The following is a 52,489-nucleotide window of genomic DNA, read 5'->3' as shown; positions in this document are numbered from 1 at the left end:
GTCATGAGCTTCCAAAATCTCCCATGTAGCCCTAGAGTAAGGAGTGGGAACACTAGCTATGGAAACTGTACCGTAAAAAAAAGAAAATGGGCTCCATTAGTTCAGGGCCTTCTCAGATGTACTAACAAAGAATGATGCACACGTATGGGGTGACATTGCTCATGGATGAAGCTTCATAATGTATTCTTGTGTTAGTTTGTGCACTTAACCACTAGAGATCCAGGTTTTCCCTCCTTCATGACCAGGCCAATTTTTGCTATTTAGCACTGCGCTACTTTAACTGGTAATTGTGCTGTCATGCAACGCTATACCCAAATGAAATGTATTCATTTTTTTCCACACAAATAGAGCTTTCTTTTTTTATGTTTTATTATATAAATGAAAAAAGACCAAAAATGTTGAAATAAAAACAATAGTTTTTACTTTCTGCTATAAAACATATAAAAAAAAAAAAATTTAAAAAAATATAATTTCTTGATAAATTTAGGCCAAAATGTATTCTGCTACATATGTATGGTAAAAAATAAATCCCAATAAGTGTATATTCATTAGTTTGTGTGAAAGTTATAGTATCCACAAACTATGGTATATAGCGTATACTGGAATTTGTGTTTATTAGCAATCAATGATAATACTGTTACTGTACTAATGACACTGACTGGGAAGGGGTTAACATCTTGGGGTAATCAAGGGGTTATGTGTGTGTCTAACAGTAGCGGCCAGTCCAAAAGGGGCGCAGGGGCGCCGCCTCCCCCCCCCCCAGAGTTCCCAAAGTTAGTTTGCATAATCATAGAACAATTTATTTTTAAATAACTGATAACATGACTAACATTTTTAACATCCTAAAATTAACAAATGTTAGTCATATTATTATTTATTTAAAAATCAGTCGTTTTATTTGTGTGCACAAACTGCACTGTGCAGGGGGGGAGGGACCACAAGTTAGACCCACAAGTTTTGTACAAGCATGTGATTAGAGCCTGAGGCTCTAATTAGCTTGTTTTATGACGTCCTCAGGGCGCAGAGCACTGCGCCCGAATCCTCTCACTTGTGATTTTAGCGAATCAATATTCGTCATCGCGTCACTTCCGACTTCCGGCTTCTTGTCCTGGCCAATCAGGAGGTTGAATATTTGGAACCCAGAAAGAAGACCGGGTTAACACGGAAGCTGCGGTGGAGAGCCGTATCAGGGGAGCAGTGGCCATGGAAAATGTGAACCTGGAGGGGTTTGTTCCATCACCCCCCCCCCAAAAAAATGTATAGCACCAACCGCCACTGGTATCTACCAACTGTTAATGTGTGCATAATTGGCTACTTTTTGCTAAAAATCTCTTTGTTCCTTCTCCCTGTGCACCTTGTACCCGGAACATGCCAGTGCGGTACAGGTACATCACTGTGCTTGTAGGAGCTGCCCGTCTGCAGTACAATTCAGGTGGGAGGTCCTAAAGAGTTCAAACTTCAAAGGAAAAAAAAATCTAAGAAAACAGATGTTGAAAAAAATACATTTTATTTATTTTACAATACACATAAACCATAATATAGATTAAAAAAGTATGATACATAATTTTAATTAAAATAATGTAAAGTATGTATATAGTTTCCCCCCTATAAATGTAGGATGTTTAGCAAAATTATAGGTGATTTTGCAGTGTAGATCCTATTCATATCTACAATCCTAATCTACATACACTGTGCAAGGTTAGATGTGTGTGCTTATTTTAAATACAAAATGTAACAGCATACATGTGTTTGATAAGCAATAGGGACACATAAGACTGTTTGTATAAGCAAACTATACTTCCAGGTTTGTCTCTGAATAATACCCAAAAAAGAAAATATTATGTTAACATTATGCAATCACAGGAAAAAAAAAATTGTTCACAGAAAAAAATGTGTTATGTTGTGTTAACACACAAAGTAGTGAAAAAGTAACAAGCAATTTAATCTACACACTGCACGACTTGCTCTGAAAAGGAAGGTGTGAAATAGTCCCAGTCATGAAGGGTTAAAGCGGAGCTCCACCAAAAAGGGGAAGCTTCACTTGTTTGCACCCTATGCTCCCACAACTGCCACATTTGGCACTTTTTTGGGGGAGGGAGGAGCGGGTATCTGGTTTTGACAACATTTCCAGCCCCTCGCGCATGCGCAGTAGGAAGAAGGCTTCACTGCCGGTTTCCCTTAGTTATAATGCCAACACCTGCATCCGATGCCTATTGACGAATTGGCTCGGTGTGCCGACAGCGCGGAATCCCTGGACAGCTCAGCTAAGTGTCCTTATATTAAAAGTCAGCAGCTACAGTATTTGTAGCTGCTGACTTTCATTTATTTTTTTTTTAAAGACTGGAGCACCTCTTTAAGCTGGCCAGCTTTTCGATCATCAGTCACACTCCATACGGACCTGACTGTGAGTGTGACAATTTAACATGTACCAAGTAAAGAGGAGTGTGCGTCATCTGGCTAGGGTGCAGCGTTCTTATGTGCTTGTGTGTGTGTGTGTGGGGGGGGGTGCAGTGTGACCATCACTCACATTCTTGTTACTATCTAAACAACTAAAGTCTAGCTCAGGGCCTGTGCCCATCAAGCAGTGAGGGACAGGGAACCTTTCAGAGTGGCAGCAGTGTGATGGGACACTAGAATGAATCTGCATTACTGTCAGTTAGAGTGATCTCCGCCATACCTCCCAACAGTCCCGGATTGCTCTGTCCCGGGTCCCGGGCACCTATATTCTGGGACAATACAGTGTCCTGGAATTGCCTCCTGGCCCTGGGCTGATCTAATGCCCCTAAAATAGCCCTTGCATCACTGCTACCACGCACTGTGGTGGCCCCCTGGCTAGCGGAGACCCCTTCTACTTTATTCTCCGGCCCCTGGCTCACTGCCCAAACTGATTGCTAGCAGTGGCCTGCCTCGCGTCTAGCAACCAGTGACGTCACTAGGAGTAGAGATGACTTTTAGCAGCTACAGGAGAAGGATCGGTTCTCCTATATGCTGCCCCCGCTGGCCCTCCTATCCAGCCTGGCGCTAGCTGCATCCACAGTGTAGAGTCAAACAGTCATCCATACCTAGGACCGCCAGCTCCGCCCCCCGACTCCGGGTCTCGCTTGAAGGCTGTTCCTGCCCTGGAAAGGTAGGAGAAATGCTCCCTGCAGTGCAGTGCTCATGGTCACTCTGCTCCCGGCCATACTGGCCTCCTCCAGTCATGCTGTCCCCCCATACTGCCCTCCACTGTGGCTGCTCTCCTCCCTTCATACTGCCCTCCGCTACCACCCCTCCCATCATTCTACCCTCCGCTACCACCCCTCCTATCATACTGCCCTCCGCTACCACCCCTCTTATCATACTGCCCTTCGCTATCACCCCTCCCATCATTCTGCTTTCCGCTACCACCCCTCCTATCATACTGCCCTCCACTACCACTCCTCCCATCAAACTGCCTTCGCTACCACCCCTCCCATCATTCTGCTTTCCGCTACCACCCCTCCCATCATACCGCCCTCCGCTACCACCCCTCCAATCATACTGCCCTCCACTACCACCTCTCCAATCATACTGCCCTCTGTTACCACCTTTCCCATTATACTGCCCTCCACTACCACCCCTCCTATCATACTTCCCTCCACTACCAGCCCTCCTATCATACTGCCCTCCGCTACCACCCCTCCCATCATACTGCCCTCCACTACCCCCCTCCCACCATACTGCCCTCCACCACCCCCCTCCCATCATAGCTTATCCCAGAACCCTGCACTCTGTACATAGCTCATCCCAGAACCCTCACTCTGCATGCAGCTCATCCCAGAATCCTGCACTCTGTACACAGCTCATCCCAGAACAATGCACTCTGTACATAGCTCATCCCAGAACCCTGCTCTCTGTACATAGCTCATCCCAGAATCCTGCACTCTGCATGAAGCTCATCCCAGAACCCTGCACTCTGTACACAGCTCATCCCAGAACCCTGCATTCTGTACATAGCTCATCCCAGAACCCTTCACCCTGTATATAGCTCATCCCAGAACCCTACACTCTGTACATAGCTTATCCCAGAACCATGCACTCTGCATGCAGCTCATCCCAGAACCCTGCACTCTGTACATAGCTCAGCCCAGAACCCTGCACTCTGTACATAGCTCAGCCCAGAACCCTGCACTCTGTACATAGCTCAGCCCAGAACCCTGCACTCTGTACATAGCTCAGCCCAGAACACTGCACTCTGTACATAGCTCATCCCAGAACCCTGCACCCTGTACATAGATCATCCCAGATTCCCCCCTCCCACCATATTGCTCTCCACTACCCCCTCCCATCATAGCTTATCCCAGAACCCTGCACTCTGCATGCAGCTTATCCCAGAACCCTGCACTCTGTACATAACTCATCCCAGAAACATGCACTCTGCATGCAGCTCATCCCAGAACCCTGCACTCTGTACATAGCTCATCCCAGAACCCTGCACCCTGTACATAGCTCATCCCAGAACCCTGAACTCTGTACATAGCTCATCCCAGAACCCTGCACTCTGTACATAGCTCATCCCAGATCCCTGCACTCTGTACATAGCTCATCCCAGATCCCTGCACTCTGTACATAGCTCATCCCAGATCCCTGCACTCTGTACATAGCTCATCCCAGATCCCTGCACTCTGTACACAGCTCATACCAGAACCCTGCACTCTGTAAACAGCTCAGCCCAGAGCCCTGCACTCTGTACATAGCTCAGCCCAGAACCCTGCACTCTGTACATAGCTCATCCCAGAACCCTGCACCCTGTACATAGATCATCCCAGAACCCTGCACTCTGTACATAGGTCCTCCCAGATCCCCCCTCCCACCATATTGCTCTCCACTACCCCCTCCCAACATAGCTTATCCCAGAATCCTGCACTCTGTACATAGCTCATACCAGAACCCTGCACTCTGTACATAGCTCATCCCAGATCCCTGCACTCTGTACATAGCTCATTCTAGAACCGTGCACTCTGTACATAGCTCATCCCAGAACCCTGCACTCTGTACATAGCTCATCCCAGAATCCTGCACTCTGCATGAAGCTCATCCCAGAACCCTGCACTCTGCATGAAGCTTATCGCAGAACCCTGCACTCTGTACACAGCTCATCCCAGAACCCTCACTCTGCATGCAGCTCATCCCAGAACCCTGCACTCTGTACACAGCTCATCCCAGAACAATGAAATCTGTACATAGCTCATCCCAGAACCCTGCACTCTGTACATAGCTCATCCCAGAATCCTGCACTCTGCATGAAGCTCATCCCAGAACCCTGCACTCTGTACACAGCTCATCCCAGAACCCTGCATTCTGTACATAGCTCATCCCAGAACCCTTCACCCTGTATATAGCTCATCCCAGAACCCTACACTCTGTACATAGCTCATCCCAGAACCATGCACTCTGCATGCAGCTCATCTCAGAACCCTGCACTCTGTACATAGCTCAGCCCAGAACCCTGCACTCTGTACATAGCTCATCCCAGAACCCTGCACCCTGTACATAGATCATCCCAGAACCCTGCTCCCTGTACATTGCTCATCCCAGAACCCTGCACTCTGTACATAGCTCATCCCAGATCCCTGCACTCTGTACACAGCTCATCCCAGAACCCTGCACTCTGTAAACAGCTCATCCCAGAACCCTGCAATCTGTACATAGCTCATCCCAGAACCTTGCACTCTGTACATAGCTCATCCCAGAACCATGCACTCTGTACATAGCTCATCCCAGAACCCTGCACTCTGCATGCAGCTCATCCCAGTACCCTGCATTCTGTACATACTGCATTCCAGAACCATGCACTCTGCATGCAGCTCATCCTAGAACCCTGCATTCTGAACATAGCTCAGCCCAGAACCCTGCACTCTGTGCATAGCTCATCCCAGAACCCTGCACCCTGTACATAGCTCATCGCAGAACCCTGCATTCTGTCCATAGCTCATCCCAGAACCCTGCACTCTGTACATAGCTCATCCCAGAACAATGCACTCTGTACATAGCTCATCCCAGAACCCTGCACTCTGTACATAGCTCATCCCAGAATCCTGCACTCTGTACATAGCTCATCCCAGAACCCTGCACTCTGTACACAGCTCATCCCAGAACCATGCATTCTGTACATAGCTCATCCCAGAACCCTTCACCCTGTATATAGCTCATTCCAGAACCCTACACTCTGTACATAGCTCATCCCAGAACCATGCACTCTGCATGCAGCTCATCCCAGAACCCTGCACTCTGTACATAGCTCAGCCCAGAACCCTGCACTCTGTGCATAGCTCATCCCAGAACCCTGCACCCTGTACATAGATCATCCCAGAACCCTGCTCCCTGTACATTGCTCATCCCAGAACCCTGCACTCTGTACATAGCTCATCCCAGATCCCCCCTCCCACCATATTGCCCTCCACTACCCCCCTCCCATCATAGCTTATCCCAGAATCCTGCACTCTGTACATAGCTCATACCAGAACACTGCACTCTGTACATAGCTCATCCCAGATCCCTGCACTCTGTACATAACTCATTCTAGAACCCTGCACTCTGTACATAGCTCATCCCAGAACCCTGCACTCTGCATGCAGCTCATCCCAGAACCCTGCACTCTGTACATAGCTCATCCCAGAACTCTGCAGCCTGTACATAGCTCATCCCAGAACCCTGAACTCTGTACATAGCTCATCTCAGAACCCTGCACTCTGTACATAGCTCATCCCAGAACTCTGCACTCTGTACATAGCTCATCCCAGAACCCTGCACACTGTACATAGCTCATACCAGAACCCTGCACTCTGTACACAGCTCATCCCAGAACCCTGCAATCTGTACATAGCTCATCCCAGAACCCTGCACTCTGTACATAGCTCATCCCAGAACCCTGCACTCTGTACATAGCTCATCCCAGAACCCTGCACTCTGTACATAGCTTTCTGCATGCAGCTCATCCCAGAACCCTGCACTCTGTACATACCGCATCCCAGAACCATGCACTCTGCATGCAGCTCATCCCAGAACCCTGTATTCTGAACATAGCTCAGCCCAGAACCCTGCACTCTGTGCATAGCTCATCCCAGAACCCTGCACCCTGTACATAGCTCATCACAGAACCTTGCACTCTGTACATAGCTCATCACAGAACCCTGCACTCTGTACATAGCTCATCCCAGAACTCTGCACTCTGTACACAGCTCATCCCAGAACCCTGCACTCTGTACCTAGCTCATCCCAGAACCCTGCACTCTGTACAAAGCTCATCCCAGAACCCTGCACTCTGTACATAATGCACTCCAAAACCCTGCATTCTTTTATCCTTTTTTTTTTTAAATGAATATGCTGGGGTTTGTATGTATCGTTGAGGCTCTTTAACCTCTTTCTTGTGGAACAATAATAAAAGCATATTTTATAGGTACAAGGAAGTCCGAGTTTTGGCTAATGACGCCCCTTAAGCTCCTCCCACTGTCAGAAGTTTGAACACGCCACGGCACGCTATGCAAGGTTACTTCCTTCCTCAAGTGTCTCTCATTCTGAAGTTCAAAAGTTGGGAGGTATGATCTCCGCCTGACAGTAGAAGTCTAGTCCCGGCTTGCACCTATGATCTACACATATCTTTTGATAGCTTCCAGAGCAACCTGGGAACCTAAACATATAGGTATTGCTGTTATGCTGTTTTTTATAAATTAATTTTTATAAGAAATTCAGTGATGGGGGCCCCAATACTTTTTCTCAGTATTGGTTTTCATTGTAAAAATATATTAGTCTGCCCCATTCCAACAATATGGTCATTGTTTCCTTTCCATAAAGGCAGGCCTGTTTGCAATGCTAATATACAGTTTATTGGATTAAAAAGGACAACTAAGCTGAAATAAAATATGAGCATCCAATCTGTTCATGTAAGTAACTGCCATGTAATCTAAAGATCTCAGTTTTCCTGCTGTATACTTTAGCTGTCCTTTCAGATCAGCTTTGACTAATCTGAGGGTTTGCATTTTGATTATGCAACTTGTTATTCCTCATTCTCTGAATCATGTTCAAAAGGTACTTCATTCATGGCAGATTTTGGTAAAATAACATCTTGTTCATGAATGAAGTCTAGCAAATCAATTCCGGTGTCATTAAACTGATTTTTTGTGAGAATTTCTTCAGCAAGACTCTTGGACTGTTTTAAAGCATATTCTCTGAATATTGTGGGGGATTTTATTGTTAAGACTTCTTTGTAATGCTTTATTGCCTCACTTTGACAGTTTGTTTTATATTGTTCATACTGTGCCCAATTCAGGTGAAGGTCCTGTTTCTCCTCTTGTGTGAGGTTGCCCATGGTCAGAATTCGGTGGAATCTTTCATCTGCTTTCTGGTATTGCTTTGCTCTCCCATACATGCAGGCCAGGGCTATATGAGCTGTTACAAATGTTGGTTTGTTCTCAGTAGCCTTTTCCAAATGAAATATTGCACTGGAGACTGCATCAGCAATTTCCTCGGTATAGGCTCTGGTGCATTGAAAATTTAATTTTGCTTTTCGAGCAGAGTTCTTTAAGGCGGTCATCTTTTTTTTGTAGCATTGAGCCAGTTGGTGATGAAGATGGCTTGATGTAGGATTTAACCGTGTTGCTTCATTAAGGACCAAAATGGCTTCATCAATCATCTTTTCTCTCCTGTAAAATTTTGCAACATAACGAAGCAAATATGGAAATTCTGGTGTCCCTTTCAGAGCGTCTTCTATGAGTCTTAGGCCTTCTTTGGAATTATTCAGATCTTGGTATTTCAAACCCAGAAGGACCTTTACAACTGTGTCTTTTGGGTTTATCTGTGCAGCTTGTTTCAAAAGTGGAAAGGATTCATCTAGTGGTTTCTTCAGGCAGTTGTAGCCTTCAAGTTTAAACACAGCAATGGCATAGCTAGAATTCAGCTCTGGGTTTTCTGGATCCAGGTCTAGAGCTTTCTTAAAGCAATCTTTGGCCCTTTCACTGTGTCTTCCATGGAAGGTTAATAGACAAAACCCCTTCTCGCTGTACATCTCAAATAGAAGAACATTCTGTTTTAGTGGGGACTCAAACTGTTCCCTGATTTCCTGAACCTTTTTAAGATACCTATAAACTTTTATAATATGATTTCTATGGTAGAATATCCAGGCATAATTGGCATAGAGTATGACACTTTTGGCATATGTGTCCTGGGTCTCAATCTCTTGGAGTTGTTCCTCAGCTTTGTGTAGATAAGCAGTAGCTTCCTCATAATCCCCATTCAGATAACTGGTGTAGGCCAGGATATTGTATATCCTGTATTTGAAGGAATCATCTAAAAATGCAAACTGGTCATAAAGCCTGTCTTTTACTTTATCGATGTCAGCTTCCTCATCAAGGAGGTTCCATGTAAAATGACACTGTAGCTTTGTTAAACGGCTCTTCAGGGACCTCCTTAATACGTCACTACAAGAAAACACAAGTAGAAAAGCTTACTAGACATACACATTGATCATTATAATTTTAATTTAAAAAAGGTATAGATATGGAGAATGCCTAGGGGGCCTTGTAGTTTGAAACAATATAGATTTAGCCTCTAATCCTAAAGCCAGGGTTGTCATTTGTATATTTACGAAAATAGCCTTCTCCTATTCACAACTAACCAAAACCAACCAAAAGGTTTCTGAATAGTAGCCCAAATATAAAGAAAAGAGAAAATCACTTAAAATGCAATGGCTCATCATCATGTTGCCAAAATGTGTTGCCTAGGTTACTAAACCTGGAGTGAACCCCTTGCATACTGGCAATGCCAGTATCTAGCTACACAGACACTGATTGTTCTAGCTCTGAGCAGGGCACCATACCATTAGTTGTAAACGTGTTATCCCCTACCATCTGAAGGCCATGGAAGGCAGCAGGATATGTGTGACATCTGTCTGAGACTGATAGCCAATTACGACTTCCTTGTTTTTGACTGTACAAGGATTGTTTTAATAAAGTTTTTCCTGTTGATAATAAACTAGTGCCTTGCACTGTGTCTGTGTTCGTCCATCCCAGAGTTTCCGGGATCCAAGTGCACACCATCTATTATGCAGAATACCTTCCTACTGGAGAAAGTTCTTCCAGAGTTTTGATAGGAAGATTTTCTGTATGAAGGACTGCTATTCACAATTCCTTATATCAGGGACTGTTTATTGAAGATGATGCACTACTTGTATATATGTTTTCCTATATTCTGGTGACAATTAGAAAATGTTAGATTTTCCTTGAAGTTTTAGCAAAAAGAACAGTACACATATAGTGCAAAAAAAGAGTACAGTCCGATAAATTGCACATAATCCCCAACGATAGATTTTCCAACGCTTTTAGTCTTGGTAACAAGGGTCACCAAGAAAAAAAAAGAAGGAGCGTATATCTTTCCATTGGGGACACAGACAGCAATGAAAATCTAACAAGAGTTCTAATCCTTTCCTTTTGCTGTATATTTAAATCTTTAGAAAAAATGTTTTGCTTATATATATATATATATATATATATATATATATATATATATATATATATATATACACACACACACATTTTAAATATTGCAAGCTTAACCCCCATTTTATGACCATTGTATTATGTCCCAAACAACAGATTATCTGGTATTTTTAAAATTTTCATCCATGCTATTAGGCACCAGCATGTATCCTAAAATAACATTTCACATTATAATTTTTTCCAGGGTAGCTTTGCAGCCCTTGTTCTCTCTGCTACCTGCCTGTGCTGCTTCTCCCTAAGTTTCTCTTGAAGAGTGGATTTGGAAAACATTTCATTAATGTAATAAATGCCTTGTGTTACTCCTCTTACAGAACAAGTTAATTTAGGTTAACTTATGGAAAAGTAGGCAATAAAAAAAGAAGCAAACTATAGTTACATTACTCATAGCAGCCAATCAGCTGTTTTGATTTATGTTCACATTACCTGCAATGGAATTTGGTTGCTACTGGCATCACGTTTACTTCATTATTTTCCTCTTTTTAGAAATGATTACCATTGGTGTCAAGGCAACCAAGGTGAGATTGCCAAAGCATAACCTTTCTCTGAGCTCTTTAATTTAGCGCTACAAGAACTAGAAAAAAATTTAAGATGGTAAAAAAGGAAAAAAATCTGTGAAAGGAATGAAAGAGTTAATAAAATATTAGGTGTTAACTGAAATTCTAACTACAGATTTTATTCTGTGATTTGTCCTTTTTATAAAGGCTGTGCAATGTTTCTGGTACAAAGCTTTTTTTTTTTTTTATTTGGCGATGCAAACACAAACAAAATTTACATACAAACAGCAAAAAAAAAAAAAAAATACTATGGGAAGAAGGAAGTAAAGGAGTTAATAAAAACTAACTAGAGTTCACCAAGGGGTGTATTTAAAAAAAAAATCTCATGTCTATTCAATAAGTGAACCTGCTGGCGCATCCTTTTTGTGAGAATGGGGCAAAATCAAATGTTCTCATTCTATTTCCTCTATTGATTATTTGGTATTTATTGATAAAAAAGATTGAGGGTTCACAAAAAATGTATTATGATCACTAGATGGAACTGAGGATCACAGAAATAAGAATGGTCAGGTTATGGGCCATGCTGTACCTGCCCTACCACAGTGCAGTGTTTGCTGCCTGAATGGCCATTCACCGCTCCCAAGCCTGTAAGAATCACCTTTCAGAAAAAAGTTAATTTCTAACTAAGATCTTTGTAAGGGCTGCAGTATGGAACAGGATATTAGGCATAGAAGGTACGGTAATTAAAAGTTAAAGCAGAACTCCAATCAAATCATTTTAATTATTGTGCCCAACCTCCCTTTCTGTATTAAAAAACTAAAATTGCCAAGCTCTACTTATCCCCTTTAAGGGGTAGTGCTGACCCCTGTTTCCTTCTTGGCCCAGCACTGCAATATTCTTCAGACAGAACAGCAGTCAGCTTTGTTCTACCCATATCCTGTAAGCCCAACCTGTCATTGACACAACCCCTGGGGGTGCGTCTTTATGAAGGCTGGACTCAGAGTATTCTAGGACCGAGTGTTGCTCATGCATCATTAAGTGAGTGCCACGTTGTCCAGAAGAAATGCCCGCCTCATGATGATGCCTAGAAAGAAAAGCTAGGACCCGTAAAATCAATTTAGCAGCAACACTATATAGGGTTTACAAAAAATGAGTGGGGTAGGGGGTACAGGGAGGGAAGGGGCTAGTGAAAGACTGGGTTCACACATGCTGCGGCCACGGCTCACAGCAGAGGGTACGGTGTGTCCCTGTTCACTGATTCAGTTGCAAATCAGGTCCGAATTTTTGCCTGAATTCAAACCTGAATCGGAAACCAAAGACGCACAGGACCCTTTTCAAATGCGGGCCGTGGCCTCCCTGGAGATGTGTGAACCGGCTCCATTGAGAGCCAGTCACGCTTTCCTGTCATGCGATTTGGATGCGGGGAAACCCACATCCAATTTGCATAAGTGTGAATCCAGCCTTAAAGCGGAGTTCCACCCAAAATTGGAACTTCTGCTTATTTGTCTCCGCTGTCTTTGACCGGTATCCTGTTCCCACTTCCGGGAGTCCATGCCGCCCAGTCCGCTCCCTCCTCCTCCTCTTCCCCCCTCCTCCTCCCCCTGCCGCCGGGTCAGTAGGAGAGAGGAGCGGGGCCTTGCGCATGTGCAGTAGGGGTCCGGGCGTGAAGCTGTATGGAAGCATCAGCTGCGGTGCTAACATCGCTGGACTCCAGGACAGGTAAGTGTCCTATTATTAAAAGCCAGCAGCTGCAGCATGTGTAGCTGCTAGGTTTTAATTTTTTTTTTTTTGGGCGGACCTCCGCTTTAAAGACATTATCCATCTTTTACTAAACGGATCTTAAACCATTTAAGAATCTACCAAATGTATCTTCAGAGAAATGAGAAATATTAAAAGAATAAGTATGAAAACCTAATGATGTAAAGTAAGAATGGCAATTCTCATGTAGCTTTGCTTAGAAACACAGAGAGTGGATCAGTGGGTCATGGCTGATGATGTGTGTATAATACGCCCTGACAACTTGTTTTTTATAAACACTGTAAACAATGACACAGTGTTTTTAGAACCCCACTGTGCATCATTTTTTAAAAATAAAATTGGCACATAAAATAACATGAATTGGGACAAACTATAACATTGACAGTGGTTCTTGCAATGGCCACCTTTTATTCACCAATTATAGAGTGATTCTGTAACTAAGAAAAAAAAAAACAGGCATGCATGATGCTCTCAAACATATCTCTAAGGGCCAGTTCACACCAGATGCAGTTCCGTGCTCTTTTTTTCTGCACTAAAAATGCATGCACAGTGTTTTCCATGTATTCCAATGGCTCTAGTTCACACCAATGCAGTCAGTTACAGTCAGTTTCTGCACAGAACTGTACTGGAACACATAAAAACATATAAAAAAATGCACCGGAACTGCGTGTGGTGTGAACTGTAAGCAAAAACTCATCTGGAATGTATCCGGAGTGCATTTTTGTGGTGTGAACTGGACCACACTGTGCTATTACAATATACTGTATTTTCAAAGACATGAACACTAGTATTCTGTTACTTCATGCTTGTGGGGGGGTAGTCATATACTAGACTGACCATCAGTGGCGTCACTTGGGGGGGCAGTCCGCACTGGGTGACACCCGCCTGAGGGTGACACCAGGCTGAGACTGGCAGTCTGGCGCCGGCGCCGTGGCTCCCTCCTTCCCTTCCAAATGTCCTCAGCTGTGTGCAATATGCAGGGAGAGTGGGGGAGGAGCCGAGGAGGAGAAAGAGGGACCGTGTGCTATAGCACCAGCCCGGGGCTGATGTATTGCAGAGGAGGGGGACATCTATGCTGCCAAGAGAGTCATTTTAGGGAGGAGAGGGGGGGTTTGAGGATATGTGCTAGGGGATGCTTTGCTTTGAGTTAGAAATTACTTGTCCTATATATCCTCTAACCCCCCCAAAATCAAAGATCCCAGCCTAACTCCATCCACTCCCCGATCCCATCCCTGCTCTATTCATTACCCCCGATCCCATACCGGCTCCATCCACCACACCCATCCCACCCTAGCTCCATCCATCCCCCCGATCCCATTCCAGCTCCATCCACCATCCCCATCCCATCCCGGCTCCATTCACAACCCGATTCCATCCTGGCTTTATCTATTCCCCTGATCCCATCCTGGCTCCATGCATCCCCCTGATCCTATTCCAGCACCATCCACCCCCCTGATCACATCCCGGCTCCATCCACCACCCAATCCCGGCTCCATCCATTACCCAGATTCCAATCCCGGTTCCATCCATTTCCCTAATTCCATCCCGGCTCCATCCATTCCCCAGATTCCATCTCGACTCCATCCATTTCCCTAATTCCATCCCGGCTCCATCCATTCCCCAGATTCCATCTCAACTCCATCCATTTCCCTAATTCCATCCTAGCTCCACCCACTCCCCTGATCCCATCCTGGCTCCATCCACCCCCCGATCCTATTCCAGATCCATCCACCCCCCTGATCACATCCCGACTCCATCCACCCCCCCATCCCAGCTCCATCCATTCCCCTGATTCCATCCCGGCTCCATCCATCCTCCAGATTCCATCCCGGCTCCATTCCCCTGATTCCATCCCGGCTCCATCCATTCTCCAGATTCCATCCTGGCTCCATTCATTCCCCTGATTCCATCCCGGCTCCATTCATTCCCCTAATTCCACCCCGACTCCATACATTCCCTGGGGGGGTGACACCATGTTTTACCACACCAGGTGAGACCAACGCTAGTGACGCAACTGCTGACCATGTTAACTAAATCATGTTAGTCATCATTACAATACTGGTGATCCCAGCTCCAAGATCAGATTCTTTTAATACAACAGATTAAAACATTTTTTAAGTACTCTTGTTTCAAGGTAGGTCTTCCCACCATAGCCTAAGACTTGTGTGTCTGGAGCATGCCTCTGAACTCACAGAAAAAAATGAAATGATTTATTGAGTGTTCAGTAAACTGAGAGATAATATATATTGGAAAGAGCCTTGTTTTCATTGGAAAGAACAGGTAAAGTGGTCTGGGTGAAAGAGGAGCTATAAAACAAAACAGAGCTTGGTGGCGCACTTGGAGGAGAGCTTGGAAAACAGCTCAGAAGAGAGGGAGAAGTCAAAAGAGTGGAAACTAGAGTGTATTTACAGGTGTTCAAAATGATTCTTGTTTTTTACTTCTGGAATTAAAAAGAATCTTCATACAAGGGACTTAAGCTGAAAAAGCCAGCATTGTAAAGGCGATTAACATAAAGCACACATCTCCTTCCTGCAATAACAGGCCAATCTGGAAGGGCATGCATGGCTCTGACACCTCCTTGTGGTACCCCTGTACGTTTGGGTTGTTAAGCCTGTTCCCAGTGCTGGGGCTAACAGCTTTTGCAGTGGCATCAAGCCAAGGCTTCAATTCCAACCTACTGTTTCTCACACACAAGTTCTTAACACTGCTTCGGCTCTAGGCCTGGTCAGAAGTCACAATTACATTTCACAAGGCCTTAACTACTCAATAGTGCCAGGTTTAGTGTGGAGAGTCAGGAAGGGGTTATTTGTTTAGGGTGGAGAAGCAGGGAGGGGGGTTATTGTTGAGGACAGAGAGGCAGGGAGGGGGTTTATTGTTGAGGGTGGAGAGGCAGAGAGGCGGTTATTATTTAGGGTGGAGAGGCGGGAGGGGGGTTATTGTTTAGGATAGAGAGGCAGGGAGGGGGGTTGCTGTTTAGGGTGGAGAGGCAGGGAGGGGGGTTATTAAGGGTGGAGAGGCAGGGAGGGTGGTTGTTGTTGAGGGTGGAGAGGCAGGAAGGGTTTTTTTTTTTAGGGTGCAGAAGCAGGGAGTGGGGTTATTGTTGAGGGTAGAGAGGCAGGAGGGGGTTTATTGTTGAGGGTTGAGAGGCAGGGAGGGGGTTATTATTTAGGGTGGAGAGGCAGGGAGGGGTTTACTGTTTAGGGTGGAGAGGCAGGGAGGGGGGTTGTTTAGGATGGAGAGACAGGAGGAGGGTTATTGTTGAGGGTGGAGAGGCAGGGTGGGAGTTATTATTTAGGGTGGAGAGGCAGGGAGGGGTTTACTGTTTAGGGTGGAGAGGCAGGGAGGGGGGTTGTTGTTTAGGATAGAGAGGAGACACCTACGCTTGCCTGCATATTACCCCTGCTTGCAGCTTTCTTTTTAAAGTGACAGAGCCTCTTTAAAGGGTAAGTTCACCTTTACCAAAAAAAAAAAACTGCCTATGCATATGAGACACCTGTAGATAAAGACAAACTGTGTGGCTCGGACTAAAGTTGAATAATGTCCTTGCTATAGGTGTAGGCCATTTACGTACCTCAGGAAGTCTTACTGGAATGCTCCCAGGACGTTGCTAGGACATTACTAAGTAAGGCCTAGCTGTTACTGCTCATCTCCACCATCACAGGAGCGAGCTCTCAAATGCTGAGCTTAGAGCTATTGCATCAGAAGAAAGCGCATGTGAGGGGTCAGAATCAGAAAAAAAGGTCATTCCTGTGATGGTAAAGGTGAGCAGTAAATACTAGGCCTTACTTAGCAATGTAAACTAACCCTTTCTTGCTTCTTAAAATGGTGCTGCAATTGCTCTAGGGATGTTATAGTTTGTCCTAACCCCGTCATATAAATAAAGTCATATAAAACAATAAAAGGAATGAATATACTGAATACTATAATGAAATGCATTCCTTTGCCCATAGTAACTTTATTAAAGGCTTCCTTTTTTTCTGCAAATTTAATAGTAACCTGAAAATATCTGGTGATTCCCTAAGCATTCTGACCACAGCAAGCAAGGAAGCAGATCTGTGATGCCATGTCCAGTTTGTATCCTATCAGGGCTACAGGATGCAGTGCCTATGCATGGAGTGCCTGTACTCCTGTAGTCAGCCCTCTTCCCAGTCCTGCATGTTTTGACTGACCATGACTAATGTACAGAGTCATACTCACTAAATCAGAAGTCGGAAAACTGCTCACAAGTTTTGGGTGGAGGAATCTTTTGTGGCCCCCAATAAATCCCAGAGTGCCGCTCAGGACTAAGGATGAGCTTGGGAGTGTTATTTGGATATACCGTATTTATCGGTGTATAACACTTCATTTTAAGAGGGAAGTTTCAGGAAAAAAACCTGAAATTTTAAATAAAGAACTTTGAAGCAAAATAAGGGTCACAGTCCATCAATGCAGCCTCCCCATTGCCCATTAATGCAGCTTGCATATTGCCCATCAGCAGCCTCTCCTTTGCCCATCTGCAGCCTCACCATTACCTATTAATGCAGCCTGCACATTGCCCATCAGCAGCCTCACCATTTCCAAATAATGCAGCCTCACCATTGCCAATTAATGCAGCCTGCACAGTGCCCATCAGCAGCCTCACCATTGCAAGTTAATGCAGCCTGCACATTGCCCATCATCAGCCTCACCATTGCCAATTAATGCAGCCTGCACATTGCCCATCATCAGCCTCACCATTGCCAATTAATGCAGCCTGCACATTGCCCATCAGCAGCCTCACCATTGCCCATTAATGCAGCCTGCACAGTGCCCATCAGCAGCCTCTCCATTGCCCATTAATGCAGCCTGCACAGTGCCCATCAGCAGCCTCTCTATTGCCCATTAATGCAACCCCCCCATTGTAAATGAATGCAGCCTGCACATCCTTGCTCATCTGCAGCCTCGTCAGTGCCGGATTACACAGCGCCGCAATCTCCTTGTGTACCCGGCAATCAGTCACACACAGTCCCGCCTGTGATAGACAGAAGAGTGGTCCAATCCTGGGCCAGGAGGCGGGACTGTGTGTGACCGATCGCTGATACACAGGAGATCGCCACTCTGTGTAATCCAGTGGCGCCCGCCCCCTCCTTACATTTAAGGGGCAGCAGGAATTGGCATATAACACGCACGTATGATTTCCCCCTGGGGGAAATCGGGGGGGGGGGGGGGAGTGCGTGTTATACGCAAATAAATACATGTATATATCTTTTGTGGCCCCCGCAGCGCTCTGGGATTCGTTAGGGGTCACAAAAGATACGGGCCGCAATTGGCCCGCGGGCTGGACTTTGGACATGCCTGGTCTAAAGGAGCAGCATTTGCATAGAACAGAGAAGCTGCCAGTACTATGCCCTCTACTCTTCTCCAGAGCAATGTAAAGACAACAATGGCAGTCAGGTTACTGAGAGATAAATAACATTTTAAGATATTTGTGGAATGTTTTTTGTGAGCTTTGTTATTAAAATGATGTGATAACCTGCTTCTGCTGCCTCTGCTTCACTTTGCACATATACTATTTCTGCATACAGTTATCAGAAAACAATATTTTTTCTTAATAGGGCTCATTTAAAAAAGCTATTTCATTGTTTTCTCATTTCTCTAGCTGCTGAACACACATGCAGGGATTTAATTTTTTGGTAAATATAATTACCTCATGTTGAATTCTGTATGATGTCCTGCTCTGAATGCCTGCGAGCCTCTGATAAGCCTGCAGCCCAGTCTGTATTTATGTGGGCAGGTCATGTGATGGTGTTTTCAAGAACAAGAAACGAAACTGAGCAAAAACTGGAAAGAAAAGTGCATGCATTGGGAAATGAAATGGGAAGAGGATCAGTTTGTGTATAAAAAAAATCTATCGAGATCAATAGAATTATTGCTTATGAATTTATTTAATAAACAATTCTTGTGCTAATTTGTACATGCAGTAACCCATAGCAACCATTATGATTTATTTTTGCTGAAATGATATTGGAACAAGGCAGATTCCAATTAATTGTCATGGGTTACTACACTTAAAGGGGTCTATTTATAAAGCAGTAAATACAACTTTCACCAAACATTGGTCTACATTCAACCAATGTCATTTAACACACGTGCACCTGGAAGATTCACCTGCAGAGAATGTTTGAATGTCAGATTCACTGCTTTATAATTAGACCCTATGTCCTAAACCAGGGTTTCTCAAACCTTTTTTACCTTGAAAGTTTGACATCTCGGGTAACCCCTGAAATTATTTTCAGATCTACAGCTCACGGAATATCGGTGTGATCAGCGAGTTGTTGATATAACAACAGTTATTTTTAGGAACATTAAACATTCAACATAAAACGTACCTATTTAATGTGAAATGTGTGCTTGCTTTTTTTCTGCACAGATGCTCATTTCTGGGTTGAACTTGAGATAACTAGAGTACAGGGGGCGGTAGGGTAGAGGTGGTCAGCAGGGCAGAGCACAGGAGGTCAGCAGGGCAGAGCACAGGAGGTGCTGCATAAGGGACAGCAGGGTGCACTACATGGAGGTCAGCAGGATACACTACATGGGGGTCGACAGGGTACACTACATGAGGTGTGTTTGTGTGTACAGGTGTGTGTTTGTGGGTGGGGGGGGGTAGCTGAGTGTGTACAGGTGTATTTGTGTGTGGGGGCAGCTGAGTGTGTACAGGTGTGTGTGTGTGTGTGTGTGGGGGGGGGGCAGCTGAGTGTGTACAGGTGTGTGTGTGTGTGTGGGGGGGGGCAGCTGAGTGTGTACAGGTGTGGGGGGGCAGCTGAGTGTGTACAGGTGTGTGTGGGGGGGCAGCTGAGTGTGTACAGGTGTGTGTGTGTGGGGGGGGTAGCTGAGTGTGCAGCAGCTGAGTGTGTACAGGTGTTTGTGTGGGGGGGGGGGGTAGCTGAGTGTGCAGCAGCTGAGTGTGTACAGGTGTGTGTGTGTGTGGGGGGGTAGCTGAGTGTGCAGCAGCTGAGTGTGTACAGGTGTGTGTGTGGGAGGCAGCTGAGTGTGCAGCAGCTGAGTGTGTACAGGTGTTTGTGTGGGGGGCAGCTGAGTGTGTACAGGTGTGTGTGGGGGGGGGGGCAGCTTAATGTGTATAGGGGTGTGTGTGGGGGCAACTGAGTGTGTACAGGTGTGTGTGTGGGGGCAGCTGAGTGTGTACAGGTGTGTGTGGGGAGGGAGGGGCAGCTGAGTGTGTACAGGTGTGTGTGTGTGTGGGGGGGCAGCTGAGTGTGCACAGGTGTGTGTGGGGGGGCAGCTGAGTGTGTACAGGTGTGTGTGTGTGGGGGGGCAGCTGAGTGTGTACAGGTATGTGTGTGGGGGGCAGCTGAGTGTGTACAGGTGTGTGTGCGGGGGGGGGGCAGCTTAATGTGTATAGGGGTGTGTGTGTGGGGGCAACTGAGTGTGTACAGGTGTGTGTGTGGGGGCAGCTGAGTGTGTACAGGAGTGGTGTGTGTGCATGGGGGCAGCTGAGTGTGTACAGGTGTGTGTGCGGGGGCAGCTTAATGTGTATAGGGGTGTGTGTGGGGGCAACTGAGTGTGTACAGGTGTGTGTGTGGGGGCAGCTGAGTGTGTACAGGTGTGGTGTGTGTGCATGGGGGCAGCTGAGTGTGTACAGGTGTGTGTGTGTGTGTGTGTGTGGGGGCAGCTGAGTGTGTACAGGTGTGGGGGGGAGCTGAGTGTGTACTGGTGTGTTTGTGTGTAGGGGGCCGCAGCTGAGTGTGTACAGGTGTGGGGGGGAGCTGAATGTGTACTGGTGTGTGTGTGTGTGTAGGGGGCCACAGCTGAGTGTGTATAGGTGTGGTGTGTGTGCATGGGGGCAGCTGAGTGTGTACAGGTGTGGTGTGTGTGCATGAGGGCAGCTGAGTGTGTACAGGTGTGTGTGGGGAGGGAGGGGCAGCTGAGTGTGTACAGGTGTGTGTGTGTGTGTTGGGGGGTAGCTGAGTGTGTACAGGTGTGTGGGGGGCAGCTGAGTGTGTACAGGTGTGTGGGGGCAGCTGAGTGTGTACAGGTGTGTGTGCGGGGGGGGGCAGCTTAATGTGTATAGGGGTGTGTGTGTGGGGGCAACTGAGTGTGTACAGGTGTGTGTGTGGGGGCAGCTGAGTGTGTACAGGTGTGTGTGGGGAGGGAGGGGCAGCTGAGTGTGTACAGGTGTGTGTGTGTGTGGGGGGGCAGCTGAGTGTGCACAGGTGTGTGTGGGGGGGCAGCTGAGTGTGTACAGGTGTGTGTGTGTGGGGGGGCAGCTGAGTGTGTACAGGTATGTGTGTGGGGGGCAGCTGAGTGTGTACAGGTGTGTGTGCGGGGGGGGGGCAGCTTAATGTGTATAGGGGTGTGTGTGTGGGGGCAACTGAGTGTGTACAGGTGTGTGTGTGGGGGCAGCTGAGTGTGTACAGGAGTGGTGTGTGTGCATGGGGGCAGCTGAGTGTGTACAGGTGTGTGTGCGGGGGCAGCTTAATGTGTATAGGGGTGTGTGTGGGGGCAACTGAGTGTGTACAGGTGTGTGTGTGGGGGCAGCTGAGTGTGTACAGGTGTGGTGTGTGTGCATGGGGGCAGCTGAGTGTGTACAGGTGTGTGTGTGTGTGTGTGTGTGTGTGTGTGTGGGGGCAGCTGAGTGTGTACAGGTGTGGGGGGGAGCTGAGTGTGTACTGGTGTGTTTGTGTGTAGGGGGCCGCAGCTGAGTGTGTACAGGTGTGGGGGGGAGCTGAATGTGTACTGGTGTGTGTGTGTGTGTAGGGGGCCACAGCTGAGTGTGTATAGGCGTGGTGTGTGTGCATGGGGGCAGCTGAGTGTGTACAGGTGTGGTGTGTGTGCATGAGGGCAGCTGAGTGTGTACAGGTGTGTGTGGGGAGGGAGGGGCAGCTGAGTGTGTACAGGTGTGTGTGTGTGTTGGGGGGTAGCTGAGTGTGTACAGGTGTGTGTGTGTGGGGGGCAGCTGAGTGTGTACAGGTGTGTGGGGGCAGCTGAGTGTGTACAGGTGTGTGGGGGCAGCTGAGTGTGTACTGGTGTGTGTGGGGGGGCAGCTGAGCGTGTACAGGTGTGGGGGGGGTGGAGTGTGTACTGGTGTGTGTGTGTTTGTGTGTGTGTGTGTGTGTGTGTGTGTGTAGGGGGCCGCAGCTGAGTGTGTACAGGTGTGTGTGTGTTTGGGGGGGGCAGCTGAGGATGTACAGGTGTGTGTGTGTGAGGGGCAGCTGAGTGTGTATAAGTGTGTGTGTGGGGGGCAGCTGAATGTGTATAAGTGTGTGTGTGGGGGGCAGCTGAATGTGTACAGGTGTGTGTGTGAGGGGCATCTGAGTGTGTACAGGTGTGTGTGTGAGGGGCAGCTGAGTGTGTACAGGTGTGTGTGCGTGTGGGGGGGGCAGCTGAGTGTGTACAGGTGTGTGTTTGGGGGGGGCAGCTGCATGTGTACAGGTGTGTGTTTGTGGGGGGGGCAGCTGAGTGTGTACAGGTGTGTGTGGGGGGGGCAGCTGAGTGTGTACAGGTGTGTGTGTGGGGGCAGCTGAGTGTGTACAGATGTGGGGGGGCAGCTGAGTGTGTACTGGTGTGTGTGGGGGGGCAGCTGAGTTTGTACAGTTGTGTGTGGGGGGGGGGCAGCTGAGTGTGTACAGGTGTGTGTGTGTGGGGGGGGCAGCTGAGTGTGTACAGGTGTGTGTGGGGGGGGGCAGCTGAGTGTGTACAGATGTGGGGGGGGCACCTGAGTGGGTACTGGTGTGTGTGGGGAGGCAGCTGAGTGTGTACAGGTGTGGGGGGCAGCTGAATGTGTACAGGTGTGTTGGGAGGCTGAGTGCATAGTAGAGGTGTGAGGGGGGCTGAGTGAATAGAGGTGTGAGGGGGACTGAGTGCATAGTAGAGATGTGAGGGGGGCTGAGTGCATAGTAGAGGTGTGAGGGGGGGCTGAGTGCATAGTAGACGTGTGAGGGGGGCTGAGTGAATAGAGGTGTGAGGGGGACTGAGTGCATATTAGAGGTGTGAGGGGGGCTGAGTGCATATTAGAGGTGTGAGGGGGACTGAGTGCATAGTAGAGGTGTGAGGGGGACTGAGTGCATAGTAGAGGTGTGAGGGGGACTGAATGCATAGTAGAGGTGTGAGGGGGACTGAGTGTATAGAGGTGTGATGAAGGGGCTGAGTGCGTACAGGCATGATCAGTGAAGGGGGGTGCCAGATGGGGGGTGTCAGATATAGGATTCGCCCTGGGTGCCAAGTGCTCTAGGTACGCCCCTGTGCAGCAGCACAGATCACCGACTAGACACGTCTCCTCATGAGTCACAGTGACAGTTTCACTCCATACCAGGTGGTCCCTTCAGTCCACTCCAGCCTAAAAAGACTTACAGCCCCGCTCCCGGTTTGCTTTGCGCCCATCCTGCACAGCCTCACACAAGGTCTCAGCAGTTCTACTCCACTCCCTTGAACCATGACATTACACAACATGCTCAGGCATTGCCTCCACCAGACCCACCCTCCGCGCTAGCACCATCCGAACACACTGTAGCAGGCACTCGGATGGTCTTGGCCAGCTCCGGACTGGAGCTGCACATTTGCAGTTCCGAACCAAGCGTCTCAGTCATATTTTTTACTGGCAGCCTTTTCCTGTCACTGGCATTTACTGGCAGGAGAAAAGTGCCTGTTTTTTACTGGCTGCCAGTAAAAATACTGAAGGTTGGCAACACTGTTCTTAGCCTGTACACAGGTGCGGAAGAGGAAGAGGTAAATATAGTGTACGCATTGAGTCAGGGCTAGATGCATGGCGGGGCTCCATATCATTACTGGGGGTGAGGTAGCAGTAATACACTGGACAGGTGGGGAGGGCATTGGCTCTATGTGTCCCTCCTAAATGAATCAGTGACTGTGGTGGTGTTTAATTACATCTAGAAACTTTATTAAAGTTAATAAAAGAAAAAGAGAGGGGCAAGTGGGACTTTAAATGAAGCATGTCAATTGAAAGTATAATAATGAACAGGTGTGAACGGGCAGCACAGTGGTGTAGTGGTAGCACTCTCACCTAGCAGTAAGAAGGGTCGCTGGTTTGAATCCCAACCACGTCACTACCTGCCTGGAGTTTGCATGTTCTCCCTGTGCCTGCGTGGGTTTCCTCCGGGTACTCCGGTTTCCTCCCACACTCCAAAGACATGCTGGTAGGTTAATTGGATCCTGTCTAAATTGTCCCTAGTATTTATGAATGTGAGTTAGGGACCTTAGATTGTAAGCTCCTTGAGGGTAGGGACTGATGTGAATGTACAATGTATATGTAAAGCGCTGCATAAATTGACGGCGCTATATAAGTACCTGAAATAAATAAATAAATAAAATAAAATAATGAATAGGTATGTGTTTTGATATTTTGCAGTCTCTCTGTCCGGGGTTGCGATGCGCTCAGCTCCCTCCCCACCTCCCCTCATTTATTTCGGGGCGGCTGGGGCCCGATCTCAACACATCGGCGCCATGCACAAATTGGCCCCCCAAGGTGGGAGCCGGGTTTTTGTTTTTTTTTTTCCACCTGACGCCCACAGCTGTGATGAGCAGACATCCACTGAGTTACTCTCAGTTGTGATTGCTCTCTCGTCTATCAGCTGCCAATGACGTCATGCATGACGCTGGCAGGGACCCGCCCAGGGCCAGAGTATATCAGCTGGGACCGACAGAATGACGGTTCACTCCCTCATTGTGCTTCGCTAGGAAGGGACCGCTCTGTTAAGCAGCCACTATTCAACACATGGGTAATTAATATATATATATTTTTTTTTATATACTTTTTTCTGCTTACAGTATACACATTCCCATCCTCTCACCCATTTACCTAGCGCACGACACTCTCTATTTTCACACATTTCCTAGGGATTTCTTTTCCTATCTCTTTTCACGTGCATTTTTATGCATCCATTTTATTTCCATTCCCCCTTATCATCTCATTTTTCACACATTTACTTTTTCAGATGCACCAAGTACACATTTCTTTCAGTCATTCTATTCATCCAACACGTTCTACTCTAGATTTATTTTTTTGACACATCCCATTTTCTTCAATTTTCTGCAGATTTTCCCATTTACAACTCATTGACCAGTATATTGAGGGCTCAGGAATAAGTCGGCTGTGGTTTCTCCTGGCCCACCCTCCAATCACTTTGCGAGAATGGTCGGTGCCCTGCCTCAACCCCGGTTGAGACGGTTATATCTCACACCCTAACAGATCCCATTGCTGGTGACTCTTCTTGACTTTTGGGCTATTTTGTAAGTAGCTTCTCTATTCAAAGTAGACAATTTGGACATTTCTGACATCTCTATTAGCCGGAGGTTCCACATGTATCAATATTTATGATATTCCTTTGTTTTTCTCAGTTAAATTATGCATCCCACCCCTGATGACTGGCAAAAAGCCAAGAAACGCGTCGGGTTCGCAAACTAAGGATGCCCTATCAAGCCTAAATCATATCCCTGACATTTATCAATTTTTTATCGAGTTTTCTCATTTCATGCGATTTTGTGATTTTGATTGGCGATTTTAATTCATGTATTTCTGTTATGAATTGCATATATGTATGTCCATTGATTTGTTTACACTACTGAGTGTTCAATGATTGTTACTGCTAAATATGCTTATATATCAATTCATGCGACTATGTCTGTATCTATACTACTTTATTGGTACTGTATGCATCAAAATCATGGACTTGACTATGAATTAAATCCAATCATTTTACCTACTCACATGTATTCATTATTATACTTTCAATTGACATGCCTCATTTAAAGTCCCACTTGCCCCTCTCTTTTTCTTTTATATATGAACCCGGGATGGAAGCATGCCATTGATATTTAGTTATGCGACTGGTCACTTTCTTTTGTTTATATTTATTAAAGTTAAGTCATCTGGCCAACCCCGGGGTAGGCCTCTTATGTGACCCTTGATTGGTGCCAATGAGGAGGGAAACATGGCGGATGTGACAACCACCTCAGCACCCTACCCCCTTACAGGCACATTACTTGGGAGAAGGGCACATTCCATGAGGGGAAGGCACATTACCTGGGAGCAGAACACATCCCATGAGAGCAGGGCACATTATATGAAAGCAGGGCACATTACATGTGAGCTGGGCACATTAAATAAGATCAGGGCACAATACATGGGGGCAGGGCACATTACATGGGAGCCGGGCACAATACATAAGAGAAGGGCACGTTACATGGGGGCAGGGCACATTATTTTGGAGAGGAGCACATTACATGGGAGAAGGACACATTACATGAGAGCAGGACATATTACATTGCTGAGCACATTACATGAGAGCAGGACCCATTGCATGGAGGCAGGGCCATTAGATGGTGGCAGGGCAAATTATGGAGCAGGAACTTTACATGGGGCTAGGGCATATTACATGAGGACAAGACACATTACATTTGAGCAGGGCATATTAAATATAGGATATATTACTGGTTTCCGTCTCATGTAGAGCTACGCAGGGAAGTGGCTGTGATAGTGCAAGTGTGGCGTACTGTTTCCTACCGGCCCCTCCTCCCCTCCTGTCCATCCCATGTGATTTACCCATCAAATGAGGTTCAATGTGGAAAAGCATAAAGTATTGCACTTAGGAGCTAAACAAATGAATGTATGTTACACACTAGGGGAAGTACGTTACACACTAGGAATCTCTGGGAGAATTGAGGATGGAAAAGGACATGGGGGTCCTAGCTGATGACAGACTCAGCAATAGCATGCAAAGCCAAGCTACAGCCAGCAAAGCCAGTGGACTTGCATTAAGCCAGTGGACATGAATTAAAAATGGTATTTACTCCAGAGATAAAATAATTCTACTGCTCTATAAAACTCTTGAGGAAGCTGTCTAGTTCTGGACAGGATTCCTCAGTAAGGATGTGTTGGAGCTGGAGAGGGTCCAGAGAAGGGCAACAAAAATAATAAGGGGTTTGGAAGATTTCAGTTATGAGGAATGTCTGCAATCATTAAACTTATTTTCACTGGAGAAGAGATGCTTAAGAAGTGACATGATCACAATATACAAATATCTTAATGGTTACACTAGCATAGGGAAAAAACTATTCAGTATCAGGTCATTTAAGAAGACACAAGGCCATTCAATGAAGTTGGATGAGAAGCGGTTCAACCATAAAATATGTAGCATTTTTTTTGCTGTCAGGGCAGTTAGGATGTGGAACTCCCCTCCACAATCGATGGTGGCAGCGGGAAGTGTGGATGATTTCACAAACCTTTTAGATGAGCATCTTATCGAACACAATATACAGGAATATGGGAAATGGTAAAGACATAATTATACACACACCTACACAGGTTGGACTGGATGGACTGGTGTCTATATTTAACCTAACCAACTATGTAACCAACTATGTAACCCCTGAGACCTCTCATAGAACCCTAGGGTTCCGCGGAACCCTGGTTGAGAAACCCTAGTCTAAACATTCAGTACATATCTTCAATACATGCCTGTTTTCCCATATTTTGTCACTTCTAAAATGCTGGATGTACAAAACATACCTGGTGATCTTGTCAGATCCCGACAACATAACATATATACTCCACAAAAAACAATATTATATCACAGAAATAAATAAAAAAAGTCCACAATTGTGAATACTCCCAAATATTTAAATTGTGCATGCAAATATTCAAAATCCAAACACCGTGAATCCCACCTTGCGTGAATCTCTTCAACCTTGGGAGCACAGCAAAAGGCTTACCAGAAATAGGCGACTCGTAAATCATACAGTAGAGAAATCATATATCTCATGATGTAACTGCAATCACTAATAGGCAGGGCTCAGGCTTCAATAAAGGACCCACCAGCAAGGCACGGCATCTGAACAGTTCACCCATCTGTACACTTTAGGAATGAGAACTCATTATTGCATAGTGTGGATAGTGGAATATATTCTGACAAGGGAAGCCGTTTGTCTAGTGCAGTACTTTTTAAAGCCTATTGTCTGTGGACCTTCTTAACCTGTTGCCGACCCCACGTAAGTTTTCTGCAGGGCGGCGGCTCCTCTGCGCAGAATCACGTGCGCAGGCGTGCCACCGGCGACCCACTCCCGCTTTGATTGGACACAGCATGAGCCATTTAGCGGGTCTGGCAGACTCAATGTCCGCCAGCACCCAACGATCGTTCTGGAGAGAAGCAGAATGGCGGCCTGCCTATATAAACAAGGCAGATTGCCGTTCTGTCAGTCTGTCTTGTGCTTCTGCTAGGCAGGAACATGGATCTCTGCCTTCCCATAGTAAAAGCACCCCCCACACACAGTTAGTAAATACTCCCTAGGCATACATTTAACCCTTTGATCGCCCGTGATGTTAACCCCTTCCTTGCCAGTGTCATTAGTACAGTGATAGTACATATTTTTAGCACTGATCACTGTATTAGTAACTGTAACTGGTCCTCAAAAAAGTGTCACTTAGTGTCCGATTTGTCCGCCGCAATATTGTAGTCGCTATAAGTTGCTGATCGCCGCCATTACTAGTAAAAGAATAAATAAATAAATAAAAATTCCATAAATATATCTCATTGTTTGTAGATGCTATAACTTTTGCGCAAACCAATCAATATATGCTTATTGGGATTTTTTTACCAAAAATATGTAGCAGAATACATATTGGCTTAAATTGATTAAGAAATTAAATTTTTTTTACATTTTTTTATTGGATATGTTTTATAGCAGAAAGTAAAAAATATAGTTCTTTTTTCAAAATGTTTTTGTTTATAGCACAAAAAATAAAAACTGCAGAGTTGATCAAATACCACCAAATGAAAGCTCTATTTGTGGGAAAATAGGAAATACATTTAATTTGGGTACAGCGTCGCACGACTGCACAATTGTCAGTTAAAGTAACACAGTGCTGTATCACAAAAAATGGCCTGGTCATGAAGGGGGGTAAACCTTCATGCTGGCTATAAAGCATCCCTCCCTTGGGGTACACTACCTCTCAGTCGAGAACATGTCAGTCCACACGCTGCTCTTGTAACAGATATATCCTCCAGGTGTTGACCTGGTCAGTGACATACTCTAAGTATACATGCACACTGCTTCCTTGCCACATGACTGTCTCCTAGAATCATGATCAACACACATACTAAAAGGGAATAGTCCAGATTCTGGTTGCTGGAAAACCATGGACCCAGGGCTGAAGGTTTCATCCTGCTCAATGCTCTGCAAAATCTCTGGGCTCCTGAGTCCATTCTATACTTACAAATCCTGGAAAGCCATTTGAGATTGTAGGCCACACCCACTCACACTAATACATTTTCAAACAAGCATCAAATATAATAAAGAGAGAACAATAAATTGTGGCAAATAATAGCCGCTGCACTTTTATTGGTTTAAAGCATTTATTAAAATTGACAAAAATCAAACTTTATTATAAGAGAACCATATTCCACATAAAATCAATACAAATAGCTCAGTTGTTAGAACTCCAGCAACATAAATACAGTTTTTTTCAGAATATAAACGTCCCCACAAGCCGCGGCCATCTCTATACCACACTGTTAGCCCAGATTAAATATAATCAGCCCCACTTCTGAGAGGTGGACCCCATCCTGCCTATAAAAGCCCAGGATGCAACCCTCAAGGTCTACGTGTTGAAAAGACATACCCCCAATCAAGGGCATATATTTGGCCTTCACTCTATTGATCCTCTTTCTCATTTTTTCCATCACCTTCCGCTGTGAGGAGGAGAACCAAGAGAGACGAGGAACAATTTCTGAAAATACAATCACCATATCCAGTGAAGTCAACTTAAAACAATGCAAATCTTGCTTTATCTTAAAAAGCAAATCTACAGTTCTAACATTATCTAGGTCATTGCCCCCTAAATAAATAACTAAGATAGAAGGTGGAGGTCAAACTTGGTAAATCCTAGACAGGTGGAAATACAATTGAAACCACTGGAGGCCTCTTATTCCTCTCCAATATAAAGTAAAGCATTCCGGCAACAATGACAGGTTCACCGAATAGCTGTGCTGAGCCTCTCTTTTACGCGCTCAGTATATGTATGAATGCCCCAGAATCCATACACACTGACTCAAACTTGGGAAAATTAAAGAAAAAGGTTAGGTCTTACATACACTTTAAAACAGTCTGACCTCCGCCTCCCCAGTTCTTTAATGGTGGGCACTGCTAAACCCCTTCTGGCGGCCTCTGAAGCCACACCTGTTCTAAAGGAGTGGGACGAGAAATGGTAATTACTTAATCCTAGGTGCGCCAAACATTTGTGCAACACATGATCGAACTGGTACTTGGTGAGTGGTAATGTATTGGCATGTATGAAAAAATGCCCTCCCACCTGGGGTCTAATGAATATCAACTGTTGTACCAAGGCTACTGGGCATAGTGAACTATCGCTCTGTGCCTGCAACGGGATCCACACCCCCAGCCCCAAGATATCCGTTTTTGGATCTTTGAAGAAAGAAAGAACAGCCTGATCCACCAGTACGTGATCATAAGTCATAACGAATGCCCGTACTACATTTTTCGGAGCCAGGGAATAATTCCGATATCCTGAATGCCCCAAAAAAGGCAACCACATACGCCATCCTAAAAGACAAGGCTTCATAACTCGAAAAACACACTGACTAAGTAACCTCGCAAAGACGGTGTAAAAGCTGCAATGAAATAGGCCTTTTGTAAATAGGCGAAAATCCGATGCAAATATAAAGTCCATCTGGAAAAAGGATTGAGCATTATATGAGTCAAGAAATCTCGCCAATACACCCAAATCCTCCTTAGACAGCCTTATATGAGCAAACGGAGACTTCAGCCTTGAAGTTGAAAGATACATCCTACGAGAAAAGGATACGCTCTACTGCCATAATCCTGCAAGCAAAAGTCAAAACTCCCAAGAGTGATTGCATTTTCTTCAAGAGGACCTTATGCCGACCAAGAAACTGGGCAATCAGAGACTTGAGCTTCAGGATCTTTGCCATGGGCAACCTAAACGCCATGCGTTGTGTGTATTAATATGCTTAAAAATTCCAAAGAAGTGGTAGGCAAAAGGGTTTTTTCTTCCGCTAAAGGCACTCTAAAAGTGCTGGAGATGACAAAAAAAAAGTCTACAGCAAGTGGTCACAAGCGGCTGAATCCAGGGGCCAGATGAAAAAACAATCATCCAGGTAGTGAACTATACTATCCATACCTGATTCGCAACAAATTACCCAGTGTAAAAACGTGGAGAAGGTCTCAAAATAAGCGAAAGACCCCGAGCTACCCATTGGGAGACTTTTATCAAAGAAATAACACTCATCAAAATAAAAACTCAAAGAGTTAAAAGCTGACGGGGAGATTGGCAACAGACAAAATGCTGATTTGATATCGGCTTTGGCCAGCAGGGCCAAAAGACCGCATCTTGACGATCGCGTCCTCAAAAGTCGAATACAAAACTGAACTCCGCTTTTTTTAAATAAATTTTTTCCCTTACGATTTGCAGAAAAAGCTGCACCGATCTCAGATTATTTACAATCGTGCATCTCTCCCTTGAAAAAGAAGGTAACAGAAAACCATTATCAAATCCTTCAATGAGAAATTGAGCCTTCTCCCTGTCTGGGTACCGCTGCAGCCAAGGCTGCATTATTTCCCAGCCTCACTGGCGCGCAGGCTTTTAGTAAAAATATCCCTTTATGCTTTGCTGGTCCCTGCTCTGGCGTTTTTCTTAAAACATTTTACCACTGGGTGTGCCCCAGAACCATAAGCACATTCGTGCTTATACTTACATGAAGCACCCCAACGACATTGGCTTTCCTGTACTGTATGCAAACAGTAGCCCCTTCTGTAAGCTGAGCTCAAGGGGTTAACTGCAGGCTGTTTAAACGCCCCTTGTTTGGAATCAAATTTAGCCACAGTCCTACATCTATCATTTCCCACTTAAGAGTGGGGTGAATGGAAAGTTTCTGCCTAAAAGACTCATCATACGAGTACCACCCTAAGCCACCAAAATTCCTGTATGCTTCCAGCACATGATCTAAATGCTGGAATAACCCACCACAAAACTCTGGGTGTTTCTCAGCCATAACTCTAGAAAAAAATGCAATAAACTTGCAGCCAATTATGAAATGACCTGGGTACAGGCCTACGTCATCCTGTTTCTCATTCCCTTTTCTATCAGCTTTGCCCACAAATTCTTTGTGAGAGGGCAAAAGGGACAACACATTAACGAATTCCCCTTTCCATATTTTTTCTTTAACTGCCAAGGGTAAATGATATTCCAATGGAGAAACTTCGAAGGGCATGGTCTCCTTTAAGCAAGCTTCCAGTACCTCCAGTCTGCCAGACATGTTAGGTGTGTCTATGGGCAAGACATTACTTATATTACCTAAACCCCTAACCTCAGCAGGAATGACAAGCGGAGAATGGGATGGGAACAGATAATACCTCTGGAGAAACCAAAGAGGGGTTAACAGGTTCAGTAACATGTGCAAGAACAGGAGTAACAGAATTTGCAGGAGTTTGAGCTAAAGGAGAACAATTTTTAACTAAAGCAAAGTTAAAAGTTGCTTCCTCTTGCACCTCTACAGGGTCAAGCACTTGCTGCATTTGCCTGAAGCCATTCTTACTGCTTCTCTCCTCCTCTCCAATCCAGCCTGTCATCTGTGAAGATATTACTGTGTTCTCTTCAGCAGGTGGAGAGTGCAGCCACCCTCTTGCTTCTCTCACTGCTGGGCACCTGGCTCCGCCCTTCTTTCCACCCCTTCTGGCTGGGGATGGCGAATATGTCCTCCTCTTCTTGCTGGCGCAGCAACTCCACCCAGCTACTCCTCTGGCTTCCTCAGCTCCACTGCTCGGCGGTGCCCGGTGTTCTGCCTAGAAAGTTCCCCTCGGCGGATAAAATGTCCGATCGGAGCGTGTTGTCGGTATTCCGAGTGTGTGTGGGCTCCATCGGACATTTTCCATCGGATTTTCCGACACACAAAGTTTGAGAGCAGGCTATAAAATTTTCCGACAACAAAATCAGATCGCGTCAATTCCGACCATGTGTGGCCAGTTCCGACGCACAAAGTGCCACGCATGCTCAGAAGAAATTCTGAGACGGAACAGCTTGGTCGGGTAAAATTAGCGTTCGGAATGGATACAGCACTTTCGTCATGCTGCAATGTTAAAAATGGTTTAATACAGCGCAGTCTCTTCTTTATAATGTGGGAAGAATGAAGTAGTTTTGCTGCTCATATTCACAAAGACTTCTCACAAACTTATTTCTTTATTATTTATCGGGATTCCCTCAATATATTTAGATTTGTCACATCTGACCAAATTAGTTTTTGGTTGTTTGTAATTTTTTTTTGTTTTCTTCCTGGCTGGTTTTGTATTTTTTGGGGGTTTGTTTTTTTTTTTTTCAAGGCTGTGTTTTTATTGTTGTTTTTGTTGTGTTTTACTCTATAATATTTTTGTGCGTGTTTTGTGTGTCAAGTTACCACAACACCACTGATATCTTGTATTATTTAATCTGTAGGAGATTGTTTGGTGTTGGTGTCCCTTGTTAATTTCACATTGTATTTTGAAATGTACCTGCCTCCTCACAAGCAAACTGTCCTTTTTGAATGCAAACACACATAGGAGAGTATAATTGAACAAAAATTTCATTTATTAAGGGCTCAGAACCAAACAAAGAGGGAAGCAACACTGGAGAAACAGCAGAAATGGGTGAAGCCTTTGGCCCCCAGGGCAGACATCAACTATTTTCAAGCAAAATTGGTGGCATGAGGAGTCCATATCTAAGGGAGTGCAGTCTGGTCCAGAAGTCCCAGAGATCCTGAAAACAGCAGATGACATCCGTGTCCCCAGGCTGTGGTCCTACAAGAGACTGCATCTTTTGTCAGATCAGACTAAACCCAGGGCCATCACTCTCTGGTCTTCCTTCCACGCTTCCTTCCACGCTGTGGCTCTGGTGGTGGAGTTGGGGCAGGAGGAGGAGGAGGGGCCAACTCAGGTGGGTATTGGGTGTTAGTTCACCACGCACCCCCTTACTTAGGACTTTATACAGAAGGTCCTCACATATTTTGTGTTGACCCTCCTGCATGCCCTGCAGTTTTGTGGCAGCCATGCAGGCAAAGGCCTCTTCAGGAGTGGTTAAGGCTCGGAGGGACGCAGAAGCCCCCTGAATTAGCCTGAGCGCTGAATCCTGCATGTGAGTCGCCTTCCTCGCTCTTTTGTATGGAAGGCGGAGGGGAGGAACCTGCGATTACGTTCATGCTGCTCCATGTACTTTTCTTAAGTGTTGTACAGTTTAAACTGGCAACTTTCATGTTCATGGGTACATTATTCGTTCGTATCAAACATTTTTCTTTCAGCCTATAAAACACCATTCTTTTGGCCATATGCATTTGCCAACATTTTTTAGGGCCTACTTGTATGAAAATAATTTGGTTGTGTATATGGGTTTGTTACTAGAATGAAATGCAAACTAGATTCTGTGTAAGGAGAGGACACTCAGCAGCTGTTTTCACATCTGGACGCTGGAGCACTAGTGTGGGACACAAGAACACCCTTTTTATTAGGGGGGCCACACTGGTGCTCCAGTGTATACTATAGGGGTGTCTCCATCTGTGAAGCTTGTACCAAACAGGTAAAGTATTGAAGCTTAACAAAGGACACTCAAAATTCTACATCTTGGAACTCTGCCAAAATAGACAATTGTACACCACTTCCAAGCAATGTTTTCTATTTATAGTTCTGCCATCAAATATCTGTGTGCTAAGTATACCATTTTTGTTTTACATAGGGGAGAAAAGACTCGGAGGACACCCCTCATCTGAGGAGACCAGAGACCCCCCACCTCTGGAAGAAGGGGAAATACCCCCAACACAAGCAGAGCAGGAGGAAGAAGACATGGTGGAAATTGTCACCACAACAGGTGAGTGTCTGCGACCACAGGCTCAGGTAAGAGATGGATGCCGGAATATTTATAATACCTGGTTTTTTTTTGGTTTCTCTCTTTTTAGGTGATCGTGATGTTGTGGATCCAGGGCATTTCACCTCGGAAAGTGCACAGATCCTGATCGGGGAGATCATGGGGTGTAATTTAGCATTGGAAAACCTCAAGAAAAACATCAATGATGTTATTCAAAAAAATAAGAACATTATTGATGTTTTGGGGAGAGTTTAAAACCCCTCCAAATCCATTTGTTTTTTGTGTGCTACAATGTTAAAAATGTTTTAGCGTTTTTTAGAAAAGCCAAATTTTGAGGATGCACACAGTGTGTCAATATGTGCTATCTGCCATCACGGAAGATCAATGGACGCATTTTGGGGGTGCAACCCCTTCCTCAATAATAAAGTAGCTGAGAGGAAGGGGTTGCTCCCCCAAAACACGTCCCTTGATCCCCCGTGATGGCAGCTAGCACATGTTGACATTCGTAAATTGGTGTGCATCTTCAAAATTTGGCTTTTCCTGGGGTGACTTCACCCCATCTGAACGCAATATCAAACACAGTTCCTAAATACTCATGTCTGATATTGCCTTCAAGTTCTACCAAATGTGAACTTTGTAAGTTCAAGATTTGTGTCTTTCTTTTTGTTTTGAAACATGCCTGTTTTATCTTAAATGGACATTTCTATTTTTGATAATGCCACCCCAAAAATTGTTATACAACAAACTTGTTGGTTTGTTTTAAAAACCTTTTCTAAATGCACATGTGATTGTGCTGGTATTAAAAAGATTGTTAATCAAGAATGTGTGGATTATTGTCTCAACGCAACAACACTTTTGTGGTGATGTAATTGCTGCTTTCTGTGACAATGGGGGGTTATTTCCTAAGGGCAAATCCACTTTGCACTACAAGTGCAGTTTCAGTGCATTTTCAAGTGCACTTGTAGTGCAAAGTGTCTTTGCCTTTAGTAAATAACACCCAACAGTGCTTTGTATAAGATTACACAATCACGCCATTTTCAGGACTCGCCACATTTTGGTCAGGGTCAGCTAAAACAAACACAAGCAGTAAATGTCACCAAAGATTTGCTTAATTTTTTTTTATTTGATCAAGGTTTCACAAATTGTCTGGCATATTGATGGCCCCCCTACCCGCAAAGAACTCAAGGTATCTTAGCCGGACATCATGGGCACTCAGGGAGGGCAAGCCAGGACGGCCACTTTCAAGCGCCGTCAGGGTTGTTTCATTTATAATTCCGGCCTCAGGCCCAACTGAGCCAGCATAGTTGGCAGAATGTTGCCGTAAAAAGTTATGTAGAACACAGCACGCCAGGATTATATGATTCAGTTTATACTCCGCCATATGGATGGGTGTAAGAAATAGGTGGAACCGGCTGGCCATGATTCCAAATGTGTTCTCCACCACTCTTTTGAGCCGGTAATTAAAAACCCTCTGGTCCAGGGTGAGGGTCCTCATCAGGAATAGCCGCATAAGGTGGTCCCCCAGCGCAAAGGCTTCATCCGCAACGAAGACGAATGGGAGTCCTTCCACATTGTCTTCTGGAGGTGGCAAGTCCAAGCTGCCATTCTGGAGACGCCTGTAAAACTCCGTCTGGGTGATGACTCCACCATCGGATATCCGGCCATTCTTCCCCACGTCCACATACAGGAACTCATAATTAGCCGACACCACCGCCAACATCACAGAACTAGTGAACCCTTTATAATTATAATAGTATGACCCCGAGTTGGGTGGTGGGACGATGTGGACGTGTTTCCCATCAATTGCCCCTCCGCAGTTAGGAAAGTCCCACCGCTGGGCAAAGTGGGAGGCCACAGTCTGCCATTCCTGTGGCGTGGAAGGAAACTGGAGGAAAAAAAAATTAGTCTTTTGCACATTAAAACATGGAAAGCAGATAAGACACAAACATTCTTGGCCAACATCAAGATAACATTTATTAATGGGAATTTTTAAAGCCCAAAGTATAAGGTACACCTATCAGATTCCCCCTCCCCCCCTCTCATGGGCCATTTCTAACATTATGGGGGGGGGACTCTTGGACAGGTAACCCTCTCCACTTCATTGAGAGATGAATGCCTAAATAATGGGTATTACTTTGAACAGCCCCTCCTTAGTTACACTATTGGCAGCCCACTGGACAGGTAAGAAGTGTCATAATACAAAGATATAAATACACACTGTACACATTTCAGCACATTTGGACATTCTGCTATTACCTATCAAGATAATAATAGGATACAAAAACTTTAAACAGTACCATTTGAAAGTATACAGGCAGGCCCTTGCTCTACATGCTTTGGGGAATTCATCCATACATCTGAGCACAAAAGAGGTGGGTATAGTGTGTATGGGTTTGGCAAAGTCAGCAGATAGATGATTGAGGATAGATAGCTGACTTAGCAGTTGGGGGGAGGGAGGGTTAAAAATGATTTGGGGCCACCCCAACAAAAAAGCCTCTGGCACTCTGCCTGAATTTAAAGCACCAATCACATTTTAAAACATTTTATAGGGTGTTTGGGGTAAAGCACTACTATGGAGCTGACAAAATACATTGTTAAGTGACTACATGAGGTGAATATAGGGCCTGTAGACCATGCTGGGGAAGGCAAATGAAGTGAAGGCAAATATGTATGAAGGACAAAAAAATAATTAGATAAAAATCCAGCATGAATGAGGACAAAGGGGACATTCACAGCATATTACAATCATGGTAATTAGTGAATGAGGAAAAAAATACAATATGTCATCAAACAATAAATACAATAAAATGTGATATTAAAGGATAAAAATCTTACCTTAATATACTCCTTCTGCAGGACCTGGATGATGGCAGAACAGGTCTCTGGGATAATGATACCCAGAGCCTGGGGGGAGATGCCTGTCGAGAACTTTAAGTCCTGAAGGCTTTTCCCTGTTGCCAAGTACCGCAACGTGGCAACTAGCCTCTGCTCCGCAGTGATGGCTTGCCTCATGCAGGTATCCTGCCTGCTAATATAAGGGGTCAGCAAAGCCAACAAACGGTGAAATACGGGGTCCGTCATCCGGAGAAAGTTCCTGAAATCATCTGGATTTTTCTCACGGATCTCACGGAGCAAAGGCATATGACAGAACTGATCACGCTGCAGCAACCAATTCTTAGTCCATGAACTCCTCTCCACCCTGTTCATGGACTGGACTTGTGTCAAGGTCAGGACCCCAATACCAAGCTCCCGCACAGCACGAACTCTACGAGGAGTACGTATACGCAACATGGCTAGAAAATGGTCGGCTGCTCAGAACGAAGTAACAGAACGCACTGAAGAACAGCAAGGCCTGTGAAGAGCGACCTGAAAAACAGCAACGAAGGAACAAGAACACAATGACTAATGAAAGTCACGCGTAGCTTGCTTGCACGCACTGAAGAGCAGATACAAACCCACAAGCACAAACTGAACCGCAGAAAACGATCTGAAAGCCACGAGTCTGAAAAAGCATGAATCGTCTCTCACCAAACTTTTACTAATACGAGATTAGCAAAAGGAGCCCAAAGGGTGCCGCACTTGGTTCTGAAATGGCCTTTTCTAGTCTCGTTGTACGTGGTGTATGTCACCGCGTTCTTGGCGATGAGAAATTCTGACAACTTTGTGCGACCGTGTGTACGCAAAACAAATTTGAGCCAACATCCGTCGGAAAAAATCTTAGGACTTTGTTGTCAGAATGTCCGATCAATGTCCGACCGTGTGTACGGGGCATTAGTCTGTAGGGTTCAAAATTGAGTTGGCCGACCCTTTGCAGCTATAACAGCTTCAACTCTTCTAGGAAGGTTGTCCACAAGGTTTAGGAGTGTGGCTATGGGAATGTTTGATCATTCTTCCAAAAGCGCATTTGTGAGGTCAGGCACTGATGTTGAACGAGAAGGACTGGCTCGCAGTCTCCGCTCTAATTCATCCCAAAGGTGTTCTATCAGGTTGAGGTCAAGACTCTGTGCAGGACAGTCAAGTTCCTCCACCTCAAACTCGCTCATCCATGTCTTTATGGACCTTGTTTTATGCACTGGTCCAAATCATTTGGTGGAGGGGGGATTATGGTGTGGGGTTGTTTTTCATTTGGAAAATTTCATGCTCCCAACTTTGTGGGAACAATTTGGGGATGGCCTCTTCCTGATCCAACATGACTGTGCACCAGTGCACAAAGCAAGGTCCATAAAGACATGGACTTATCGGGGTGGTGGAAAATGAACTTGAAGTGCAATAATTCACATTATAATAGTAACTAAAACATATAAAATTAAGTGTAACAATGTAAAAAATTTAAATTACAAAGTGCTATAATGAAGTAAACCTCCCAACTAAAAAGTTGCAATTAGATAGTTTGTATTGCAATTATCTGTAGAGAGATTTCCACCATCCCTACTAAGTTTAATTTGTTATGTCTTGATTTCAGTTTGATGTGTATTACATGTGAAGTTACAGTACATTTTATTACCAGTATTGTGGTAATATCGAAGTTTATTGAGATTTATATACATTAGAGAGTTGCACCAGTAGTTTATTGTAAATAGTAGTGTGGTGATTACCTACTATACTAAAGAGCTGCATGTGGCATTAATAAACATCAACGGATTTCAGTTGTGGCCCCCCTAGGATAATGTGCCTGGCTGTTGAGTTCAACCCCCATCCCTGCACTGATGGGCATTGATTAGCAGCACTGATAGATGGCACTGATTGTCACTGATAGGTGGCACTAATTGGCAGCAATGACAGGCATTAATAACTGCCCCTGATTGACACTGATAGGCGGCAATGACTGGCAGCACTGATGGGCACTTATAGGCACGGAATGGTGGGACTGTTCAGCAGCACCGATTGCCACTAATTTGCAGAACCGATTGGCAGCACTGATAGGCCGCACTGTGGGCCATTTTAGGTGGCACTGATTGGTGGCACTGATGGGCACTAATAGGCTGCACTGATTGGCAGCGTTAATGGGCACCAATTAATAGCACTGATAGGTGGTACTGACTGGCAGTACTGATTGGTACCGATAGGCAGCACTTATGGGCACTGATAGGCAGCAATTATGTGCACTGATTATCAGCACTGATAGGCGGTACTAATGGGCACTGATAGGGAGCATTAATGGGCACTGATAGGGAGCAATGATGGGCTCTGATTGGCAGCACTTATGGGCACTGATAGGCAGCACGTATGGGCACTTATTGGCAGCATGTATGGGCACCAACAAGAAGCATTGGTTGGCACAGATAGGCAGCAATGGTCGGGACTGATAGGTTAGGCAGCATTGATTGGCACTGGCAGGGGAGAGGGGGAATTTCACATGCAGCAGACAGTGAGGCTTGCCAGAGCTGCTAGGTGTGTAGGTGGCACTGATAGGCGGCACTAATGGGCACTGATAGGGAGCATTAATGGGCACTGATAGGGAGCACTGATGGGCTCTGATTGGCAGCACTTATGGGCACTGATAGGCAGCACGTATGGGCACTGATTGGCAGCACGTATGGGCACTGATTGGCAGCACGTATGGGCACCAACAAGAAGCATTGGTTGGCACAGATAGGCAGCATTGGTTGGGACTGATAGGTTAGGCAGCATTGATTGGCACTGGCAGGGGAGAGGGGGAATTTCACATGCAGCAGACAGTGAGGCTTGCCAGAGCCGCTAGGTGTGTGAAACTGTCAGCAGCTAATGTAACTAGGGAGAGAGATCACAACTCAGTCATGATGCCAGGGATGGGCGGAACTAAGCACCTATCAACACCAGCCAATGATTGGGCTGCTTAAGAAAGGGTGCGAGGCCACATAAACGTAGCGGCCCGCCCAGACTCCATCCCATTGGCTGGTGTTTGATAGCTGTTCGGTCCCGCCCACCCCCCAACATCACCGCTGAATTTTGACAGCTGATCTTTCTCTCTGCAAGCAGTGACATTATCGGACAGATCACACTCAGCGGCTCTGGCAAACTTCACAATCTGCTGCCTGTGAAACTGTTTCACAGGCAGCGGGGGTTACACACGACATTTTGGGACAGATCTCGGGAGACAGCACGGGTGATTAGGGTGTGCCCAGGCACACCCAGCACACCTCCTGCACACGCCTATGCCCCCCTGTAGTGCGCAGGTGTATCGCTTGTGCAGTAGGAACAACAAGGGAGCCGCTGAAAAGAGCCAAAGCTGAACACCTGAGTCAGCTGTACACGGCACCTGCGTGCCAAGACTATAGTAAAAAAAAAACACTTTGTAACAGGCCCCTCGCGGGGTCACTACGCTCGCCACGCTTTGGGCACGGCCTCACTGCGCTCGGCATTTTAATATTCTAACTCTATGTGCACTTGGATGGTGGGGCTTTAACGTGGACTTAGCTCAGAATGTAGTGCACAGGCGCCGTATAGAGCTGACGATCAGCTGTTCTTCTTCGGCATGCGCAGTACAGGGGGGTCCTTATCCGACGGGAGAACTTTCTCGGCAAGACACCGGTCTCCCCCTTGCACCTCAGAAGCTTGCACTTGCCGCTCTGTTGGTATACTGTACCTCGGCACTCTTCTTCGTGCTCCTCCTCTTGACAATGCCACCTCCCCTCTTCCTCTGTGCCCGCCGCTGAACTCCTGCCTCCTTCATTCTCCGACCTGTTCGACTCTTCTTCCGACACCAGTGCCAGGCACCTGTGCAGCCATTCCTCCCCCCCTTTTCACCCGCCTTCTCCAAGACGCGGTGGACCAGGGACTTCATGACAGGTAACACAGCTCTGCACAGAGAACTCACAGGGCCAGCTAGCACTTCAGCTGGTTGGGTCAAAGAGGAAGTCCCAGCATCTGCAGCCCCTTATATAAATTATCCATGGAATTCCCGAATTTCCAGGTGTTCCCATTGGATCTCAATGGAATAGCTCATTAACATTTAAAAAGGCAGTACTCCCTATACCACTGCCTATATTCTTAATAGGAAAAAGTTTTACTAATACTAAAAAGTGGGTTGGGGAGGCCACAATCTCAAGAAAGGGGGCCCCAATAAGTGCCCCCCTTTTATCATTCTTTTCACAGAAACAAACAACCTGGAGCTTCTCAGTCTGAGTGAGTCATGAGTGAAAACTGTGAGTGACATCTAACCCTTCTGACACTGTGAGATAGCTCGCAAGATGTGTCTACATGAGATTTCTCAATAAGCTACTGGATAAGATAACATTTCCAGGATGCATCAGTCAAGCCCTGGCTACATCACCAGTTCCTTTTGAGACCAGAAAGAAATGTAACAGCCAAATTACTTTTTTCATGATAGAAATTAAGATGATTTGATATCAGAATGCAGGGCTGCATACAACGTTAATTTTACATTATTTTTTTTTTTGTTAGGGGGGTTGGGGTGGTTGCCTATTTGAAATGAAGCATATAGCAACTTATAAGAACCTTGCAGGTAAAATGGGAACCAGGCACAAACACTCAAACACAATAGAGAACAAGGCTGTGTGTAGCAGTAGGAATGGAGATGTGGCAGCTATTATAAGGTATAGGGCAAATTTAAATAGGTCCAGTGCTTGCACCTCTCTATTAGAAATTATGACATAATCCACCCGCCTCTCCAGCTTGGTACAAACAAGCTATTTAAACTTCACTAAAGCATGAAGATTAGCTTTCAACAGATAATTCTAAGACATAAACAATGTTGCCAAATTGTATCAGAAATAGTTGCTGTTTCAATACAGTAATATTAAATATAGAAAGCTGGAGCCCTGGTTTCTACAGATACAGGCTAGGTTCGCACTGTTGCGGGTGCGGGAGCACATGTACATTGCACGCGTTCCCGCATTTGAAAACACCCACAGCCGAAACATGCTACACTTTTGCAGATGTGCAGAGGTGCTTATATTTCTAATGGCACCTCCACGCATCAGAAAACGTGGCATGTTTTAAAAAAAAGGGTCAGGGACTTTTTTCCTGCTATGACCACGCTTTAAAAAATGGGTTAGGGACTTTTCCCTGTGGGAAATGTAGGTACAGCAGCCCATTCAAAGATGTGAACCTAGACTTAAACACGAAACAAATAAAGTCAAGGGCAATAGGAAAAATTAATAATACTATTAATATGTGCCTGTAAGGAAGAGAGGAAAGATCCATGGTGCCACACATCCACAGAGTCCTCAGCCTGGGCTCCCGCCAGGCCACGCCTCCAACGCATTTCGCTCCACCCTCAGAGCTCAGTCGCTGGGCTAAACAGAAAGTAATTTTAAAAATGCAATAAAGGTGGAAAGTTGGTGCTGATTGTAGGCAAGTCTAAACAGAGTAAACAAAAAACTCAATATCAGTATGATCCTGTAATTCTCTCACATTTTTGTAAATATTTTATTATATCTTTTCATGTGACAACACTGAAGAAATTACACTTTGCTACAATGTAAAGTAGTGAATGTACAGCTTGTATAACAGTGTAAATTTGCTGTCCCCTCAAAATAACTCAACACACAGCCATTAATGTCTAAACCGCTGGCAACAAAAGTAAGTACACCACTAAGTGAAAATGTCCAAATTGGGCCCAAAGTGTCAATATTTTGTTTGGCCACCATTATTTTCCAGCACTGCCTTAACCCTCTTGGGCATGGAGTTCACCAGAGCTTCACAGGTTGCCACTGGAGTCCTCTTCCACTCCTCCATGACGACATCATGGAGCTGGTGGATGTTAGAGACCTTGCGCTCCTCCACCTTCTGTTTGAGGATGCCCCACAGATGCTCAATAGGGTTTAGGTCTGGAGACATGCTTGGCCAGTCCACCACCTTTACCCTCATCTTCTTTAGCAAGGCAGTGGTCATCTTGGAGATGTGTTTGGGGTCCTTTTCATGTTGAAATACTGACCTGCGGACCAGTCTCCGAAAGGACTTTGGAAGGCAGAAAAATCCTTTAAAATCAAAATATTTTGAAAATATATTTGTATTTTTATTAGAAAAGTTAAAATTGAGAATATAACTTGATAAAAGGTCAAAATTGTATGCATATATATTATACAGGTGAAATATCAAAAGGAAACATATGTATATACAAACAAATAACCACTTGACTCTGTCCAGTAGGCAGAGCTAGGACAGAGAGTGCCCGATGCATTTGAAGGTTAGTAGCAATAAACCTCTTCTTCAGGGGCTAGTGGTTCAGCAATAGGTTGTCTACAATTGAATAGAAAACAAAAAAGCAGTAAGCATTCATCATACAACATATATAGGTAGACTTTACAGTAAACATATTGGAATAATGTAGTATAAATTCTAACCATATATTTCTTGAGAATCACCAATACTGCATCCTTTTAAGAAGAAAAGGGGAGAAAATCCGCTGCCAGAGGTCAACCAGATTGAATGGAGCCAATAGGGGGGGTTCTTCAGACCCAAACTTAAAGTCAGACACAGAGGGCGCCCTGCATCCGACCAAGCCCAAGACTACCAATGCTGAGGCAAAAAGCCTCTCAAAATTTTAAGTTCTAAAAAGAAGAGAGAGAGAAAGAGAGAGAAAGGTGAAAAAAAAACTATTTGTTATGGAGTGTGCGTAAGTATGGTAATAAGACTATATATATTAATATAGCGAGAGACTAGTACTCTATTTGAAACACACACCTTGAACAAGCTGTTAAGTTGATAACGTGCAGTCTGAAAGAGGAGCATGTATATAAGACTCAAACGGGGCAGAACCAAGCATCTATAAAATAATTTGTAAATAATATGTAACGCACAGACTAAAGTGCGGGTGTATTATATATATATCAATATAAGAAGCAAAATTGCATATCTATAAATATTGAGTAACAAGAGTTCAAGTAATTATTATGGAATTAACATACAAAAGGCTGGTATTTACCTATGGTCTGGATTGAGTAATGCTTCTTCTGCACGGTGCTGGAGGCAGCATAAGACTGAACACAGAAGTGTCCGTCTTATATAGAGCATATCATGCTAGTCAGCTGTATCTCTCACAGCTGTGAGTGGGGTGGAGATAGGGCTGGAGGGAGGGGGCACCCTCCGAGTCCCCGGCACGCAGACCCGCCCCTCGGGACATCAACTCGCCAGAGGTTGTCGAAATGTAGACTGGCGCTCAGAGACAGCGTCGTGACATCACCTGCTCGATGAAGAGAGGCGGGGATGTGATGCCCAGGTGACCGGCTCACGGTGCACAATGGGTGCCATGGCAACGAGTATACTCTCGGCAAGGTACGCCCAGCAAAAAGAGGCCAGCCGCATCAAAGGAAAATTACGCATGTGGCCCCCGTGCGCCGAGTGAATGACTGGGAAGCCGGTCCAGTGCATCCCGCCCCTAGTGGTTGGAGTTGCAAAGACAGGCAGCTGAAATTAACCCTGAAAGAGCAAAGAGGAACCAAAGAGCAAAAATATAAAAAAATTTAACTATGTAGATCAGAGACAAGGAAGGGAGATAGAAAGAAAAAAAAACAGAGCAAATGAATTATAGTCCAAGTACATGCAGAGTCCATCAAACCCACATTAAAGGATTGCATCAAAAATGAAATTACAAGGAAGTAGGTGCCATTGATATATATATAATTTCTATAATTTCCCAGGCCTCAGCCTGGGCTTCCACCAGACCATGCCCCCACTAGATTTCACTTCATACCCCGGAGCTTAATCATAGGGATGGAGGCCCCCCTGCCACAAAGCACCTACCTAAGTTGAGGGCCTGTTGCCTGGTATGGTTCGGGGGAGGGGGGGTGGTGAGGGGGGAGGCGCTTGCTCACTACCTGTTTTGGCTATGGGAGAGAAAGTGAAGGGAAATCTCACCTTTATTCTTAGTAGTGGTAAGAATTGAGAAGGCTGCTCTGGGTGTTTTATCATTCCATTTATCATTCCATTTAAGCTTTAGATTGACCTGGTTGAAAAATGTATTCTTCACCTGGATGGGGAGCGGAAATAATAAAGAATTTTAGGCAGGGTCTGCATTTTAAAAGCCGTTATTTTCCCTGCCCATGAGAGTTGTGCTTTATGGAAAGATTGGAGATCCTTATTTATATTTTCTAGTAGTTCAGGGAAATTTTCTTCATATAATTTAGCTGTTGGATAGGTAAGTTGGATACCCAAATAAGGAATGGAGGGCTCGTCCCAATTGTAAGCCTTTTTATTTTTAAGGGTCATGTACCTTTTTTTGGATATATTCATAGGCAGGACATAACATTTGTTATTATAAATTTTGTAGCATTAGATTTTCCCAAAGGATTCTAATATATTTTGCACATTGGTGAGAGAGGTTTCAGGAATGGATAAGGAAAGTATTATATCATCGGCGAATAATCCTAGTTTGTGTTCAATACTGCCCACTTTAATACCTGTAATTGATTCATTAGAATGGATTAGTTTTGCCAAAGGTTCTATTGCCAATGAAAATATTATAGGCGAAAGAGGGCAGCCCTGTCTTGTGCCATTAGAAAGGTCAAAGCTTTTGGACAAATTTCCTGAAGTGAATACTTTAGCAGAGGGCTTCGTATAGAGCAGGGATATGCAATTAGCAGACCTCCAGCTGTTGCAAAACTACAAGTCCCATCATGCCTCTGCCTCTGGGTGTCATGCTTGTGGCTGTCAGTCTTGCTATGCCTCATGGGACTTGTAGTTCTGCAACATCTGGAGGTCCACTAATTGCATATCCCCGGTATAGAGGGACATTATGGCTGAATGAATGAAACCCGTAAATCTGAATTTCATAAGTGTTGCAGATAGATAGCCCCAATGACCTCTATCGAATGCTATATCTGCATCTAAAGCAAGATGTTGAATCTGATTAATCATACGCCTTGTTCCATCGGGGGCCTGCAGACCTTTAACAAACCCCACTTGATCCGATAGGGAGTCATTTTCAACAGTCTACTAGCTAGTATTTTAGCATAAATTTTAATGTCAGAGTTTAATAATGAAATTGGCCTATAATTGGCCGGTGAAGTAGTATCTTTCCCAGGTTTCAGTATTGTAATTATAATAGCTTCCAACATTTCCTTTGGGAAATTATTACTACTGGAGGCTGTAAAATTGTACAATTTAGTCGGGTGGGGTACTAAAGTAGTGGCAAATGTTTTAAGGCCGTCTACACCTGGTGCCTTGTTAATTGGGATGTCTTTAATGACCTTTGATATTTCCTGTTCTGTAATTGGCTTATTTAGATTATCAAGGGTAGCAGCATCAATATTTGGGAGACTCATATTATTTAATTTTTGTTATGTCCTCTGGTGAAGATTGGGGAGTATTCTTATCCTCCTTTAGATTATAGAGGAGTCCATAATAATCTGAGAAGTTGTCCACTATATCTTGGGGAATGTAAATTACCCTTCCATTGTTATGATGGACCATTGTGTGACTTTTACCTTTTGATTTGTAATTTTCGAAGTTGGGAGGCTAGCAACTTCCCTGCTCTATTACCTTGTTAATAAAAGTTAAGTTTTAGTTTCTTCAAATATTTATCGTGGTTAGTTTCTAGAGGAGCTCTTAATTTGTTTCTACAGTTATTAAGTTGGTGTAATAACTGTGGGTCATTAGGTCGCTTTTTATGATAATTTTCTAGGGTTTTAATATCCCTCATTAGTTTATCTATAGTGGTAGCTTTTCCCTTTTTCTCCCTAGAGGCTAGTTGAATTAGCAAACCTCTAATGTAGGCTTTGTGGGCACACCAAAGAGTAGTGCTTGACACAGATTCATTATCATTTACCATAAAGAACTCCTGTAGCTTTTCTTTCATCACAGACATGTGCTTCTCTTGTGATAAAATATAAGTATTATTTCTCCATAGAAATGTGTTGTTGCATTGCTGGTCCACCTGTATTTCTAATGTAATTGATGCATGGTCTGACCAAGTAATGTTATGAATTTTGGCATCTACTGTTTTTTGTAAGAGAATTTTGTCTGTGATGAAAAAATCAATTCTAGAGTAGGTTTTATGTGCATTGGAAAATAATGTATAATCCCTTTCTGTATAGTGAAGACATCTCCAGGGGTCATACAGGTCTTCTTGAAAACAAAGATCATATAGGGGGTCATTTACTATAGCGTCGCGGCACTAATTAGCGCTAATTGCCGCAAATTAGCGATAATTACCACGAATTAGCGCTAATTAGCGATAAAACGGTATTCACTATAGCGCTGGTGAGAAAATACTCCCAAAATCTAATTTACTATAGTTCTCTAAAACCAAATAGCGCCCAAACCCTTACTCTGCTAAAACCTGAAGAATTGCACATGGAAATATTGTTTAGAGCATGATATAATTGCCTAAATGGTACTGAAATATGCAGTATATTATTTAAAGGTAATCTGCTTTTAAACTGTGTGAAAAAGTGATTTCTACACTGAAGTATCTTTAAAAGTCTGAGAAGTGAAAAATTCCCTGTTTTGGACAACTAGGTGCCAACACAACTGAGCATGCTCAGACCTGAAAATAGCTCTCATTTTAGCTCCAGTGTCTTTTTTATCCGGCGCTATAGTGAATACCAAAATGAGAGCTAATTAGAGAGCATTTTTTGGAAGTGAAAATCTGCTCTATTATAGTCCAATGCAAATTTTAGCCATTGATTCTAATGGAACAATTGTAACTTTCACAAAAAACCTTTTAATGTTGAGATGAAATGTATCTTTCTCTGAAATAAATTTTCCTTTGCAACATTGTTGCTTCTACTTAAAATATTTTGTTTTTAAAGGGGTTGTAAAGGTATTTTTTTTTATTTTTTAAAAATAACAAACATGTTATACTTACCTTCACTGTGCAGCTCGTTCTGCACAGAGTGGCCCCGAACCTGCTCTTCTGGGGTCCCTCGGCGGCTGTCTCAGCTCCTCCCCGCAATAATTAACAACCTTAATGCGAGCTCCCTCGCATGGTGGTTAGTTATTGCGGGCGCGCTCCCGTGATACAGCCAGCGGCTATAGCCGCTGGCTGTATCACTCGGCCCCGCCCCCCCAGCGCGCCGCATCATTGGATGTGATTGACAGCAGCGCGAGCCAATGGCTGCGCTGCTTCCAATCCATCCACTGTAGCCAATCAGCGGCCAGGCTGAGCAGCGAAATCGAGGACGTGAACGAGCAGCCGAATTTCGAGGTGTCAGGTAAGTAAAACGGGGGGGCTGGGGACGGCGGTATTGTTAGTAGTTTTTTCACCTTAATGCATAGAATGCATTAAGGTGAAAAAATGTTTACCTTTACAACCCCTTTAAGAATGCTAGAATGTGGAATGTTTTGACATTTTGGTAAAATATATATTTCTCTGTCACTTTCACTTGTTACTCTTCATCTCACAACAATCTTTACCCAAACTCACAAAAGTGTCTGTACAAAGCACAAACAATATCATTGCTGATGCAAATTTAAAATGAATCACAATTTTTGTGCTTTTTTATTATTTCCAAATATTCATACTTTGAGCCAAAAAAATGTGATATGTGTACCAACATCAGAAAGCAAAATGTAATTCCCAAAAATTTGAGGGTAATATTCTACTCTCACCCACAAAAAAACACCAAATATCAAAGAATAAATCAAGAAGAATGACTCTTGAGTAATGTAATTCCATCACCTGTATGTCCAAAGAAATGCAGTATTTATGTGTTTTTATGTGTGGGTGCTTTCTCACACGTGGCAGCTCTGTGGCTTGGTGGTTAGAACTTCCGCTTAGTATCCCTGAGCATCTGGGTTTGAATCCCAAACATGCTGCTTCATGTAGAGAAGTTGTCTTTTCTCCCAGGTCCTATAACTATGTCTAAATGTGGTACGACCATTACCAACATTGTAAATCTTTTCCAGATACACTATTTAGCCAAAAGTATTGGGACACCTGCCTTTACACACACATGAACTTTAATGGCAGCCCAGTCTTAGTCCGTAGGTTTAAAATTTGATTTGGCCCACCCTTTGCAGCTAGAACAGCTTCTGGGAAGGCTGACCACAAGGTTTAGTGTGTCTATGGGAATGTTTGATCATTCTTCCAGAAGTGCATTTGTGAGGCCAGGCACTGATGTTGGATGAGAAGGCCTGACTCGCAGTCTCTGCTCTAATTCAGCCAAAGGGTGTTCTATCGGGTTGAGGTCAGGACTCTGTGCAGGTCAGTCAAGTTTTTCCACCCCAAACTCCCTCATCCATGTCTTTATGGACCTTGCTTTGTGCACTATTGTGCAGTCATGTTGGAACAGGAAGGGGCTTTCCCCAAAACTGTTCCCACAAAGTTGGGAGCATGAAATTGTCCAAAATGTCTTGGTATGCTGACGCCTTAAGTGTTCCCTTCACTGGAACGAAGAGGCCAAGCCCAACCCCTGAAAAACAACCCCATATCATAATCCCCCCTCCACCAAATCATTTGGACCAGTGCACAAAGCAAGGTCCATAAAGATATGGATGAGTGATTTTGGGGTGGAGGAACTTGACTGGCTTGGACAGAGTCCTGACCTCAACACAACAGAATACCTTGGGGATGAATTAGAGACTGTAGGTCAGGCCTTCTCGTCCAACATCAGTGCCTGACCTCACAAATGCACTTGGAAGAATGGTCAAACATTCCCATAGACGCACTCCTAAACTTTGTGGACAGCCTTCCCAGAAGAGTTGAAGCTGTTATAGCTGCAAAGGGTGGGCCAACTCAATATTGAACCCTACGGACTAATACTGGGATTACATTAAAGTTCATGTGCGTATAAAGGCAGGCGTCCCAATACTTAGGCCAATATATTGTATATTGCTTGTGACACTGAGCATGGCTATGTTCACACCACAGAGATGCAGACCACATATGTGGGGCTGCCTGGTGGCTAAGTGGGTAGCAGTTCTGTCTAGCAGCACTTGGGATGTTGGTTCAAGTCCCCAACATGCTAATGCTTGTGTTGAAGTTTATATGTTCTCCCTGTGTGGGTTTCTCACCACAAACCAAAGACATGCTGGCACATTATTTGTCTCCTGTCAAAATAGGTTCTAATGTAAGAAAGTTACTTTTGGACTTTAGATTGGAAGCTCATTGCAGCCAGGGACTGATGTTAATGTTTGTCAGCACTAATAATGCCCAGGGACTTGGACATTTCAAATTTTAGGGTTTACACTGCAGGGGTACATATGCTTAGAAAACTGTTGCTTTGTTTATGTCAGGGATCTTCAAACTATGGCCCTCCAGCTGTTGCAGAACTACACATCCCATGAGGAACTGTAAAACTCTGACATTCACAGACATGACTAGGCATGATGGGAATTGTAGTTCCTGAACAACTGGAGGGCCGTAGTTTGAGGACCCCTGGATTATGTGGATGCAAATGGACTTTGATCTTTGTCCTGTAGTTGGAGATTTGATAGCCAAGGGCTAATACAGTTGTGAATAGTATGTGTTCCTGCTCATCAGGTGCAATCACTTTAGACATACACAAAGAGACAGATTGAAAGATACTGGTGGGCGTGTACTTCTATTGGGCGTGTGTCAGTGTGCTAACAATACAACCTCTCTTATATAAAGGCCTGCAGTAGGGGGGTTTGTTTGGCCTGAGACGGTAAGGTTTTTTTGCTGTGATTTGGGGGGGGGGGGGAGAGAAGGAATGATATTGTGCCTATTGACAAATGCCCAACTAGGGCTGTTTGCTGAAATTCTTGTGCATTTATTCAATCAAAGGTGGGTTTATATGGCCATGCTGTCAATGTGGTGTGTGTATTGTTCCTGTCTGATCATGCAAACATCGTTTGGAAGCATTGGCTGACCTTCTACTCTTTTTGATCTCATTGCTTAATCGTGTACACCGAAATGCAGCTTCCAGCAGAACATGGTCACCAATGTATGTATGTGTGGATTGTGGGCTGTTGGTGGGTGTTTTGAATAAGTCCTTTTTAATATTATGTTGGAATGCTTTGTAAGAATGGCTATTAAGTATTTTTATATAATCTTGCAGATAAAAATGTGATGTGTTGCCCATTATACACTGAAATTAAAGCTGTATCCACTCTAAGGTTTTGTCAAATTTTAGATTGTAAGCTCCTATGAGCAGGGCCCTTAAAATCCTATTGCTAAATGTAGCACCATATATCCTGTCCAAATTTTTTTGAAGCTAGTAAATGAATGTACATAATTTTTTATTTTTTTATTTCTGCTGGTAAAATAAGAGCACATTATTGAGCTTTGTTGTGGTGTTTTTTTTTCTTCTTTTTTTCTCTTAGTTTTTGTGGGTGGTGGTGGTTTTGGGAAAGTGCAATATCTCTTTTATCTTATTTCAATATGTATTTGTGCACCAAAAAAACTAATCTCTTCGCCCTGGTTCACATTGATGCTACTTTGAAGTAGCGCAATTTCAAAGTAGCAAGGTCAGCGTGATTTCAGGTGCTACTTCATAGCCATCCATGTGGCTTCATACATGGATGTCTATTGAAGTCGCACCTGAAATCGGCAAAAGTAGTGCAGGAACTACTTTAGCGTATTGGTATTGCATTGATTGGAAAATCGGTATTGCATCGATTGGAACAGTGCCATTGCTGCCAATAGTCATGCGATTTGATCTCTCAAATCGCTCCAACGTAAACCTAGGCTTCAGCACACCTGCAAGTAAATGATAAAGGTGGAATCTTTATATATAACAGCTGTGGAGAATTGCAGGTAATGAATTCAGCTGGTGGATAGGCAGTGTTGTATAGTATTGTATGTGTCAGATTTAGTTCACATTGGTGCGATTTGACATGTCAGATCGGTGGCAATTGCACCGTTTTAAGTGGTGCAACTTTGGGGTGCAATTTGTATTGATATCAGTGCAGAAACCTGCACAGATGTCTCTGAAATTCCCCCTGCAGTCGGGACTGACATGCGGGAATGAAATTGTGTGAGTTCAGCTGAATGATTTCCTCCCTCTGTCAGTGTAAACCAGGCCTCA

General features: G+C 44.7%; 1 protein-coding gene across 3 annotated transcripts; it reads right to left on the bottom strand.

The window, feature by feature from the left end:
- Positions 1-1,490: 1,490 nt before the first annotated feature.
- On the bottom strand, positions 1,491-18,520 carry LOC141106034 (interferon-induced protein with tetratricopeptide repeats 1-like). 3 transcript variants are annotated; one of them, XM_073596380.1, is made up of 3 exons: positions 18,429-18,496; positions 10,935-11,082; positions 1,491-9,434 (listed from the first exon to the last, which is right to left on the bottom strand). In XM_073596380.1, exons 2-3 carry the CDS (start codon positions 10,961-10,963, stop codon positions 8,015-8,017), a joined length of 1,449 nt encoding a protein of 482 aa, XP_073452481.1. In that variant the 5' UTR covers positions 10,964-11,082; positions 18,429-18,496; the 3' UTR covers positions 1,491-8,014. The 3 variants fall into 3 exon arrangements, with proteins under 3 accessions (XP_073452481.1, XP_073452482.1, XP_073452480.1); XM_073596381.1 differs by having other exon boundaries at positions 10,935-11,120; positions 18,429-18,469; XM_073596379.1 differs by lacking the exon at positions 10,935-11,082 and having other exon boundaries at positions 18,429-18,520.
- Between the last annotated feature and the right edge of the window lie 33,969 nt (positions 18,521-52,489).

The sequence above is a fragment of the Aquarana catesbeiana genome, linkage group LG08 (genome assembly GCF_042186555.1).
Source record: "Aquarana catesbeiana isolate 2022-GZ linkage group LG08, ASM4218655v1, whole genome shotgun sequence".
NCBI lineage: Eukaryota > Metazoa > Chordata > Amphibia > Anura > Ranidae > Aquarana > Aquarana catesbeiana.
The sequence above is the reverse complement of the archived record's forward strand: the minus strand, read 5'-3'. Positions and strand labels throughout refer to the sequence as shown.

Coding starts and splice junctions, on each gene's coding strand:
- LOC141106034 (XM_073596379.1), bottom strand. CDS start 18,520: ATGACCTGCCCACATAAATACAGACTGGGCTGCAGGCTTATCAGAGGC. Junction 9,435..18,428: donor CATACAGAATTCAACATGAG/GTAATTATATTT, acceptor GTTTTCTTGTAG/TGACGTATTAAGGAGGTCCC.